This window comes from Lontra canadensis, unplaced genomic scaffold, assembly GCF_010015895.1.
Source record: "Lontra canadensis isolate GAN:19392208 unplaced genomic scaffold, GSC_riverotter_1.0 scaffold25, whole genome shotgun sequence".
Classification (NCBI taxonomy): Eukaryota; Metazoa; Chordata; class Mammalia; order Carnivora; family Mustelidae; genus Lontra; species Lontra canadensis.
The window spans coordinates 6,682,272-6,752,659 of NW_022631019.1; the positions used below are offsets into that span (position 1 = coordinate 6,682,272).

Genomic DNA, 70,388 nt, shown 5'->3' on the forward strand with positions numbered 1-70,388 from the left:
CTTCTCCCCTCCTGAGCCAACCTCACCAAGGTTGCAGTGCTGGGCTTTGAGCAGCTGAGGGCATTGATTTAAGGGATGCAAATGAGGGGGCTGTCTGTTGGAGGAAGCAATCTTCTGGTCTGCAGATAGGTCTGGGAGAATTCTCAATGAGCCTTGCTGGGGCTGGCTTGGCGGGAGCAGAGAGGAGGCCAGCCCAGCCTGGGAAAGACTGGGAGGCAAACTGCAGGAAAGCTCGAAGCATGTAGGGCCAGGTGTCACCCTCTGCCCGGGTCCACGGAGGCAGGGGCAGGAAGAGTCTGCGAATCCTACTGCCACCGGCCCCCTTGGCCACAGGCCCAGCAAGGTGCAGTGATTGGTGGATGAAGAAAGGGAACTTGACCTACAGGCTGCAGGCTGAGTCCGTGCTGCCTTTGCTTGGGAGTTGGAGGAAGAGGGGAGAGGCAGATGGGGAGACCGAGGGCAAGGAGCCCCAGCCTTGCAACGGGGGGTGGGGAGACTCTGCCTGGCACTGGCTGGGCAGGCAATGGGACACGTTGAGACTGAAGCTCGTGCCAGCTGCCTACAGCTGAAGGAGGCAAGCCTGGGCAGGGCAGGCCCCAGACAGCCGGTCCCTGGAGCCACAGAGACACGGGCCAGTCAGGCCTGCGTGCTGGGAGGCCAGAGAGGCCAAGAGCATTTATCGGTCCTACAGAGGGTGTCTGCCGCCTGCCTCTGAACTTGGCCTCCACCCCAGGAATGGAGGAAGAGAACTGTGGCACTTAAGCCTCAAACCTCCAGCCTCCAGAGGGACTCAAACATGCCCCGGGGCCCCAGAAAATGGCAGCATTGGTGAGTCACTCCACACGCCCCAATCACAAGAATCCCTGCCACCCCGGGGCCAGGCATCGGCCAAGGCCCAGACAGGTCGTCGTGACATCAGAACCTGAGGAAAGGTCTGGATTGCTTACTAAGTCCTCACTTGCGTCTAGTTCCAAAGGTCAGGCCCAGGTGCTTGGCTCTCACAGGATCTGACCAGGATGCCCCACCACCCGTTCCCCATCCCCGAGGTCCCCCCATAGCTCCCTTTTGAGCAGGGTGAGGGGAAGCGGATGTTAATTTGCTCATCTTCGCTAATTTGAAAAGGAGCATAAACAGCAGAGCTCGGTTGCACCGCTCTGCGGAGGGTGTGGTTTAGGTCCAATTATGTGCTATTAGTGCATTTGCTCTTTGTTCCCATGGCAGATTAATTGCAGATCTAGTATTGTGGCAATTAACACGATTATGGGCTCTCTCTTCCGGCAGGCCAGAATCCACATGCTTTCGGCCAAGGAACTGGGCTGGTGAGAGGGAGGGAGGTACCCGCTGGGGAAAATGCCCACTGTTACGGGTTGGATGGTGTCCCACCGAAAAAAACAGATGCTGAAGTCCTAACCTCCAGTACCTCAGAATGGGACCTTCTTTGGAGATAGGATCTTTACAGACATCGTCTGAGTTAAAATGAGGTCTCTGGGGTAGGCCTAATCCAATATGGCAGGAGTCCTCCTAAAACGGGGAAATATATCCACACAGAGGGAAGATAATATGAAGAAACAAGGGAGAAGCCAAGGAGAGAGGCCTAGAGCACGTTGTCCCGCATGGCCCTTGGAAGGAGGAGCCAACCCTGCTCACACCTCGATTTTGCATTTCTGGCCTCCAGAACGTGAGACGGTACCTGTCTGTTGCTTGAGCTCCTACAGGATTTCACTGAGGCAGCCCGAGCAAGCTCATAGACCCACTCTGTTCCAGGCAGAGTCTCCCAGGGTTGGGGGGACAAGGGGAGGGGACACCAGCATTGCCCTCTGCTCAGAAGTCTCAAGAAGTGATCACCAGGGATAGTCAGCACCTCCCTCCCACCAGACACCTTTCCTGGGGTGTGCCCCCCCATCAGTGTCCCCTCTGTTCTCCTGGCCCCTGGGCCTTCATTCTTCACGGTCCTGCTGCTGGAGCTCCTCCTCCCCATGGAGTCCGTCTCTAACCAGTCACCAGCTTGGCCAGTCTTGGATGAGTCACTGCCTTTCCCTTTGGCCTCCCCTTACCTTGTAAGGTAAACAGCGTAGGTTATTTCCCAGGTTAAGCCAGTTACAATGCTCACGGGGTTGCGCAGTATTTTGCAGGTGAGGAGATACTTATCAAAGGCCTGTTCTGGTTCCACGCTGACAACAACTCTGCCGGGGTTGGTATTACCGCTGATTTTACGGGGAAGCCAAGGCTTGGAGAGGTCAGACACAAGGAACAAGCAGGACTCGGAACTTGAGTTCTGATTTTATACCTTGTACTTGTCCTCCCCAAGAGTAGTTCTTATGGAATATTTTATGCAATACATAAGAAACTTCAGAGTTCTGCAGTCAAATAGATAAGGGAGAAGCTAAACGAAATGGATGTCTTTGTCGCAGGACTTCTCAGAACCTTCACTATATTGTGACTCTCCAGACGAATGTGTACAGCATGCATTTTCCAGCCTTCTTTGACCTTTGTGGGACACCTGCCACTTGGACACTGCAGCATCCCTCTAGGATGGCAAAGCCAGGGCCAAATGGAGAAGAAGAAAGCTCTGATCTCAAGTTCAGTGGGAGAGTCTCCTTCCTCCCCCAGCTTTTTCTCTCCCACATGACAGGCTGGCTGGGCACCCGGGTTGGCATCACCATGGGGTTTCCTGACACAGAGGGTTCAGCTGTCCTGATAGTGGACAGCCTGTCCCTGACCACCCAGCATTCTTCCCTTTAGGGACCACTGCTGCCCCCTGCACGTGGCTCTGGTGGCCTTCTCCCACAGCCTTACCTTCCCATGGAGCTAGAGAGAGAAACAAGGAGATGTTTCAGATAAAGAAAACAGAGCATGTCAGAGGGTAGAAAGCAAAATACAGCGGGTCAGTTAAGATCCTCCGGGGGAGGGCACCTAGGTGGCTCAGTTGGTTGAATGGCTGCCTTCAGCTCAGTTCATGATCCCAGAGTCCCAGGATCGAGTCCCACGTCGGGCTCCCAGCTCCATGGGGAGTCCGCTTCTCCCTCTGACCTTCTCTCCTCTCATGCTATCTCTCATTCTCTCTCTCAAATAAATAAAGAAAATCTTAAAAAAAAAAAAAAAGATCCTCTGGGGGGAGGGCGGGGTGCCTGGGGTGTTCAGTCAGTTAAGTTAAGCAGCCATGATCCCAGAATCCTGGGATGGAGCCCCACGTCGGGCTCCCTACTCAGCGCGGAGTCTGCTTCTCCCTCTCCCTCTGCTGCTTCCCCCTGCTCACGCATTCTCTCTCTCTCTCACGCATTCTCTTTCAAATAAATAAATAAAATCTTTTAAAAAAAAGTCCTCTGACGGGGTGTTATGGTGTGAACGTTCGTGTCCCCCCCCAATTTCATATGTTGAAATCCTCACCCCCTGTGTGGCGGTGTTAGGACGTGGGCCTTAGGTCATGGGGGTAGAGCCCCCTTGTGAATGAGAGCCCATGAGCTCACCTGGCCATCCCATCACGGGGGACACAGAGGGGAGACAGAACCCGGGAGGTAGATGTCACCAGAACCCGACCACGCGGGCGCCCTAATCTTGGACTTCCCGCCTCCAGAACTGCGAGAAACAAATTTCTGCCGTTTATAAGCCATCCAGTGTGTGGGATTTTGTTCCAACAGCCGGGGAAGTCTAAGGCAGGGGGTGACATTTAAGCTGACAACTAAAAATTGAGGATTCAGGGGTGTGGGAAGAGCAGTACAGGCAGAGGGAAAACAGGCACGAGCTCTGAGGCGGGGCGGGTGGCGTGTCTGAGGGACTGAGGGACAGGAGGCTGGGAGTGGGGAGGGGGGTGAGGAGGCCAGAGGTCGCCAGGGCCCTGAGGCCCGGGGCTGCCCTCGATAGATCTGTATCCTGAGTGCAAAGGGCAGCCCCTGCCCTTCTAGAACCCAGGGTGGGGATCTGGGCAAGAGGTATTCTTGGTGTTTTCTCGAGTTCCAGAACAGCGAGTGGGTCCCAGACCCACCTTTCTGGGAAGCCATGGGGCTGGGCGTGGAACAGAGTATTCTCAGGTACAGCCAGAGTCAGAAGCGACCCAGCTTCCGAGGCTCGAGATCTCTGAGGCAACGCGGTGACCCGGAGAGGCCAGCCGATGGTGCAGACACAGGCAGACCCAAGACCCCCAGGACACAGAACCACACACTTCCTTGCTCGCTTGTGGACGGGCTGGGGCTTTGCCAGGGCCCAGGTGGACAAGCAGCAGCCTCTGGAACATTCTCCAGCGGCTCCTCAAGCTTCTACCTGCGATGACCCATTGCTTCCACCCATACTCCATTGGCTAAAGCCGGTCAAGGTCACACTCACTGGAAAGGGCGACAGGGGGACCCAACGTTCCCCCATGCCTGGAAGGCGGGGAGCCGGGAGAATCCGAGGAACAACCCTATTTTACAGCTGGGAAACTGAGGCTCAGACACATGGGACAGAATCAGCCAAGGTCGGGGGACTGATGGTGGTCCCCGCTCCATCTGCAGGGCCCCACCCCCTCCTCGTCCCTCCAGCCTCCTCGGCTGGCAAATGACCTTGAGGAGCTTAATCTCCTAAGCCTCTCTGCCCTCCGCACCCAAGCAGGAGCTTGCTGTCCTCCTGGCGTCTCAGAGTGGGGACAGGATACTTTGGTCTTTCCTTCCCCCAGGGACAAATGCTTGGGGCCCTGAGGAGATCACAGAGCCTGGAGATGCAGGGGGTGCCACGAGCAGGCCCACCCAGCACCGGCAGGAATGCCCCAGGCCAGGCAGGTCATGGTGTGCCCCCGGTTTTTCTGCAACCCCCCAGGCTCCTGCCTGAACTCCGGGACGTGCCCTGACATGTCACTCCAAATGTTTTCTCCTTCTAAAGCAGCTTCCAGGGCCCCTCTGGCTGCCTTCTCTCAGCCTGGCCGCTGCGGAGGACCCAGGCCCCAGCCAGGGTGCACACAGGCCTCTGCCACTACTTTGCCCTGACCCCAGAGTGAGCCACACAGTGTGGCCGTGAGGAGGGTGGCCCACGGGCAGGTGCCGGAGTTCTGAGGGGCCCTCCTGACCGCCTCAGCTCCCTGCAGACAAGCCTGGGGGTTCCATCCCTAGTTGGCCTCCTCGGTGACCAGGGTTTTGCTTCCCCGTGGGACGCTGCTCTGTGGCAGTCTATCACCAGGTCAGTCTGCCCCAGTGGCCTTGGAGACCACAGGACAAGGCCGTCTCCTCTCATCCCTGTCCAGTTGGCTCGGCCACGGCAGGTCCTTGGTCGGGAGTTCCTGACTGGTGTAGGGGTGCAGCTGGGCCAGGTTAACTCTCGGGGAGTCTGTAGATGTCTGGGGGGTTATCCAGATGGCTCAGGGCTCACCCCCTCTGGAGCAAGCCGTGTGAGCTGGGAGGATCTGTGAGAGCTATGAAGAAGGAAGGTTCTGGATAGAAACCTTGAGGACCAGAGTCCGGGCTGCCCCTCCCAGGGAGCAGGGGAAAGCCGGCAGACCACCTTCTCCTGGGATGCTGGACCAGCGCGCCCAGACAGATTCCCGAGGGATGAGCCAGCCGGAGCCGTGGGCTGGCAAGGGTGGCTGCGCCAGGCTGTTGCTGAGGGAGCGTGGAGGCGGCGGTGTCAGGAGTGGCCCACGGAGGCCCGGGAGCCTCAAAGCGCTGTGAGGCTTAGAGCACTGCGGCAGGGGTGCGTGTGTGGGAACCGCCGAGGGGGAGGCTGGCCCCATAGGGGAACTGTCCCGCTGTCCCCTCAGCCAGGCCCCTTCTCCACTCACAGCTGAGCCCCCAGAATGCCTGGGGCCAGGGGTCCTGCCCTGGCTCCCCAGGGTGGTCGGTGTTTTCCTTTCACAGAAACACAAGGCCGCATGAGGATGTGTGGCCCACGGTAAACAAAGAGCTATTTTTACCGCCTCATTGTTTCCTCTCCCTGCGTCCAGCTCCCAGGCCAAGGGCCACCCCAGTCCTCCCTCCTCCCAGCACCCCCGCCCCCGGCTCCTGGGGCCCACCCGGTCACCCCAGACTCTGCCCTGCCAGGTGCCCACAGTTCAGCCACCACACTCCCCCTCAGGGAGGGTGGCCTCAGGGCCAGTCTGCGGAAGGGGGCCCTGTGGCCGGGAAGGGGCCCAGAAGGCACCAGAGCCAGGCCTGGGAGCCCCATGGGCGTGGTGGGCATCTCAGCCTGTCTTCCCCCCCGACATCTGGCTGTGTCAACCCACCCCGGCCTGTTCAGAAGAAAGCCCTGAAACAGCGCAGCCCCTGTCTCCGGAGAGATTGAAACTGGGGCCACCCTCCCCTCACCCCCACCAGCCCACAGGGTTTGAGCTCCTGGTTCCTGGAGACAGAAGGGAGGAGCCTGGCCTTTAGTCAATCTTGTGGTTGTGAAATTCTCCCCCAGCCAGGACACGCCCTATTGCCTGAAGGGGTGTGTGTGTGTGTGTGTGTGTGTGTGTGTGTGTGTGTGTGTTGGGGGGCTTGGGGGCGCAGCTACTGGGAGGTAATGCCATCACCGCTCACTCCCATGCTCCGGACTGGGAAGCAGGCTTGACAGGTGTCCCCTTCCAACAGCTGTAACTAGGGGCGCCTGGATGGCTCAGTCGGTAAGCATCCGACTCTCCATCTCTGCTCAGGTCTTGATCTCAGGGTCGTAAAATCGAGCCCAAGTAGGAGAGAAACCTTGAGGTTTGCGAGGGGGAAGAGCATTAACCACGGCTTCCCGAAGCTGCAGAGAGCTCAGGGCATCTCCCAGGTGGACCTTGTCGCAAACAAAATAAAGCTTGTGACTGTCAGAGCCTGAAGGGGAACCCAGGTGTGTGCAGCTGAACCCAGAGCCCAGGAGGGCCTCCCCCACCTGCAGCCACTGCCTGAGGTCTGTGGGGACTTCAGCCCTCTCCCTGGAGTTCCATGCAGGGAAGGGTAACTCCAGGCCCTGGGGCCGGAGACCTGTGACCTGGGAGGGGTGGGCAGCCCGGTCAGGGGGCTGGGGGCTCAGCGATTCCCCTGTCCTCCCTGCTTGCTCTGAAGCAGAGCTGGCTGCAGTGGGAAGGAGCCTCTGGCTGTGATGGTTTTTTTTTAACCACTTGATCATGATCAAGGATTTAATTTTATCCCCTTCTCTGGCTGGCTCGGATTGTTTGGAGTTTAAGCACGAGCTAGTGAGCAGGAGGGTCCCTGGAAGACAGAACTCCCACTCCCAGCCTCGGCAAGGCCCCTCCTCGCCTGTCTGCTAAGACAAGGTCCATCTGGGGGGACCCCCGGCAGCCCTGCAGGTTTGTGCGAAGGCTGCCGGAAGGCGGCAGCTCCCCTCCCCCCTCACAAAGCTGCTTAGCAGAGGGAGAGGTCGAGGCGGGAGGAACAGGAGGTCGCTCTTCCCTCAGCCTCTATCAAGGGATCATCTCAGCTCTTTCTTATTTAACAAAAGAGTGTTTAACACAGGTGCCTGGGTGACTCAGTCAGTTTCCCGTACTCTTGGTTTCAGCTCAGGTCATGATCTCAGGGTCATGGGATCGAGCCCCACATGGTGGGGCTCTGTGCTCGCGGGGAATCGGCTTGGAATCCTCTCTCTCCTCCATCTCCCTCTGTGCCTCCCCATGCTTGTCCTCGTGTGTGTGTGTGTGTGTGTGTGTGTGTGTGTGTCTAATAAATAAATCTAAAAAAAAAAAAAAACCACAAAGCAGCATTTAACAAGCACCTGATTGGACCTGGGCCAGGTTCCTCCCCTCCAGGTGGAACACGCATAGGCCTTGCTCTGAATGACTTCTAAGTAGAGAGGACAGGGTTTCGGGGAGACACCGTCACATGACTTAATCGCGCCCTTACATGCCGACCACCCACCGTGGGCAGGTCTCTGCTAAACTTGTCACTCGCATTGTATCATAACCATCAGCCACAGCCTTATGGGATAGATGTTCTCGTTGTTCCCATTTTTCCGTAAGTTAGGTAATTTGCCCCAAGTCGCGCAGCTGCCAAGTGGAAGGGCCAGTTCTCGATCCCACCAGCCAGCCTCCAGAGGTCTCACTGTCTTCCTAGCCCCCCGCTGCACGGACATAGAGACTTACACTGGGGTTAAACAGTATAAACCAGGTCAGGAGAGAATCGTGTTTCTCTAGGGCTTTACTGGATTCAAAGCTTTTTTTGTGTAGAATCTGTCAAAGATACAATGGGTTTTATTATTATTCCCATTCTACAGATGAGAAAATTAAGGCTGAGACCTGCCCCCGAGTACAGAGGTCACAGTAGGGAGGCAGGGCTCCTAGCCTAGCCTGCAGTCCCCTAATTCAGAGCTCTTTCAGTGACCTCATGTGGGGACAGGTGTCCTTTGAGGCTGGACTGCCGGATGCTGGCCAGGGGCTGTGACCAGGAAGAGGCGGGGAGAAGTGGAAGAGGAACCTATTCTAGAAAAACCAGCTTAGCCTGGAGAACTGTCAGGTCCCCACGTGAGGCATCAGAGTGGATGAAAAGTAAAGAACAGGAGTTTTTTGTTTTTTTTTTTTTAAGATTTTATTTATTTGTCAGAGAGAGAGGGAGAGAGAGCGAGCACAGGCAGACAGAATGGCAGGCAGAGGCAGAGGGAGAAGCAGGCTCCCTGCAGAGCAAGGAGCCCGATGCGGGACTTGATCCCATGTTGCTGGGATCATGACCTGAGCCGAAGGCAGCTGCTTAACCAACTGAGCCACCCAGGCGTCCCAAGAATAGGAGTTTTGATGGTCGGCTCCGGGCAGCAGCTGGGGCACCATGAGCTGGTGGGAAGCCAGCGTCACACCCAGGCTGGAAAGGCAGCGGCTTCACCCCAGAGCTGAGGGCTGGCCTGAGGACCCAGCACCTGCCAAATATTTCACAACCTGTGATAGCCGGACACAACGGGACTTGGAGAGCAAGGGCAAACCCCAGATTGGTCCTGGGGTCACCGAGAGGCCACCGGGCAACCCGGTGATGTGGGGTTTACTCTCCCTCCCCTCCTTCCCAGTCAAAGTAGTGGCTACAAGCATGGAGTCTGGGGTCAGACAACCCGGGTCCAAGTTCTGACTGAACCACGCTGACTGTTAGCAAACTATGTAACCCCCACTTCCTCATCTGTGAAATGGGGATAACACTGTACTTCCCTCACCATGACTGAAGGTGGTGTATGTATAGCGTATGTACCCGCACTCAGGTGGCAACCAACACGCGTTTCCTGTGTTACTAAAACGGGGACGAGGCAGTCACCTGCATAAAAGATGTTTGTGAAAACCCACCTCCCTCAAGGGCCAAGGCCAAGGAGGTGGAAACTCTCAGAGGTTCTGGGTCTGAAGTCACCTCCTGGGGCTGTGTATGTGGGTTGGGGCTCCTGCAGGTGTGCAAACAGGGAGGCCACCTGTTGCACACTCTGCTCCTTCCCTGGGGACTCAGGAAGAGGCCCCGGCAGGGCAGGGTGTGGCTCAGCTCTTGTCACCAGCTCCCTGAGCCCCCTTGCCTGACTGGACTGGCAGGTCCCTCTGGGAAGCCATTCGTGAGGCAGCATTTCCAATGTCAAGGAGGAAAGTGAAGGCAAACCCTGGCTGATATTCAACAAGCAGTTCACTGCCCCTACCCTTGGGGAGGCCTTTCTTTCAATTAGGACTAGCAGCCATGGTAAGCCCCAAACCTCCCCACCAAATCTCCTAAACACCCAGTTATTGCCCGCAGGAAAGTGAGTTCCTTCATTGGACAGAGAAGTGTTTCCTAACCATGGCCTCAGGTCGCTCTGGGACTATTTCAACTTCTGGGACCGGGGTGGGTGCCATGGGTAACAGGCAGATTGAGGGGGCGGGGGGGGGGGCGGATGGGTAGTGATGGGGTCCCCTGGGGACAGCCCCACCTCCGAGCTCCCAGCCCTGGAAGCTGGCTCCTGCCCCCACCACCGAGCCAGGTGCCACGGAGGGATCAGTTTCCTGCTACAAAGGGTCCCGTTCAAAGGCTAGTGCAGTCCGGATTCTCCCAGCTGCCAGGCACCTGCAGGGACAGGCAAAAACCACCCTTCATTCCCAACCACCCTTCCCCCAGGGCTGGGAAACATCAACAAAAGGCAGGGTGCCCTGTCCCCCCACTTCTCAGCCCATCCCTGGCCTCCCACAGACTCAGCCTGGCCCCCAGCTGGTCTCAGTCCCCAGCAGTCCCAGTGCCACCTGTTGTCACTTCTGGCTGCATACATCTGTACCTAGGAAGGTGAAGCCAGGTTACCGGCTGTCTGGGCTGAGGGACCCTCAAAGACTCAGTGTTGCCCCCAGTGTCTTCCCTTGGTCTGCTGAGGTGTCCCGACTCCTCTTTCTCGGTAGCCTAATTCCCATAAGATAACCCTGCAGGGATGCCTCCCTCCCTCCCGGTTCCAGTTCCAGGTTTGCTGCCTGGGGCTGGGTGGTGGCACCAGAGCCAGCCAGCCCCTCCCTCTGCTCGGTGGCTCAGCTTAGAAGAGCAGAATGGCTCCGAGGTTAACTCCCCAACCATGCAGCTCAGAACACAAATAATTTACCTAATGTGAACCCTTGATGTGTCTTGGTGATGTTTGGCTAATACAACTATCTTTTTTTGGTCTGTTTCTCAAGACCCATAAAGTCCTTCCTGGAAAGGGAAGTTACAGGGAAAAGCAGGCCAACCCAATGAAGAGATGAATGTAAGTTACCTGAAGGTGGAATGGGCTGTCTTGTGAGGTAGTGAGTCCTCCATCCTAGGGGGCATTCAAGCAAAGGTCAGATAAGCCTTTTTTAGAGCTGTTTCAGAGGTGACACTGCATGGGCTGCCAGGCAACCTTCAACACCTCTCCCAGCACGGAGAGTGAATGATGTGGATTGTGCCATCCGTCCTCATATTCTGTGAACCCCACGGTGTTTAGCACCCAGTGAAACGCTTTGAAAAGGAAGTAGAAGCAGTGAGTCCATGTAAACAGCAAAAAGAAAAAAAAAAAAAGCCCTAAAATGGGATGATGAAGGGTGGAAATGATTCTAGAAAATGCTTCCAAAGCAAAAATTCCTAAAGGAGAAATGATTTCAGCTTCTAAACTTGAAAATACAGCTGAATACCAGCAAATCTCCCATTTCTGGTTTGACGGAAGGACCGGATATCTTGTTTGGACTTGTGTTGCAAGCAGCCCGAGACCACTGCCATCACACAGGATGCCGGGTGTCTAGGGTAGAAGGGAGCACTTTCTAGGATGCTCGGCGTCTGCTCTGGAACAGAGAGAGGGCGAGGTCACCTCTGAAGACTACTGACCTGTCCAATCTAGGAGGATATTTAGAATCTCCAGGTCCAAAAGGGGTCTCAGCCTTCTGTGGCCCTGCCAGCTGGGCTGGGGAGACCTTGGAATTCTCCCAAAGCCCGAGTTCTGCTCCAGGTCGCAATTAAACCAGCAAACATGGTGTTTTCAACCCTCCTTGCGGTGCCTCCTTGAGGAGAGAGGGCCCAGCTTCAGAGCCCATGTGACGTGGGGAAATCAGTGAGTGCACCCAGTTCTGAGGGACATAACTCAGCTCACACACCAAGCTATTAAAAATCTTTATTGTTAATTTTTTTTTTCTCCAACAGATATATTTTTCGTCGAAATATGGAGCCACAGCAACACCTTCACTTCTCCCGTTCAGACAGATCACGGCCATCGCTGTTACAAGAGGCAGGCCCGTGACCTTGACGAGGGCAGGCTGGGACAGAGAACACACCACTGGCCAGGACGTGGACCCTTTATGGGAGCTACAGGTACAAAGAGAGGGCAAATGGCAACACGCCATTGATGCCTGCTGGCAGATGTCACAGCCTGGCGGGAGGGCACTGGGAAAAAGCTCCCCTTTCCCCAGGGGCTCAGTTGGGGCTGCAGGCCACAGAGCTGGGAGTGTGTTTGCGGATGCACACACGCGTCACAGCTCCTGCAAGAAGATGCCGTCAGGCCCCTGCTGGAGTCCCCACGGTCCTTGTTCCTTGGGGACCAACAGTCTTTGCAGGGTAACCTAACCAGGTCAGCTGACCAGGGCCAGGGGCCCGCGTGTGGAGGAGGTCAGGGCCATGGATACTGTGACACGCAAGTCCTTCTGGGGCAAGGCCCAGACGACGCTCAGAGCACAGCACGACCGCCCATATGGGCCCTGGGCAGCTCCTGTGATCCATGACAGCCCCAGCCCTGAGAAGGGGGAGATTTCGCTCCAAGGGTCTTCTCCTGGCTCTGGATACCTGGGGCAAAAAGAGGGCCTCAGCCATTTACTATCTCAGGAGAAGGGTGGAGGCCCCCGTCCCTGAGGCCTGCATTGTTCTCCGCCTCCCCTCCCGGGTTGCACTCTGGTGAGAGATACAGGGAGAAGGGCAGGCTGTGCCCAAGCACACGGGGAGGACAGCGGGGGAAGACCCGGGGCTTCTTCCAGCCTTTCACATACGGCTGCTCGGCAACGTGTTTCTGGGGACCTGGCTTGAGGGCCAGCCTGGTGGGACCCGCTCAGCGAAGGCCCAGCCAGCTGTCTCAGATGGCACTTCATAAATAAACGGTGACTCTGTCTATTCCAGGCTGACATGGAGAGAGACCCTTCTGGAGGCGGTGCAGTGAGGGGCACCGGCCTGGGATCCGAGAACTCCGAGGGCTGGCCAGGCCCTACTGCCCAGTGGCCCACACCTTGGGAGCCTGGCTAGCGGAGGTCAGGGCTGGGGGTTTAGAGCCAAAGGTCTCCCCAGCCTTGTGAGCCAAGCTTTGTGAGGTTCTGGGCTCCCAGGCAGAAACCGCTGCTGCACTGTGGGGTCTCAAGGCAGGGAGCAGCTCCTGCCCTTTACAGGAGGAGCCCCAGATGAGGCCTCAGGAAGTCGATCTGGAGGGAAGGGCTGAAAAGACAGCCGCCCAGAGCGGTGCCCCTCTGCTGAGCACTGGCAGCCCCAAGAGGCCCAGATGGGGATGAACAACACCCCACCCCCACCGTGGGGAGCTGGCTGCTTGCCAACCCATGGAAGCGAGGCCCGTAAATCCTGCTTGGTGGTCACCTCTAAGCTCTGGTATGCGCCTTCAGGACGGCACAAACCTCCTTGGGGGCTCTGCTTTCCAGCTGTAGACCCTGCATGAGGTCTTGGGGGTCCCCTCGCCAGGGCAGCCAGGGCAGCCAGGTGCGGTCATTAAAGCAAACACACTCTCCAGGTGGATCCCCCGCGGGGTGCCGGCAGCCCGTGGCAACGGGAGTCATGGATGAGCCAATGAGAAACCAAACACACATCTCAAAAGCCAATCAAAGGCAAACAAACAAAACTTGGGGAAGCAGCAGCAAGCTTTGTGTAATAAATATTGCAGAGCGCACTTGGTTTCTTTCTTTCTTTTCTTTCTTTCTTTTTTTTTTCTTTTCAAGTCAAATATAACAACCAATGTCCCGAACCCTGTTTTCAGCATTCAAAAGAGAGAAGCTGTCGCTATCAGCAGAACACCTGCAGCCAATCAAAGAAAAAAACCATTTCCCATGAGCCGGCCAATCAAAATCCTTTTCCAGTTTAAGCAGCCAATCAGGCCTCTTCACATTCCTAAAAAGTGACCTAAATAAAGCACCAGATCTCGGAGAGCTTCCTGGGAAGCCATACACCGAGGCGCAAATTAAAAAAAAAAAAAAAAAGAAATAAAAATAAAAGGTGTCTGTTGGTCAAGATTTAAAAATAAAAAGGTTTCTTTCTGCAGCCAATCAGGAGTCTGTCCCTTTAAGCCAATTGTAACTGCACCACCGGCGACTCCCTCGATGCCAGCCCTCTGAGTGACTGTGGGGTGGGGCGGGGTGGGGGTGTAAGGGCAGGGGGAACCGGGAAGGTCATCTGCCGCCACTCAGCTGGCCGAGGTCCTCACAGATCTCCTGGCAGCTTCCAGGGTGTTCCAAGGGGTTCACCGCTATTGCCTCCGGTCCTCCGTCTCCGACCTGGAAAACGCCATCACCACATCCTCTGCACCTGCAGACCGGGGTAAAGAACCGTCAGACCGGACACTGCAAGGCGGCTGGGGCCGTTACAGCCTTGGTCGGCCCTAGTCCCCAGTGCTTCCACGGCAGCCCACGTCCTCTCTGGGCCTTCTTGACAGCCTGGACATGCAGGCAACCTGCCGTAGGTGGCAGGGGGCCGCCGGGGCGAGGCTCCGAGTCTGGCTCAGGGCCATCCACTGACAGGCTGCATGACAAGAACCCAGGGCTGCTGGTCCTCGAGCAGGGCTCTGCTCACACCCCTTGCTCCAAGGTCACCAAAGTCAGGGGCACCGGGAACCTCCATCTTTCTTCTCAAGGCTCATGTCTTGATCCCTTTGGATCATTACGATTTCTAATAGCCAGCCCTCTTTGCCCAAACCCAGCACCTGCTCAAAGGAGCACAGCCGGGCCCATTTCCAGCCTGCAGGCGGCCTGGCTCCCACCGAGATAGATAATAGCTAGAGTCTTTATTATTGTTATTTTTAATCATGGATTTGAGATTCTGGTACAGACGCTCATGAAATCACTTCCTTTGTCTTGTTTTCCGTAAGATAGGCTCTGACATGCAGGCAGAAAAGGCAAGAGGGAGGAGGGAAAGAGCTCAAAATACTGACCAGCTCAGCCTCCCAAAGCCCCAGGTGCAGAAGAGGCTGCAGGCCCCGCCCCGCTTGTGGGCCCTGGCCCTCCCTGGGCCTGCTGCTGTCTCCCCTTTCTCTCTCTCTCTGTCTCTCTTTCTTTATACAGTATTTGGTGTTTTTTTTTTAAAAAAGATTTTATTTATTTATTTGACAGACAGAGATCATAAGTAGGCAGAGAGACAGGCAGAGAGAGAGGAAGGGAAGCAGGCTCCCCGCTGAGCAGAGAGCCTGATGCGGGGCTTGATCCCAGAACTCTGGGATCATGACCTGAGCTGAAGGCAGAGGCTTTAACCCACTGAGCCACCCAGGCACCCCTACAGTATTTGTTTTTAAGAAAAAATTTTTTTTTAATTTCTAAGTCATCTCTGCCCCCAAGGCGGGGCTCAAACTCACAACCCCAAGAACGAATCCCACACTCTACCCACTGGGCCAGCCTGGCAACCCTCCCCTTTTTCTAACAGAGAGTTCTTGGTCACGCCCTGAATAAGAATCAGCGGCCTGCGGCCTTTCTGCCATACTTCCCTTCTGCACCGCGGGAGGCATTCTCCCCAGTAGGGGAGGATGGGAAGAGCAGACCCAGGAAAGGCCACAGAAGAGGGGGCCAGTGTGCTTGGCCCACGGCATGTGACACAGAGTCTGGGAAGGGCCGCCTCCTGCCCCGGCCCCAGGTGAGGTGTGGGCTGGTTTCCTCCACACCACAAGGGGGGCCTCCGCCTCCTCCTAACTGCCCTACCACACCAAGGGCTGGCGGAGGCACCCAGTAGTGGGTGCTGCAGAAGGAGGGCTCGCCCACAAGGACAGAACATCAGAGATGGCCTTCACTCTGGCCACCGGTGCACCGGGATGCTGCCAAGGGGACCGCCCAACCCCCACCAGCAGCCCCCAGCACAGCTGCCATTCCTGAAAATTCCTCCAATTATCTGACTTCTTGGGATGGGGGGGGTCCTTTGCTTGGGAAGCCCTACAAATCCTTCCCCTGTCTTCTTGGGAACATTCTGTTCTCACCTCGGTCCTAGGACCACGAAATATCACTGCAGGCAGAATTTTCCTAGCAACCACAGAATCCAAGATGACATCATACCCTGCACGGCAGCTGAGCCGGTCACCTACCAGATGCCGGCTCTTCCTGGGCGGGCGCCGCCTGCCCACCTCGCTAATCAGAGGGGTCTGGCTCGGGCTGGGGAAGGGGGGTGGTTGGCCACGAGCAGGGGCAGCCCACCTGCTTCTTTCCTTGCCTGCTCCGTGGGCTCTCCCGCGGGGACCTGAGGCCTCTATACTGAGCTGCAGGCACAAAAATAGCACTGGCTGCTCTGAGAGGGAATGGTGAGCCTGCAGAGCCAACAGACCCGGGGCTGGGCCTCCCCACACCGCAGCCTGCCTGGCCTGTGTGCCGGGGCTACGCTCTAAGTCAGGGACGGAAGCGACCTCCTCAAGGTCACACAGAGACTCCCAGGACTCCACTCAGGGAGACACCTGAAGCGGAAGATCTTCCAGAGCCCCCCGGTGCCACAGTGCCAGCTGGTCTCCCGTTCCCGGCAGGGGTGGGGAAACCGGGAGCTTTCATTTTTAGAGCCTCCCACTCTGCTGCTGGAGCCGGCGCGGAAAGGGCCCACAGAGCGGCTGCCCATCCTCGGCCCTGCTCCGTTCCCAAGGGACTTGCCTTTTCCAGCCCTCGCCGAGAGGGGACAGGCCCTTCCAGGGCATGGTCGGACCTGTCCTTATCATCAGCTGGCCCGCACTTGTCATTCCACCAGGGCCTGACTGGGAACCGTGCAGGCCTCTGGGCAAGGATGTTGCTTTTCTCTCTCCTCTTCTCCGTGCAGTTTGGGCCGGCAGCCTAACGGGGAGGGGGCGCTGCTCAGTGAGCTGTTGTAACTGAGCTCTAACAGTTTTCGAGCTGGGGGCCTCAGGCTGGTCCCCACGGTCCCTCCTTCTCCTTTAAAGTCCAGTATGTGGCAGCTCCCTTGGGTGCTGTCCCTGGTGGCCATCACAAGGCTCAGAACAGGAAGGCCCAGCCCACTGCCTCTAGGCTGTCAGCTAGTTTCCTGGCCCATTTTACAGATGAAGCTGCGTCCATCCCATTGTTAGCTCTGCTGGCACCGTCTGGACTCGGGCTCCGAGCTGCCATCCATCCCTTCCCACCTGAGGCAGGTGCGCGCGGGAGGAGAAGCTGAGCAGCCTCTCTTGTTCGACACTGTCTGACCCGCCGAAACATACAGATAGGCATCGTGAGAAAAGATATCACACACACACACACGCACACACGCGCGTCTCTTACGAATACAGATATTCATAACACCTGTGATATGCAAAAATACTCAACAAAGTACTAGCAAACAATACAGCAACAAACAGGATTCCATACTCTGAACGAGTGAGATTTATCCCAGAAATGCAAGGGTGTTTTAACACCTGAAAATCAACTAATGTAACACAGACTAACGATAGGAAAAAAGGGAGAAAAACCATGCAACTGTCTTAACAGGCAGAGAAAACACATCTGACAAAATTTAACACCCCTTCATGGAAACACGCTCAACACGCCAGTAACAGACTCGAGCTTCCTCGGTCTGATGACGGGCATTTACTAAAAACCCACAGCTGTTATCATACTTAACGGTGAAAGACTGGAAGCTCTCCCCGTTGGAGATTAGGAAGAAAAGGATGTCCTCTCCTGCCATTTCTGTTCAACGTTGTGTTGAAAGTTCAATTCAGGGCAATAAGGCAGGAAAAAGAAGTAAAAGGCATCCAAATTAGAAAGGGGAAGAAGTAAACTCAATTTGCAGACAATACAGATGTTGTATATAGAAAATCCTAAGGAATCCACTAAACAACTATTAGAACAAATAAAGTTGCAGGATACCAGATCAATATACAAATACCATTTGTATATTTCTATACATTAGTGATGAATAATCTGCAAATGAAATTAAGAAAACGATTTCATTTACGATAGCATCAAAAATAATAAAACACCTAGGAACGAATTTAACAAATGGAGTATGGAATTTGTACTTGGAAAAGTGCAAAACATCACTGTTCAAAAGAAATTCGACACTGAAAGAAATTCTGCGCTCTTCACAGAAATTGACAAGCTGCTCCTAAAATTTGTAGGGAAGTGCAAAGGATCCAGAACAGGCAAAATCCTCTTGAGAAAGACCCACACTTTTGGATTTTGCTATAGTAAACAAGACATGGTGGGACTGGCCATAAGGAGAGACGTGTAGGCGGTAGAACAAAGAGTTCAGAAAGAACCCTCCCACTTAGATCAGTTACGTTTTGACAAAGGTATCAAGACAATAGGGTGGGAAAGAAGTGAACAGAAGGTTCTGGGACAACCGGATAGTCACACGTCAAGGATGAAGCTGGCCCCTTACCTTGCACCGTATAAAGAAATTCACTCAAAAGGCACCAAAGACCCACATGTAAGTGCTAAGATTATAAAACTCTTACCAGAAAACACGGGAGTAAACCTTCATGACTAGGAAATGATTTCTCAGACATGACATCCTAAGCATAAGCAATAAAGGAAAAAATAAACTGGGCTTTCTCGAATTTAGAAACATTTATGCTTCAAAGGTTACTACCAAAAAAGTGAAAAGATGGGGGGCACCTGGCTGGCTCGGTCAGAGGGGCCTGTGACTCTTGATCTCAGGGTGCTGAGTTTGAGCCCCACATTGGGTTTAGAGATTACATAAATAAATAAACCTAAAAAAAAAAAGGCCTTAAAAATTAAAATTAAAACAAATTACAATGAGAAGACTTACTATTAAAAAAAGTGGAAAGGCGGGGCGCCTGGGTGGCTCAGTGGGTTAAAGCCTCTGCCTTCAGCTTGGGTCATGATCTCAGGGTCCTGCGATCGAGTCCCACATTGGGCTCTCTGCTCGGCGGGGGGCCTGCTTACCCCCTCCCTCTGCCTGCCTCTCTGCCAACTTGTGATCTCTCTCTCTGTCAAATAAATAAAATCTTAAAAAAAAAAAAAAGTTTCTAGAAAAAAAAAATGGAAAGGCAACCAATAGACTGGGAGAAAATATTTGCAAGTCATACGTCTGTTCAGGGACCAGTACCTAGAATATATAAATAACACAGCTCCATAATAATAAAAAGTCAACTCAATTTTTAAAACGGGCAAAGAACTTGAATAGAGATTTCTCCAAAGATGTAAGAATGGTCAGCAAGCCGGAGAAAAGATGCTCTAGACCATTAGTCACTATGGAAATGCGAATCGAAGCTACAATGAGACAACACTTCACACCCACTAGCATGGCTGGAATCAAAAAGTGACAATGACAGGAGTTAGGGCGGAGGAGGAAAGGCTGGAACCCTCATACATCGGCTCCCAAGCCCACTCTACCCTCAGCCTTCCCCACCTCGGTGACAGGACTGCCATCCTCTAGCTGCTCAAAAACCCCAGGTGGGGAGTAACTGCCTGATTCCCCACCCCCACCCTCGTGTGCATGCACATACATACACTCTGTGTACAGCACATCAGCAAATCTTACTGGCTCTACTTCTTTTATTTTTTTTTAAAGATTTTATTTATTTGAGAGAGACAGAGAGAAAACAGGGTGGGGAAGAGGGGGAGGGAGAGAGAATTCCAAGCAGGCTCCACACCCAGCACGGAGCCTACACAGGGCTCCATCTCATAACCCTCAGACCACAACCCCAGCCAAAATCAAGAGCCAGACACCCAACAGACTGAGCTACCCAGATGCCCCTCTTATTTTTTTTTAAGTGTTTTTGTTTTCATTTTGTTTAGTTATTGCTACACCAACGTGGGGCTCATACAACCCTGAGATTAAGAGTCATGTATGTGCTCTTCCAACTGGGGCAGCCAGGTGTCTGACATTGGCTCTACTTTTTATTAATTAATTGATTGATTAATCTATAAGAGAAAGAGAGAGCATGAGTGAGAGCACAAGCAGGGGTGGGGGAGGCGGGAGGAGTAAAGGGAGAGGGAGAGAAAATCTTAAGCCGATTCTGTGCTCAGCAGAGCCCAACACGGGGCTCAATCTCATGACCCCAAGGTCACAACCTGAGCTGAAATCAAGAGTCGGACGCTCAACCACTGCAGACTGAACCAGCCCGGTGCCCCGGCTCTACTCTTCAACTAGATCCTGACACCACTATTCCCCACCGCCACCCAGTCCAGGCTACCACCATCCCTCCCTAGCTTCCTGTACCCCTTTTCTGGATCTCCTCACTCTGGCCCTTCATTGTCCATTGGCCACACAGCAGTCAGAAAGAAGTTCTTAAAAACATAAGTCAGACCCTGCCACTTCTTTGCTCAAAACTCTCCAAAGGTTTCTTAATGTAAGATTTCTCATCGCACTCAAAGCAAACTGAACTCCATGCCTGACCTGCAAGACCCAACATGCTCTGGCCTCTGGTGGCCTCTTCATCTCCTTTTATATACACTCCCTCCTCATTCCACTCCAGGCCCATGGGCCTACAGGCACAAGTAACCTGGTACCTCAGGACCTTTGCACTTGCTGTTTCCTTTGCCTCAGTGCTCTTCCCAAGTTCGTGTCACAGCTCTTGCACTTCATGCCAGTGTCTGGGGAAAATCAGTTCCTCAGGCCCTCCCTGACCACAGCTTCTAAAACAGTGCCCTGTGCCAGTCCCTCGGGGGGCTGTAACCTGCTTCAGCGTGACCTATGGAGTTATATATTGTTGTGATCTGACTCCCCATTAGAAAACACATTCCACGAACTGGGGACTTTATCCTGTTCACTCACAAATTCACAGCACCTGGAGAGTTCCTGGGACCCAAGATGAATCCTCACTTAATACATGAGGAGCCTGATGCTCAGATTGGCGAAGCAACTTGGTGAGTCAGTGGCCCAGGGAGGAAGTCCGTGCCTCCGTGCCTTCCCCTCTCCCACACACCACCATTCCTCCTCAGGGGAAGCCAATAACTGACCTGCTCCGGTCTCCCAGAGCACTGTGGTGGCCCAGGCTTCCCAACAGAGACTGGAGCCATCCCTCTGCCCCTATCAGAATGGAACCAAGACCCAGGATTTAAAAACCACCACCAAAACAGCTCTGGGAGAGTTGGAGAGAATTCAGCATGGAACCCACAGCACCATCCTGGGAGGACAGTGGAGCTCAGGCCCCTGCCTCCTACCCCCAGCTTGCTGCCTGGCCTAGAGCTCCGCCAGACGTCTCCCTAGTCCCCTGGTTCACCTGCTGTGGAAACGGGGCCCAGGTGCGGGTGAGAGCACAGCTCACCAGGCAGGGCACCGTCCCACGCCCCACGCCAGCTCTGTCCCTTTAACAGAGTGCGGTCAAGTGACAGGGCAGAGAGAAATGACAACTATGCAGCTTAGAAAAGAGAAGCTGGCCTCCCTGCCGTGGGTGGGAGACAGACAATGGGCTCACTGGTCTGTTTGCAAGCTCAGGATGAACTCGGAGCAGCAGAATCGAAAGAGCCAGAACAGGCTCCACACACCAGCACCCGCAACACCGCAGCCGTGTCCCGGCTTACAGAGGGCACCTGCACTGGCCCTCAAGAAGCAAGCCTCCCTACGGGGGCAGGGGGCCGGGGGCACGGGGCCGCATGGTATGGAGAACACCCGAGGGGCACACACATAACCACCAGTGTCTGGACAATTCCTCTTGCTATTTGAGGCTCTAACATATAGTCTTCCAAAGGTCTTCTCATCAATATGTAAGCACCTCAATATGCTTCCTGAATTGCCAGAACACTGTCCTGGCAGCCGTCTGCTTCCAGCAGGCCTGGTGATCAAGATGACAAAGAACAGCAAAGAGGAGCATGGAGGTAGGCGCAGCCCCGAGGCTGATGTGGAGAGGGTGCACGTGGCCTATGGCACAGTCCCGGCTGGAGAGATCCTAGCAGAGCCCCTCACCCTTTTCCAGGCAAGGAAGAGCTTAAAATGCAGTGACCCTGGAGCACAAGCTTCTGGGCAGCTGAGCACTGCTCGGGACCCCACCCGCCCTCTCCAGGAGAGACCCTGCCAGAGAGAGGCAGGCACAGGGCAGGGGGGAGAGGGACAAGGCCTCCCAGGCAGCTCTAATGTGCTGATCTCGCAGTTTGTGCCCGCATTCCACCGGAGTGCCTGGCTGCAGGGGCACAGACGGAGCCCAAGAACTCTTCTGGCTCCGGATGCTGCAAAGGCCGCTCAGAAAAGGCACTCAAAGGTGGTCGGGGAGGGAGACAGCTCTCAGGGCAGGCCCTGCCTCGAAATCAACACATGGTACGGGAAGCCTGGTCCAGCTCCCAGAGGTGGCCGGCCCCGGGCCTCACGGTCCAGGCTGCAGCCCTGCACAGACGTCACTGGAATAAAGAGGGACTCCCAGGAATAGCATCCGTCTCTGCCGGGGGTGTCCCCATCACCCAACCTGGAGCCATGAGCTCCTGCAGGCCCCGCCTCCCACAAGCACGGGGTGGAGTCTCTGAAACCCCTGTGGCCCAGCGCCACAGCTTCCTGTGACTACCCAGAATCCAGGATTCCAGGATCAGGGAGCTCCTGACCTCCGAAGGGGCCTCACATCTTCCTTGTGAGAGTGAGCAGCTAGGGACTGGAAAACTCTAGAAATGGAACCCGAAACCTCAGAGGCTTCAAATTCCCATGGCTGCTGGACACCAGAGATGACAAAGGAAGCTGGCTTCCAAGAAGGGCTTCCAGACAGTCCTGGGCCTCTGACCTGTCAAGCCCCGGCCATCCTCCCCACGCACAGCTGGCGGACTAGAGAGGAAATGTGGCCACAAGCTCCAAAGTGCCCAGGGTAACTCCTGCCTCCCCGCTCTGCCCCTTCTCTGATTTTCGGTGGCAGTCCTTCCTCCTGAGCCCCAGGAGCTTGCTGCTGATAGGAACTAGGGTCTGCTACCCAGCTACCCAAGATGGCAGTGGTTCAGCTACCGGCTCCTGGGAGATGAGCTGGGCAGCAAGGCTTCTGGAAAAACAGGTCCCAGACCCTCCTCCAAGGCGGGAAGTTTCCATGGGGATGGGGCTCCAGCACCGCCTGGGCTAGGCCTCCTCCCAGACAAACCCGCTGGGTGGCAGACACTGTTTTTAGCAGCCCGGGGGGTTCTATACCTCTCTGAGCTGGTGCCCAAGATTCCCAGGGGATGGCTTTTACCTAGAAACAGCACGATGCTGGTTGCCATGGGGACAGTGGCCACAGTTCCAAGGTCCCTGCAGCCAAACCAGGCTCCAGGCTGACAACCACATCACCAGGCACTCAGGCCGCCTGAAGGTGAGCACATGGCACCAGACGTGGGGTGGGCTCCTAGCAGATGCGCTGGGCCTCCTGACCAGCCAGTGAGGGCCTCCCTGGGCTTAGGCTCCCTCAGTGGACCCTGGCACCCCAGCACCCGGGCCTGGGTCTGACCCTGCCTACCTGAGCAACGTGCGTGCACACCCACCTCCATTTTCTCATCTGTGAAATGCAACGGATCCCACCTAGCCCGCCCACCTGACCGGCGGGGAAGACATCGGCAGCGAAAAGCATCATAAACAGCTTCGGAGGGGGGGGTGGGGGTGTCACAACTTGGAGTTCTAGTACACCTGCTCTGTTCTAGTCCCAGGCAAGCTCCCTCAAACCCACCTCACGCCTTCCCACCCTCCCATGCCCCATACCCAACACAGACACTGCCTACCTCTGGGCTTGTTTTCCCAAATGAGGTACTTGTTTTCCTCAAATTCTTCGGTTCCCTCCCACCAAAAAAAATGTAAGCTCTCCTAGACCAGAGAGCTTGGCTGTATGCAGAAGAGACAGAATTCGGGAGGAGTGGGTGGGAGTGGTCAGGATGACCAGGTCTTCATCTAAAACCCTGGTATATTCTCAAATTCAAGAGGCCATCAGAATCACCCCTGGGAGAGGGGGGCTATTTCAAATGCAGATTCCCAGGCTCGCCTGACTGGCATTCTGATTCAGTAGAGCTGGGGTGGGGGGAGCAGGAGTCTGCATTTTTAACAAATTATCTGTGGCATTTCAGGGGTGGTGGTCTGTGGCCCATACGCTGAGAGCTCAATGCTACAGACTGGCCCTTGACCCCCACCCCCAGCCCTGAGCTGATGTCCCTTGTCCACCAGCATTCTGAAAGGGATCTCTGTCCTCCCACTTCATTTCCTCACTGATCCCAGGCCCCTGGCAATCTGGCTCCCAGCCGGGGCTCCGCAGATACTGTTTTAGGAAAGTCACCACTGACCCTTTCATGACAAGCCCAGGGGGACCCTGATAATGGCCCTGCTGCCCCTCCCCTCCTTCCAGAGCTGTACTATGTCCCCCGCTGCCTTCAGCGCTGTGCTCACTGGGCTCTGTCCTCCCCTCACTCTGCCTGCTCTCCCCTTGCGACCTTCCCAGGACTCCCCGCCTCCCCCGGCCCACGCTCCTGCACCTGAGCTCTGATTTGGCTCCCACCCTGCCAGACACCCCACGAGCTCCCCTTCCTGCCTCTCCACTGCTCAGACCAGGTGCCTCTTGCCCTGGGCCCCGAGTCTCCAGTCCTACCCCCACCTGGTCACCCTGCCTGCAGGTCCTGGTCCTGAATGTCCAGCCTCTGAAAAATAGCATCACTTCACATGTGGGTGTCCCTGCGACCTTCCAGGTCACCCCGTGACCTGCCTTACCTTTGTCCTGCGACCTCTCCCCAGCGCTCACCCTAAGTGGATGACAATCTGACCTAGCCATCCCTCCCCTTCTGATCTGTGGGGACCCCTTGCAGTCCTCAGGATGGACTCTGTCCAGAGCCCACGTGCCTTTCCCGCCAGCCACCACCCACCTGGCCACCACCACATCAATCTTTTAAGGGGACACAAAGACACCCAACACTCATGCTGGGCAGGCTCCAGAAGCTTCCTCCAATTCTCCCCTCTGCCACACGTTCCCACACACCCATCAGGGCTTCAGCAAACAGCACCTTTCCTCTGTGGCTTTCTGGGTGGGCTTCCCTTCCCTCAGGATGAGTCACACGGCGATCTGTGCATTTGTTCATGTCTGTCCACCCTGCCGGACTGGTGGCTCGAGGGTGGGAACTGTCACCTGGCACTGCACTCGGCACACGGATGGGTGGGCCAAAGAGAGCGACACTGTCCCATCCGCGCTGGACTGAGCGGACCCCTGACACCCCGCTCCAAGACAGAGATCTGCCTTTGATGGCGTGTTGGGAAGTCAATGCAGTGTTGCCCGAGGGGCCATGAGACCTCTGAGGCCCTGTTCTGGTTCTGTGCACTAGAACCCATGAGGCTGGGTAAGGAAGGGTCAAAGCAGTCCTTCCCAGGCCAGGACCAGAGGCTGCACGGGGCAATGGGCCCTGCTTTTCAGCACGCCCCTGACCCGGACTTGGGATACCTTTTTCTTTTTTTTTTTCTTTCTTTTTTTATTTATTTGAGAGAGAGAGAGAGAGCATGAAAGGGGCGAGGGGCAGAGGGAGAAGCTGGCTCCCTGATGAGCAGAGGGCCTGATGTGGGACTTGATCCTGGCCTCCAGGATCATGACCTGAGCCGAAGGCAGTTGCTTAACCAACTGAGCCACGTGGGTGCCCTGGGATTTCTTACTGTGACGTGGGTTTTCACAAACCCAATCCTTCCGATTGACTTTTCAGTCTAATTCCTGATCTTTTGGGTTCAATTTTATTATTACTAGGTTACAGGTAATTCTCATCTAAGTGTTGATTAAAGTTTAAAAAAAAAAAAAAATCTTCTTGTCCCATAGACTAGAATTCTCCCGAGTCCTGACTGCCGTTTCAGCCCAGAGCCTGTCATCGCCGGGAGACTCTGGGAGAAGCCTGGGAGCTCCACCTGGGAGAAGAGAGGACGCAGAACCCCCAGCAGACGGTCCCCGCTCATACAGGACTTGACTCCTGGAGGCCCAGTGTGCACAAGGATTCAGGAAAACTCCAGCTCTGTGCCCGAAGCTGGACTAGGGGCTGCACGTGTCACTGGAACGCAGCACAGATCTGGGTCCCAAAGGGGTCCTGATAATGTGACAGCAGCTACACTGCAGAAGAGGCTGCAGGGAGCTCCGCAGCAAGAGGAGGGGCCCCGGCTGAGCCCGGAAGGAGCCAGAGAGGGCTGCGTGGAGGAAACGCGAGAGCAGGAGCTGGAGGGCGTGGGACCGGGCTCCGGGAAGAAGGCTGGCTGTGGAACAGGTCCCACGGTGCCAGCACCTCGCCGGGCTCGAGAGGGCCACGAAGAGGGGAATGAGGAGAGGAGGGCAGCCCCTTGGTCAGCCGTGAAGCCTGTGTGGTGGTGCGCCCTCCCCTGGTGTCACAGGCTTCCCCAGCTGTGCCTGGGACCACAAGTATTTTAACAAGGTTTCCAGGGTAACCCTGAGACCAGATGACCTATTTTAGGCTCCCTGGCAGCATACCCTGGGCAGCAGCTTTGGCTTCCAGGGTGGAAAGCCAGAAGAGCCCTGGGTCGGCCCAGCTGGCTCCAGGCTGGGGACGTTCCCTGGAAAGTCTCTTGGAGAAAGAGTGTGATCCGACCCAGGCTGGAACAGACCCGAGCCGCCAGCGTGCCAGCACTGTGGCTCCTGGGGCCAAGAAGGGGAGCGGTGGCAGGCCAGGGGAGGTCCTGGGAGGCCCCGGGGCAGGGCAGGGACAGAAGCCTCCTTCACAAAAGGGGCCAAGTCTAGAACAGTGCCCGGGACACCTAAACAAGAGCCTATCCACGGCGCCGCACGAGGACGAGAGTTCTGCAAGCACCCTGTCCTGGGGAGGCTCAGCCGAGTGCCAGTGGGGGCTGGGGACCGGCCCTCGCTGGGCACGCCATCCCCTAGCTAGAGTGTGCAGAGAACGAGCACATTCAAAGGCACCTCGGGGGAAGGGCCCAGGATTAAAAGGCAGCAAAAAACGCCAAATGATTTCTGCATCTTAACTGATATATTAATTGCCTAAATCACCCCTGTTCCTCAGATAAAACTCAGTACTGCTTAAAAACGCACATGAACTTAAAGCCACTCCTAGAATTCATCTTAAAATAAATGAAGAGGAAGGGTTACGAGTGAGGATGGATGCTGGGTGCTGGCCACACCCGGGTTCCCGCCCCCATGGCTGGGCTGCCCAGCACTAGACCAACCCTCTCCAGGCCTGTCCCCTCCTCTCTGAGGCGGGGCAGTGACAGCACCTGCCTCAGGACTGTCACGGGGACTCACTGGGGTCACACTTGTGTGCTACCTACAAGGAAGCCGGCACACAGGAGGAGCTCAGTAAGTGTGTGCTGTTATTGTAATTAATAGCAAAAATGAGAAGGAAACGTACAAAGGAAAAAGGACTGATTAACAAATTATGGCACAGCCAGGGGGCTGCACGTTAAGCAATCACTAAAATGTTTTCTTCAAAACTGTTTTAAAATACTATAAAATTGGGGACACGTGGGTGGCTCAGGGGGTTAAGCACCTGCCTTCGACTCGGTCATGATCCCGGGGTCCTTGGCTGGAGCCGCGCATTGGGCTCCCTGCTCAGCAGAGAGCCTGCTTCTCCCTCTGCCTGCTACTCTGACTACTTGTGCTCTCTCTTTCTCTTTAACAAATAAATAAAATTTGTAAAAAAATTTTAAAAAATACTATAATATCATCGGGGCGCCTGGATGGCTTCGTCAGTTGAAGCATCTGCTTTTGGCTCAGGTCATGATCCCGGGGTCCCGGGTTCAAGCCCTGCCTCAGTCTCCCTGCTCAGTGGGGGGGCCTGCTTCCTCCTCTGCCTCTGCTGCTCCCCCTGCTTGTTCTCTTTATCTCAAATAAACAAAATCTTTTAAAAAATACTATAAAATTAATCATAAGTAAAACATGCATGTTAAAATGGATATTAAATGTTTATACTGTATGGTCCCAAATTTATGATATAAATACGAGCCTATTTTTTTAAAAAGATTTTATTTATTTATTTATTTGTTTGTCAGAGAGAGAGAGAGAGAGAGAGAGCGCGAGCCAGCACGAGCAAGTGCACAAGCAGGGAATCCGCGGGCTCTCCGCTGAGCAAAGAGCCCGGCACAAAGCCCGATCCCAGGACCCCAGGATCATGACCTGAGCTGAAGGCAGACACTTAATGGACTGAGCCACCCAGGCGCCCCAGAATGTATTTTAAAGCTACAAGCGAGATGCCTGGCTGCCCTAAATACCTCCCCGAACGGGGAAGGAAGTGAACATGGAGATGGGGAGCTGACGGAGCAAAACCAGGAAGGGCAGAGCCGCTGCCATCACTGGCCACTAGTCACCGCTGAGGCCTAGTGACCTGGGTCTTCACCCCAGCTTCGGTGACCTTGTAGTTTTGGGTGCACCCGGCTGCCCGATACAAGCCTGTGTTAAAAGGCTGATGGGTACTTGACCAGGAGGTAACAGTGCTCGTAGCCAAGTGGTCGGGTTCAATCCGTCCAGCTTTTCTGCTGCTTCTCCCTTTCCCCGCTTTCTACAATGACTGTGTGTTATCTTATGACCAGAAAAGAAGATCAACATGTGTTATGCACAAAGTAGCACCAGCGATAAGGAACGAACTCAGCATTCCATCAAACTTGCTTTTTGGAAGCTGCAGCTCTGACCCCTGACACCTCCAGCTGGCTTTCTCAGCGAGGCGACTGTCCCAGAGAGGTACTGATCTTCTCTGGCTCAGAGGCAGTCCTGCCTGGCTGTCAGGTCTGCTGGGCCACCCTGGGGGAGCAGGAGACAGTGCTCAGAGAATTGAGCACTTGCCTTTCTGGGGGGACAGTGGGCCCTCGGACCCACAGCCTGGTCCATTCATTTGTCCAAGCGTGCCCTGGGCCTTATGGGGGCCGAGCCCCAGAAATACAAAGGGGGAAGCCACAAGCCCAGGCTGAAGAGGCTCAGAGTTGCTCAAGAGAAGACCAGGAGACAGTGTGGGGAGAAGCACGGCTGGGGCGCATGTGTGATGGTAACCACAGGAAGGCCTGGCCCAGCCTGTGAGATGCAGGGGACGGCTGCGGGTCAGGGCTGAGCTCCCGGCAGCTCAGAGGCAAATGCAGAGACACAAGGACCAGCCCCAGACAGGAGCTGAAAGCCATTTGCTATGGCTGTTTACAGGGCATGAGGTCACCATGTCCGGGGATCTTGCTGATCACGTTAGGGGGCCGGATTTCAACCACAGGGCAGTAAGGAGCCACTGAACGATTTTAAGTCAGGGAAAGACCTGCTGAGGTAGGGGTAGGAAGTACACTGGAGGGGCAAGGTAAGAAGTCAAGATGCCAGGAACTGTCTGCGGGGATCAAGACAAACATGAATACGGGCTCTAAACACACTGAGGGTTCAAACCAGGCCGGAGAAGACAGAGCGGATCTGAAGAGCGAAAGGCAGAAGAATCATAAGCACTTGGTAACTTACTAGACACTTGGGTCTCCAAAGAGGAGTCCCCGGCACACTGGGTGTGTGGTGATATGTCTGGCATTGAGAACACAGGCGCAGGAACAGATCCGTGGGGAGAGCACGAACCCCGGATCTGAGTGTGGCTTGTCTGGGGTGAGATGGTCAGGAGGAGTCGCGTGTAAAGTTCTGGGAGTCAGGAGAGGGTCTGGGCCGAGGGTGTATATTTGGAGGACATGGACCAGAGCCCGTGAGACCCGCGGGGGGTGGTGTGACAGATGGGAGGGCCGAAGGTGGAAGGTATCAGTGTGGTGTGTGGGAAAAGGAGCACTCGCGGACAGTGAGCGGAGGAGGCAGAAGATGAGGCCAGGGGAGACGGAGAGACACAAAGAGGTGTACTGCTGGGGACGAGGGAGGGAAAGGTGGGCTTCCAGAAGGAGGCTGTCAGGGGGGGTTTTAGACCGGCAGAGGCCAGGCAGGCCCACGGCTCAGCGCTGGCTAGGGAGCCCCTACAGTGCAGGCCCACGCACGCAGCATGGCCCCGGCACCAGCCCGGACCCAGCAGATACCGCACCCACGTTCATAGTTCACGGAAGGAAGACTAGGAGGCCTGGGCGTGCGGTGAGGGACGCCGAGCCCATTCTCCTCCCTGGGGCGGTTAGGCAGGGCCAGCAGGGCTCCCAGTACCAGACCTCTCCAGCCCCAGAAAGGAACATGTGTGAGTCTAAAGTGGAAGACCAGGGCGCCTGGGTGGCTCAGTCAGTTAAGCGGCTACCTTTGGCTCGGGTCATGCTCCTGGGGTCCAGGGATCAAGTCCCACATTGGGTTCCCTGCTCAGTGGAGAGCCTGCTTCTCCCTCTCCCTCTGCCTGCTGCTCTGCCTACTTGCGCGCTGTCAAATAAATAAATAAAATCTTTTTAAAAAGTTAAAAAAAAAAATGGCAGACCCATGCCAAGCTCTGTCCCGTTGGTGGGTGGCCTCAGGCCCACAGAGAGGAGCTCACGGAGTTGGGGTTCTTGCAGGGCAGTGCTGGGCATCTGCTGAGACACAGCGCCACCTTGTGGCAGGAGGTGCTCACAGCAGATTTCTGCCAGACTGTCAAGCCCATCACGCTGATACTCCTAGGTCTTTATGGGACCCCGTGCACTGGAAGCAATGATCTGAGACTTTTACCACTTGGGCAGACCCTGGGCTCCTGCCAACAGCATCCCTGTGGCATCAGCTAAGCTCGGCCCTGAAGACAGATAAGGTAGGCAGGCTAGCATGTTAGCCAAGACCGATTTGGCCCCACAGTGTGAGCAGAGATGCAAGGCCTTGCTCTTGGGGTCGTGCCCCCCGTGACAGGAGAGACTGCACTGACTGCGGTTTTGTCGTGCATTTGTCTCCAGTGTCCTTAGGCACACAAAGTTAATGCCGGGCTCATGAAGCTCTCCCAGGCACGGCTGCCCATTCGCCTCCTACCCAGTCCACAGGAATCCTCAGGGACCATCTGCAGCAGGGTGTCGTGTCTTCCTATGCGGCTCAGCCCAGGGGTGACTGTGGGGACCCAGGGCAGCAGGCAGGTGGCCCCAACAGCAGAGAACCACCCCCAGCCACCAAGCCGGGTCCTGGTGCAGCTCTGGAAAGCCTGCTCCCCGGGGAGATGGAGCTGAGGCCTGCCCACAACTCGGAAGGTCCCAATTCTGGGGGCATGCCCACATGCCGTGGCTCACTCCTGACTGCTCAGCAGTTTCAGACCAGGTGACATTGTCATGACCTTAACTCTGCACAGTTAACAGTTCATTTTTATTCTCGACTGCTGGTTCAGCTAGGCAAGACGGAGAGTTCCCTTCATGCTCTAAAACTTCCCCTTACTGCAGAAGCAGTGCATGTACAAGGTTAAAAAATGTCCTCCAAAAACATGTGACTTGGAAAGTTAATGTCTCTTATGTAGTTCTACTCTCTATTAAAATTTCCTATTAACAGGGGCTCCTGGGTGGCTCAGTGGGTTAAGCCGCTGCCTTCGGCTCAGGTCATGATCTCAGGGTCCTGGGATCGAGTCCCGCATCGGGCTCTCTGCTCAGCAGGGAGCCTGCTTCCCTCTCTCTCTCTCTGCCTGCCTCACTGCCTACTTGTGATCTCTCTCTGTCAAATAAATAAATAAAATCTTTAAAAAATAATAAAAAATAAAATAAAATTTCCTATTAACAGCCTGGTCTACGTTCTTTCAGCTTGCTTTCCTATACACATACATGTGTGAGTGCGTGTGTGTGGTGGAGGGGTGTTTTCTACAATGACATGCTGCTCTACAACTTAAGATTTTTTCCTTTAACAGCATCTTTCTGGACGCATCCTTATCACCAGCCCCAATTCTGGTTAATTCAGTGACTTAAAACCAGGGTGGGAGAAAAGGCAATGTCCTAGGGACCCAGGAGCTTGACGATCCCAGGGAAATATGGTTCAGGATTCAGTGGGGCGGGGCGGGGGGGGCGCGTGCTGCAAACCCGGATCGGCCAGGGATGAGAAAGGATCTCTCCCAGAAACAGAACCCCAGGAGGGGCTGACTCCACCCCGGCGGCTGGTACAGAACAGGCTGCGGCGTGAGTGTGACCCGGGCAGGCTGTTCTGGGAGCTGCCGGAGCCACGGGGACGCCCTGTACGTTTCTGCTGAGTTGGGTGCACAGGCCAGGTGACAGCCGGCGTCAGAGCTGGGGAGCCGGGCCCTGTGCCAGGGCTGAGGCCTGTGATCTCCAGGAGAGCAAGGACAGTTTCAAGACGAGCAGCCTCGTATGCTACACCTGCTCTCCTCCTGGGCCCCACGGATCAGCCACAGGCCCTCGGCGCTCCACTGCTGGGAGCCGGCTCACACAGACACCCCTTGGGCTGCCCATATCATGGTCAGTAACATCAACAAGGCAAAAAAAAAAAAAAAAGGAAAGGACTAGATGGAAGTGCCAGTGAGGATGCTGTGGGATCCAGGGTCAGAAGAAGCCTTCCAGAATGGGAGAGCCTGTAAGTGCCCAGCCTCCTGCTGCTCCGGGATAGACGGTGACAAGCCCTGACCTGGAGCAGGGCAGCAGGTTGTCCTGAGTTCTCTGGGGACGGGCAGTAAGACCAGGACAATCCCTCACTCATCCGAGTCATTTCCTTGCCAGTGATGTAATATCACCAGTACCTTTCCACGCCTGAATGAATGATGTGCGGCCGGCACTCAGCAGGCACCTGCCAGACGATAAATACCGGAGCATCTCCTGCTATCATTATTATGATCGGGGGAGAGCACCAGAACGGAAACGACTCCCCTGGGCAGATGGAGACCTCGGAGTAGAGCCCTTGGGGCCTCTTGCCTGGGTACAGCTGGCAACACACAAGCCCAGGACAGGTCCGAGCCCAGGAGGCGGTTTCACGCTCTCCCTGCACCAGGCGCTGGGTGGGCGGGGATCAAGCCAAAGACGGAAGAAATGCAAAAACCCAGAGCCTCTGCAGTCCCAGGGGCTCCTAGATGCCTCCATTTCTTGGCTCCTCCGAGGCTAGAAAGAGGGGATCCCAGCATTACCCGATGGGGTCCTCGGCTCCCACCTGGGGAAAGAAATGGGCCCAGGGCCTGGAACCCGGGCTCAGCTCCGTGGAAGGGAGGCTGCTCCAGACCTTCCACGTGGGACCCCGGAGCTAAGCGTTCCCCAGGAACCACAGCTTGGCGCCTCCGGGGAAGGCGTGGCGGGCGCGCAGGGACTCACCCTGGTCGATGGCGTGCTGGGGGAGCTGGGGGAGCTGGCTGTTCACCACCCCCGCGTAGGTGCGCAGGAACTCCTCCTCGCTGGCCGTCAGCTGCAAGGGTGAGAAGGCCACGGTGAAGGGCGGCCCACCTCCTCTCATCCCTGGGCCCCTGTTCCTGAGTCCCGACCCTCGGGTTCCAGAGCAAGTGCCCCCTCCCTGTTGCCGGAAGCCGGGCCCCTGGTCCCCCAGGATCAGATCTGAGACTGCGTTTCCATGCAGCACGGGGCCTGCCCAGGGAGCCCATCCCTTTCTTCCTGAACAATGAGGCCCTCTCAGGGCCCTTCCTGCCCAGCGCCCCGTGGGCAGCTCCTGGGGAGACGGGAAAAGTGTCAGGTCAGGGCCCGTAGGGGCTCACAGCACCCCCGGGGCCCCAGCTCGGCATAGGGATGGGAAGACCGCCCCAGCAGCACCCCCGGAACTGGACGGGATTGGAGCCCGACCCCAAGGCCAGCAGCCCCACTCCCAGAGCAGCGCGGTCACAGCAGGTGGCTGCCGCCCACATCAGGCACCCTCCCGAGGAGAGCTGCTCGGCACCCCGAAGGCACTCACATTTGATCCCATCTTCCTCAGCATGAGCAGCACCCGAACCTTCTGCTGAATGTACGTCTCCTCCGGGCTCTTCCCGGGCGCCCCCTCGCGGTTCATCCCCTGGCCAGCCCTGGGGGCTCCTGCAGAGCGGGGAGAGGCGCTGAAGCGGGGGTCGGAACGGGCTGCACCAGATCCAGACTGGGTGCTTGGCAGGAGCCACCGGGCAGCCCACGGGGCTTCGGGGTCTCGCTTCTGAGAGCCCAGAGCAGGTGGCGAGCTGCACGTTCCTCCCTCACCCCTGCTGGCCCCAGGCAGCCGGACCAAGTAGCTCGATCCCGGTGCAGGCGCTGGTGGCCAGCACCCTCTGCGAGGAGCTGTTGAGCCCAGGGACGCTGAGCTGAACCAGAACTTCTGGCCAGCTCGACCTTCCAGCCACCCCCTCACCAAGAAGCCTGCGATGAGCCCCAAGAGATGTGTTGAAGGAAGCCCAGTGTCCCAGGTTTTCAAGCATGCAACTTCCACAAAGAGCAAAAGCGACAGGGCCAGAGGCAGCCGGCCGGCACTTCTGGCTGGAGAAACCGTGAGATCGGGACTGAGCCCCGAACACGAAAGCAGCCCCCTCTGCGGAAGCTCCTGATGAATTCAAGAGGCTGGCGCGTGGGCTGGGCTCCAAGGAGTCCCTTGATGGGGACAGGCTGGCCAGGGCCATGGGGCACAGATACCCACCTGAGCTCATGGCCGTCACCCTCACACGCCCACCCCCGTCAGAGGGTAGCGCCTGTGGGCTGCGGCTGTGTCCAGAGACTGCAGGGCCCCAAGCTGCAGAAAGGTCCCAGGAGAGAAGTCCCAGGGTTTCCCCCCCAGGAGGAGCCGGCAGAGAGGAAGCCAGGCATGGAGGGGTTTGGGTTACACACTTGTAACCCCTGGATGAGTCAGAAATAACGCAGCAGCTGGTGGGGGCGGAGCCTCGGCAGCCCTGGTGCCAAGGGGCTGTGCTTGGAGGACCGAGGGAACCTGGCTTGCGAGCCAAGGACACTCCTCACACCGTCCATCCCTCGGGGGCCAGCAAGCCCCGGACCGGCGGGCTCTCCCAGGCTGGCCTGCTCTCTGTGCAGGGGGCAGACTCTGAGATGTGCCAGAGCCCCGGAGGTCCCCATCAGCTGCTCAGTCCCCGTAAGCTCACAGGGGCTCTGGTCCCAAAAGTCCCCACAGTGGGCTAAAAAGCTGTCAAGCTGGGGCTTCCGTAGAGCTGTAGACTTGATGTAGCTTGTCTCCTCCCAGGGCCTGCCTTTCCCCCACATCCCTTCCCTGCCACACTCCCTACGGTCTCCTCACCCGCCACCTCCTCTGGGCTCAGAAAAAAGCCTAATGAACACTGACAACCGGGAAAGAGGGGTAAGCCACCTCCAGAAGGGCGCTGGGGGGAGGCAGCCCCGCCATCCCCATCGTAGCAGACAACCCTAACTCCCTAGCACAGCTGAGTGGGAAAGCCCAGTCGTGGGACTTCACGTCTCACACGGATCCCTCCTCTCTTCTTTCCACTCTACTCCCCACACGAGGGCCCACGAGGCCTACATGGGCTGCCCAGCCTCCTGCTCCACACGCCTCCCCACGTGCCCTGCCCTACTGACCCCAGTCTATTTCTAGAACATACCAGGAAGTTCTTTCCCCAGCAGCCTTTCACTGGGTATCCCCTGAGCCCGGGCTGGCTTCTTCTCATCCTTCAACGTGCTTAAAAACTCCTTCCTGGGGAACTTTTCTGACAGCATAACTGAAGCAGGTTCTGTGTCCCCCCACCCCACCCCCACAACCCCTACACCTTCCAGGTCACAAAGCCCAGGCTCATCCCAATTTTCTGAGCGGGTCTTGCTATAGAATATTTGCTTATCATCTCTCCCCTGCCCAACTAGAGGGCCAGGCCCACCTAGCTCAGCCCATCCCCTGCAGCCCAGCACGGGGGCTGGGAGGCACTTAACAGAGACCGTCTGGCTGGCTGAGTGGAAAATGAGGATGGCCTGTGGTGTCCAAGCGTCTTCCTCACTATGATACCCACACTGACTTAGGGCCAAATGTCGCAGAATTGAAGCCTTGCCAAGTGGAGGGCCTTGGGCTACCCTACGCGTCCTATTCCCCAGAGGACTTCTGAAACACCCCACAAAGCCCTCAAACTGGGAGTCAGGGCTTCCGGGAGTAAAAATCTTCCACTCCCATCCTGTGTCCAAGGGCCAATGGTCAGCTTGCTCTCTCCTTGTGAAAGGCAGAATCGAAGACTGGTGACCTGCCACTAGGTGTCACCACACACAAAAGAACCAGAATTCCAGCAAGATTCCCCACCTACCCCCACCCCAACTTCCCAACAGGCCCATCTGGTTCAAGCCCTTATTCTGATCCTAAGTCACAAACCACACCCCAGTCCCAGGTCCCAGAGCAAGATCTATTCATCCTTCAGGGGCTGGGCCCTACTCAGATAAGGATATGTATTTGGTTTGGGGGCGCATCCCAGGACCTAGGGGTCCTGGCTTCCCTGTGGGTGGGGACCCCTTCCTCACTGTCCTTTCCTGACCAGCCGAGCTTCCTCCGACAGAGATGTTGGCTCAGAACCAGAAGTGTGTGAGCCTGACCAGACCCCGAGTGTGCGAATCACTCTACATTGTCTAGTTTTACAGAATTTTGCTCTGTGCAATAATCCTGGCACCCTATACAGATGGCAGTCATTCTATTGTCTTCCACTGGAGCCTCACTGTCCTGAGGCCCTCCCACACTCAAACTGTGATTACGAGGGTGGGGGGAGTTTACACCACCCAGCCACGGGCCTAGGGTGTCATGGGGCCTGAATGGTCTTTGGGGCCAGGTTACTCCCACTTCAGCTTCCAAGGCAGACTCGTCATTTCTAAGAATTCTGGTTTTCTAGCATTCTTTGAGCTTTACTTTGAGCTGCTTCTGCCCTGCTGCCTGACAAGTGGAAATACCCGGGGCTGAATCTGGGGCAGAATGTAGGAGCCACGAGCACACATGCCTGTCCCCACACTTCAATCCCAATAGAGGACGGCATCATGACTGGTTCACACGGTTCCATCCTAGACAGAATCTGCATCAGGAGTGTCACTGTGAAGAAAATTAATACTGAAGAGAGGAACCCATAATCAACCCAAACAACACATACGCTGCAATTGCTGATACGCTACAAGTCTGTTAAAGCGTGTTTGGGTTTGGTGCCTATCCCAGCAAACATGCTATTACATTGTCATCACCATTCTGACCGGTATCAGATCAACTTCATTTGAAAGTCCGTATTCCCCCCATAAGGGATGAAGAACTGGGTGCCTGTGACGTGTGTCTGAATTACGGAAGCCCAAACTGCGAGTAATTTGGACAGAGTAGTTGTGGAGCCCTGAGCCGTGAGCAGGCAAAGGTCACGGTGACTCTCGGTTATGGTCTCCCAGATGCTCCTGAAACATGCCAACATCTAAAAAGGTGGCGCTTCCATTCTGAGTTCTGAGAAAATGTCTCGGTGTTAACTGTCCAAGTCAGAGGCAGACCTGCTCCCTCTCCTAGCTACCACTGTGGGAGCTAACCAGGGAAAAATGGAGAGGAGCCAAAAAATGGAACACAGAAACAGGAAACATCAGCTACTCAAATGAATGGTAAGGGCAGAGGCCCATGGCTAGATGCCGCTGTAGACAGCCACGCATTATACCAAAAGCGGAGATAAGTCCAGAAACTTACACCTGACGGGGACAAATGTAATTAAGGGAAACCAAGGTACATATGTTCAGTACAGACGCACAGATACATCCCCCACCACACCCCCTACGTTCCTGTTGGTTCTGAGCCCACATCTCTGTGGGAGGAAGGCTGACTGGGATGGGGATCCCAGCCACTGGAAGGGAGCCATACAAAGTGACAAAGTGGCCCATGGCCTAGGCGGCCACACTGCGTTCCATGGGGGACACGGAGGCCACACGTGATAGCATGTTCCTGCCCTGCCCTCCAGGGACCTGGCCTCTCCCAGCACACGTGCTCTGGCCTGGAAGCAGTGGCTGTCACTTTAGAAGAGCTGTGGCACAGGAGGAACCCCAGAGCAGAACCGCCCAGCATCCCGCGCCGCCGTCAGGCCCATTCTGATAAGCAGCTTCGAACGCTGGCCTCCTCTGGACGGGCACAAGTGGCTCTGAATACAAACACAGTCACCTGTGCACGTTCTCATGCATAAACTTGAAGCTCACGCTGTTCGAATGCCCGCATTTATAAAACTGGAGCATACACTTAGACCCGGGGTGGTATTACACCTGCTCGGAAAACAGCGAGTCACCTCAGGCTGGGGCCAGACAGCACGAGCGTCCTTGACACACACAATCCCCCTCTGCCCCGTGGGTCCCAGCACTTGTCTTCTGTTCTACCCATTTTTTTTTAAAGTTGCAATATATTTTAAATGCTCACATTAACAAAGGTACGTTTACACACAGGCAAGGTAAAACAACATATAACTGTGCGATTCACAGAACTTACACAGAATATTAATTCAGAGACTGCACACATCTTAGCCTAAAAGGAATGAGCCGTGCCACGGCGCTGACGGGAAGAGCGTGCACGGCAGGGGAAACGAGCAGTAGAGCAGTATCGGTGGGAGAGGGAAGCAGCAGGAGCTCCCGGAGCCCCGCAGCCCAGACCCAACACGCACTCCCCAGCACCGCCCTGGGGCCTGCTACCAGAAGTCCTTCCCCTGGGCTCCTTACCTGCCTCCGGAAATTAACTTCAGGCAAACAGCTCCTCAACTGTGATGGGCGGGCTGTGGCCGGGGAGAAATAGGAAGGTGGGGCCCTGTGGAAACACAGAACATGGGTCATGGGAGGAGCAGGGAGGACCCTCGGGGCTGCCAGAGTCCGAGCTGGAAACCCGCCCCACGCCGATGGACCGACGACACCGGTGGGAAGCTCCTGGCAGTGGGCTCTGCCGCGGTCCAGAAATACCTGTGTGTCTGGCCGGCCCGGGGAACCTGCACCAACACCTCTGGGATCAGGTGCTGACTACAGCGCGGCCCGCCTGTCATTTCCGGCTGAAGCAGGCCACCACACCCCCTCCTGCCTCGGGTTAGTCACCGTGTCCAAAGGAGAGTGAGTCACTCAGGCAGCTGACGGGCGAGCCCCGCACCTGCACGGGAAGGCATCCTGCCCACCACGCACAGCCTGAGCCGGGCACAGGGGCCGCCGTGCTCCACCTGCTCTGTGCTCAGACGCGCGCTGCTGTTTGTCCTGTGCCTGGGAACATCCGTGGCTGGACGTGTAAACATAAGCCAACCGCCCCCATCCACATAAAACACGGCTGCGGGTCAGTGACAACCTGCCGGCCTGCCCACGTGTCTCTGGGCCCCTAACACGCCTCTCACAGGGATCAAAGAACACTGTCGCACAACTTCATTGTTGAGGTCCTGTATGGGAGCCCAGCGGAAGCGGGTAGGGGGGCACCCAGCCCCCTCCTCTGCTGTGTGCACTGACCTCGGGGCCCCTGGTTACAGGCAGACTCCCAACTCAACCATGCTGTGATGACGAGGTCTGAGGATGACACTTTGAGAAACCTGTTCTGGGGCACCTGGGTGGCTCAGTCGTTAAGCTTCTGCCTTTGGCTCAGGTCATGATCCCAGGGTCCTGGGATCGAGCCCCACATCAGGCTCCCTGCTCCGCGGAAAGCCTGTTTCTCCCTCTCCCACTCCCTCTGCTTGTGCTCCCTCTCTCGCTGTGTCTCCTTGCCAAATAAATAAATAAAATCTTAGGGGGAAAAAAAAAGAAAAAAGAAAAAGAATAAAAACCTGTTCTGCAGGAGGTGGGGGACCGAGGACAGCTAGGAAACCCCTCTTTCACTGTCTTTCGGGAAAGAAAGATGGCCACTCACAGGGTGGGGGACGTGGTTCCCAGAGAAAGTGAGATTTCAAAAGCCTGCCCTACAGGTAGATGCTGCTGGAACCCTCTGGGTCTCTGGTCTGTGTATCTCTTCAAGCAGCAATGGCTCTTGGAGGAAGGAACTGTCACTCACTCCTGCCATTCCCTCCACCCTCAGACTGCTGGAACAGCCACCCCTAGGGCAACAGGCATCTTTAGCGATCAGTTGCTCTTTTATTCCTCTAGATATCAAAGCACCGAAATACCAAGGCTCCCTGGGGAACCTTCCACCCAAGTCCCCACATTCCTTCAAAAAGAGATGAGAAGGGGCAGCCTTCTCCACTTCTGAGGGCTTTAATTTCTTCAACTACCACAACAGCCAATTAGCCTCCTACTGTCTACAGGACTCAGGTCCTTCCAAGAAGCAGAGAGGACCTTTGTATAAGTGACTCGAAGGGGAAGGCAGAGTCCGCAAATCCCTGGACAGTCCCCTGATGGGACTGTCCAGGGATTTGCGACCAGCTGTTCTATTTGCCATTTTATGATCAGGTCAATGTGCTCATTTTACAGAGGAGAAAACTGAGGCTCAAAGTCCTGGTGGCCCCCAAGCCAGTGGAAGACGGTTCTGCTTTGCTGCCCATCAGCTGTGCATCCGGGGTTGGTCACTTCATTTTGCCCTCTGTAAAAATGGAATCGTGACCCCTACCATGTCTTCCCTCACTGGATACAATGAGATCAGGGCAGGCCTCATGAGTGGAGGCCCAGAAGGCCCCATCCTTGGGTTAGAGCTCTACTATCACAGTCTTGAACCACTTAATCATTTCTGAACAAAGGGCCCTGCAAATTATAAAGCTGGTCCAGAATGAGAAAAAGAATGCCAAGGGGCCTCTCAAACTGCCACGGGCCCTGGAACCTGAAGTAGATGCGATACAGATTCAAGAAGGATTTCCTAAAACCTTTCTCGGGATACACAACCCCGTGTCAGGCTCAGGGAACAGGAGATGCCAACGTGGGGCTGGGACACGGAGCCTGCCTTCCGGGAAGTGCCCAAGTGGCTGAGGAGACCACAGTACACAAAGCAAACGCAAAACAGCACAAATAGTACCTAAGGACGAGCCAAAGAGATAGGTCGGGCTAAGACAAGAACGCCGCCAGGGTCAGATGCACGCACTGCACCGTGCCCAGCCCCTTCCCCAGAGCAGCTCAGCAGCAGCGGGACAGACCGGGGCTTGGGCCCAGCGCAGTAAGTGACAGAAGATGGAATGGGCAAGGCTCTGCGAGCACACAGAGGAAGAGCTTGGGAGAGAGGAAGCCGGAGGGAGGTCTTGAAGGATGAGCAGGAGTTTGCTGGCAGAAGGGAAGGAGAGGCACAGGGACGTTCTCTGAACAATTACTGAGCATCTACTACATGCCAGGCCCTGTGGTAGACATCGAGGACACGCAGCTGGGCAGAGCAGCCGTGGTCTGCCTGAGATGAGGGCTCCCGGAGTCACGGCCAGGTACGCGCACCCACAGACATGGGGACAGATGACACGAAGGGTAAGTGCAAGGTGCCCTGAGGACCCGCAGCGGGGTGCCTGACCCGGCTCTGAGGCGATGTGTCCAGAGAAGATTTAGACTTTGGAGATCCTGGAGGAGGAAGGAGGGGTCGCGTGAGAGGTGTCGACGTGAGCTGGTCTGGACCCCAGGGGTCTCTGAGAGGGGTGAGCAGAGGCACCGAAGCAGGGGTGCGTACACAAGGTCTGAGCTTCTCAAGACCACCACGCTCTCCAAGGGGCAGAGCTGGGGGGGGAGGCCCCACCGGACCCGGAGGGAGGTGGGGCCGAGGACAGGCTGAAGAGCTAGGACTGGACTCCATGGGCCACGGAGAAGCCCCAGGGGCTGGCAAGTAGAGCAGGACTGCCCTTCACATAGAGTTGCTCCCACAGTGGACGTCGTCAAAGCGTTCTGGAGACGGTCAGAATGTGGTCAGCCGGGTCTGGGAGACCCTGCCCTGACAGGGCGGTGAGGACAGAGCAACTGCCGTGAAGGCGAAGCTCTGGCCTCCTGGTGGCCCCATTACCAGCCAGGTGGCCCTGGGGACGTCACCGACCAACAAGCACAGGCGTAGCCTGGCCTGACCTGGGTGTTGGCAGGAGCGCCCTGGCTCAGAGGTGGCAGAGGACTGAGAGCAGAAGCAGCGGGAGGCCGTGGTGGGAATTCAGGCAAAAGGAGCAGACGGGACATCAGGAGGGTCAGCTGGCACGGCACACAGGTGCATGGGACGGGGACGCCCGGGTGTGGGGGTTAAGCACCGGAAGGCAGCACTCCTGTCAACCACGATGGGAGAGACGCAGGAGGAACAGTTTTGGAAAAGGACCAAGGGTTGAATTTCAGAAAGCTTAGAGCCTTCCCATCAGTAAGCCTCAGTTTCCTTATCTGTAGAATGGGGCTGATAATGGCCCCTTCCTATCAGGGTTGAGAAAATGAGAGAACAGAGAGAGAGAGCAGTGGGCACAGTTAGTAACTGGCATACAGCAAAGGCTCAATAAGCACGAGTTGCTCCAAGATAAGATCACACGGTGATAAGAGATGATGTGAGTAAGTGATATTTTGGTTATAGGATGGGGGTGGGGTGGGAATAAGACTAAACAGTAAACTCAAGGGCTTAAAACACCCAGCTTCCTTTTCTGCCTCTTCCCTCCCAGTTCACCCATCGGCCCCCAACTAGCTCAAAGGAACTGATAAGGGGTGAAGAGCTACGGGGTCGGGGGAAGGGCAGGACCGCACCTCCATGTTTCACCCGCCGCCCTGAATCCCTGGGGGTGCCTTAAAGCAGTTTCCCAACCTGGGCACCACGGGGATTTTGGAATATTGTAGGCTAATGAGCAGCGTCCCTGGGCTGTAGCCAGTAGGTGCCAGCAGCAGCTCCTCCTGGGCTGGGACAACCAAAAATGTCACCAGACATTGCCGTGTGTTCTCTGGGAGGCAAAATCAGCCTGGGTTGAGAACTCCTCTAAAGAAATAGTTGATATATACTCTAAACTGTTGGCCAAGCGCCGTGCTCACCCCCTCACGTACAGGAATCACTGAGGCTTCAGAACAAAGGTCCTTCTAAGATTTAACAAATGAGGACATGTTGATGCAGAGGTCGCCCAGTGACCCCTCAGCCAGTCCGTCCAACTCCGCACCCAGGTAGGATTCGAACCCAGATCGTCCAGTTCTGAACTACTGTGGGACACTGCTGTCCCAGGGAGCATGTAAATGGGTAGAAAGCGCTCAGGGCCAAGGAGAGGGAGGCGGGACCGAGCCCAGGCTGCAGCTCCAACCATCAGCGACATCAAAACTGGGGCACTGGGGAGAATTTCCACAAGCTCTGCTCTCAGTAATTAAGCTGCAACCTCCTGCACTCTGGGGCCCCATGAGCAACTGCCTTAATTAATAAATTCCACACTGCAGCCTCCTCCATTGAGAGCCAGGCTCCGCGTTCTCGAGGCGCGGTCCACCAGCATGAGCAAAACAGGTCTAATGGCAGCTCTGGCGAGTCAGGGAGCCTGCAGGACGCAGCAAGCATTCCCCCGGGATGAGCTTGGGGTAAGGAGTTCCTCCTGCGGTGGCCAACCCAAGTTCAACCCTGGTCCGAACCTCCTTCCTGCTCTGGGAAGCCAGGCAGAACAACAGTGATAATTACTGCTGTTGCTGGAGCCTTCTCCAAGGGCCAGGCACACGCCAGTCACATTCATTACAGGGCCTTGTTCAATTTTAGTCCTGCAACAAGCCTGCAAGGTAAGAATTATTCCCATTCGACAGACAACTGTGACTCAGGGATAGTAAGTGACCTGCCCAAGGCCACGGAGCTGAGAAGTGACACGGCCTGCATCCTATCAAGCCCCTCCTGGCTCAGGAGTTGGGAGAAGCCTCAGCCATTTTAACTGAAATTAAAATGAAAATCCACTTTACTTGGGGCGCCTGGGTGGCTCAGTGGGTTAAAGCCTCTGCCTTCGGCTCGGGTCATGATCCCAGGGTCCTGGGATCGGGCCCTGCATCGGGCTCTCTGCTCAGCGGGGAGCCTGCTTCCTTCTCTCTCTCTGCCTGCCTCTCTGCCTACTTGTGATCTCGGTCTGTCAAATAAATAAATAAAATCTTAAAAAAAAAAAATCCACTTTACAGGGGAAAAAAAAAAAAAAGGCCAGAGCCCCAAACTCCTGCCAGTCAGAAAAGAAGATAATGAGCCTAAGGCAGCTAAACACAGTGAATGGTCCTTGATGGGATTGGGGGGGCGGTGCGGAAGAGAGAGGGGGAGGGAGCCATAAAGGCCATTACTGGGCAATAAGAGAAGCTTTACTAGGGAGTACTGATTAGATAATGGTATTGTATCAATGCTGTGTGTCCTGCTGAATGGGATTTTATCCCGGGTGCTCTGGAAAATACCCTGGGCCTTAAGCGGGACAGGCTGGAGTACTAAGGGTAAAACATCCCAGTGCTTGCAGCTTACTCTCAAACGGTTCAGGGGGAAAAAAGGTGTGTGTGCCTAAGTCTGTGTGAGCGTGCACAGGGAGTGTGTGAGCAGCTATGGCAAAAGGTTAACGCTGCTGACACTAGGTAAAGGGCATAGTTCACTATTTCAACTTCTCTGCAGATCTGAAAATGAAAAGTCAGAAAAACACTGAAAAGCCAGGGGAAAGGGCCCGCCCTTGCTCCTCAGGGACCCCCCCCACAGGACCTGCGGGGAGCTGTGCACAGCCCGACCTAAAAGCCCCACTGTTGGGGAGCATCTCTGCGGCTTGAACACGGATGAGCCCCGCTCCTCTCTGGCTGCAGGGCTGTGGGCTCAGGAGTGAGTGCAAACTCCTGGGGTCCAAAGTCACCTCCCAAACACCTCCCACGTCAGAGCTGCAACCCTCCCATCACAGCAAGGGCAACGAAGCTGTCACATCAGCCCTTGGGTGAAGGTTCCCGCCGCATGAAAATCAAATCCCCAGGACCAGATTCCAAACAAGCCAACAGCAAGTAGAGCACGGCAGCCCTGCCCTGCTGTCCTGTCCTGCCCTGCTGTCCCGATGACAACCGTGGGGAAGGCAGCCACACAGAAGGGCGAGGTTACGCTGGGAAGGGGGCGCCTGGAAGCATCAGGAGGGCCTCCAGGATAAGACTCCCCTTCAGAGCAAAGCCCTCAGGCACAAGGCATCTAAAGGAACATCTGAGGGCGCCTTGCATGTCACATAAACCAAAGGACTCTAGGGGGCGCCTGGGTGGCTTAGCCTGTTAAGCCTCTGTCTCCTGATTTCCCACTCAGGTCAGGATCTCAGGGTCCAGGGATGGAGCCCCGCGTTGGGCTCTGCACTCAGCGGGGAGTCTGCCGGAGAGTCTCTCTCCCTCTCCCTCTGCTGCTCCCCTACTCTCTCCCCCAAATAAATTTTCAGCAACAAAAAAGGGTTGCAAGACAGGCACAGACCTGCCCAGAGAGGGCTCCCTAGGACCTGCATGCTGGAAAGGAGGCGAGAAGGGGCTCCCCCACACCCTGGCCTGGGCAGAGCCAGGTGGCCGGATCCCTGCTGTCCACCACATCCCTGAGTGGTGGGGGTGCTCAGTCGGGGGCATGTTTTGATGTCGGAAGTTTCTGGTCGTTGTAACAGGGAGGATGCTAGTAGGAAGGGGCCAGGGATGTTGCTGAACCCCCTAGGATGCCTGTGGCAACCCGGGCCTCCACCACCCTTCAGGGGCCGCCTGAGAGGTACCAGCTGCACGGGGCTCCTTCAACGCCTCTGGGCCTTAGCAGCTGCGGGTCTCTTGGCCTAGAATGCCCTTTCCTACTTACTGTTCTCTGCTCTGTACCACCTTCCTTGGGCTGCCCTGAGCCCTGGGTTCCCACCTGTGCAAATTTCCCGTCTCAAGGTGCCGGCTGACAGCGGCACACCCCACCCCAACCCCCCGGGCCAGGGGTGTCTGCACATCTCCTCCCACCTCCAAGCTGGAAGCTGTCTGCGGCCAGGCCCCAGGCAGCCTTATTCTCAGAGACATTAAAATGAACCCACACTGGGGCACCTGGATGGCTCAGTGGGTTAAAGTCTCTGCCTTCAGCTCAGGTCATGATCCCAGGGTCCTGGGATGGAGCCCCGCATCATCGATGGCATCATCGCATCATCAGGCTTTCTGCTCGGCAGGGAGCCTGCTTCCCCACCTCTCTCTGCCTGCCTCTCTGCCTGTCAAATAAATAAATAAATAAATCTTAAAAAAAAAAAAAAAAAGAACCACACATCTCATTAAATGTAATTCCTCCCTAACTCATAGAGGAAACTAATACACTGGATGGTGGGGGGGGCGGCGGACAGGGCCGCCAGTCACATCTGGGGCTCTGGTATGTGAATGAACAGATTCGGGGAGCCTGTTAGAGTCACTTGGGAACCACAAAGGAGCCCCTGCCTCAGTGGTGTCACACAGAGAATCTGAGACATCAAGGAGTGGAAGGGGCCTGTCTCCACAGACTATGGAATGTCGCTGAGGCTGCGTTGATATGAGGCATCTGTTTAGAACTTCCGGCTTAAAAAATTGTTTTCCTATGATTTTGGCAAAAAAAAAAAAAAAGGTGCTCAGATATTGCTCTCTTCATGTCCTGATTTAGGTGAGACCTCCCCTCCCCTCCCCCCCACCCCTCCCCACCCCCGGCCCTTTTCACAGCTAAGAGGCAGTACCTGGCAGGCCTGCCCTGCAGCCTCTAGCCGCCACCGCTGCCGTCCAGCTGAGAACAATGCAAACAGGAAGGGGACAGGGAGCAGGAGGAAGTCTCCTCAGCTGCACAGGGACACTCACGATCCCGGCTCGGTTGCGAGGCTGACGGAGGGACACGCAGGTGGTGGTGGTGTTCTCCCCACACAATAGGGGAATGAGGACAGAAGGAAAAAGGCTTCTTTTGACCTAATTTTAAAAGATTCTTTTTTCTTCCCAGAGAACAGCTGGAGCCCTGAGACCTGGCCCAGCCAGAGCCCGAGACCCGAAGTCAGGAACCAGCGCTCCTACAAAACCCGGTTCCAGATCTTCCTGGGACTCAGTCTGATTCGTGACCCTCGGCCGCTGGCAGGTTCCAGCGAGTGGGTAATGCAGACTTCAGAGCGCTTGTCTATTTATAAGTGAACGGAGGAGCTAGAAGCTTCGGCTCTCGAATGGGGGAGCAAGCGCACTCTGTCCCCAGTCCATCCCAGGCTGCATGACCCTGACCACGGGCTGAGCACCTGGCGGTGTCCAGAGCCACCGCGTGCAAGCTGGTGACAGAAGGACCCCTTTTCTCCTCCTGTGACCTAGATACGACACCTGGGATGCCCCCCCACTTGCTGGTGCCCCTGCTCCCCTCCACCAAGGGAAAACTCACTTCGCATTGCTGGGCAGTCTTCTGAGGGAGAGAGCGGAGGCCCACTGCGGGCCTAGTGGGAAGGAGCCTGGCCAGGAGGTTTCACAGACCTTGTGTCACCTCCAGAGAAGGAGGCCAGAGTGGAAATCTCAGCCCATGAAGTCCTGTCAACCCCACTGGCCGCAGCTACGTCCATTTCTGCAGGGTCACCATTTAACATTTTTTAATTAAACTGGGAAATTTAAAAGATTTTTTTTTTTAAAGAGGAAGGGGAAAGACGCCCAGTGCTATTTCTTTATCAGCAGCTGCATGAGGTCCCTTCCCTCAGAAACCTATGGACGTGTTCACGCCACCCTCGTGACGGCAGGGACAAGCCTCATTCTCACAGGCAGGCCCAAGCATGGCCCTGGCCCTCCCCTCCCCTCCCCCGCACTGGCCTCTCCAGCTCTTCTCCCTGTGCCTCAGCTCTCCCTCCATCCCTTCCCTCCATTAAAGTCTCTTATAATTGGTTCAAATAAAGAAGCGTCCTGAATGGGTTCACTGCATCCCCTCAGAATCCCAGGGCCAGGAAGGCCTCCAACTTCCTGTTGCGAGAATTAGGTCATTAAATCAATGGGGTCGCCTGCCGGGCGAGGGCTCGGTCCCCTGGTTGTGTCCCCAGAGGCAGCAGGCTGGCCGCCTCCTGGCCTCCAGAGCCAGCAGGCCCTCACTGACCCAGCTCTGGGGAGGACGATCTTTAGGATCCGGCTGGGAGGCTCAGTCAGAAGTAGGGTCTCCCGGGCGAATATTCTTCCCATAGACTCTTAAGAAAATAAGTTGTAAGGGGGCGCCTGGGTGGCTCAGTGGGTGAAGCATCTGCCTTCAGCTTAGGTCATGATCTCAGAGTCCTGGGATCGAGCCCCACATGGGGCTCCCTGCTCAGGGGGGAGCCTGCTTCTCCCTCTCCCCTCCGTGTGCTTGCTCTCTCTCTCTGTCTTTCCCCTCTCTCGAAAATAAATAAACTTTAAAATCTTAAAAAAAACAAACAAACAAGAAGCTCTAGGATCACTGCCTTCTCTTTCCTGTAAGCTTTCAACATACAGGTACGTGTTAATTTGCATAAGACATAGGTATGTTTGTTCACCTCAAAACCATACTCACGCCATTCCCCATTCGCTACAATCTGCAAGGATCCATTCTACCCACTTGCTCCATAAACCACACTGTTTGTTTGGATAACTGCTTCTGCTCTAGGACACAGGCAGTGACCTCCCCCCTCCTTTCCCTCCAGCTACCTCTGAACAAAAAAATAATCCAAGGAAGGAGGAAACCTCCCCCTAAGAGGCTGCAAAGACCCAGTTTCCTCCCTCTCTAAATGTTTAACAAGCTGATAATCAAAACCAAAAATGTTTTAAACAAAGACAACTCCAGAATCCACGTGTTTATTCTATTAGCTGGGGGGGGGGGGGTTGGTAATATGAAGATGAATACACCCCGGGGGGCCGCAAAACTCACGCCTGCGGGCAAACGGGGGGGGGGGGGGAGGGGGGGGGGGGGGCGGGGAAACCCCGGGGCTGGCGGGGGGGGGGGGCACGGGGGGAAGCTGCACCTAACACAGCAGAAATCTGGCCATGGTCACCTAGCTCCGGGACACCACAGAGACACTCAGAACAGTGGACCGAAATGGACTGGAGGCTGCCAGGGGCCCATGTGAAGCCTGAGAAAGAAACCGTCCCATTCTCAATGGGTGTAGGCACCAACACCCAGACCAGGCACACCCAGATAATCCAGTTCAGCAGCCAAATCCCCATCATCCATTTGTAATGACATCCTTCATTCCCAAAGCCACGAAACCATTAGTCACCAAGCCTCGGGAGGGGAGCAGAAGCTCCAGCAAAACTGGCTTGTTACCACTCCCCTGGCAAAAAAAAAAGCTCCTGGTTTTACAAGCCAGTTACCCACCCAAGACAGTCCCATTTCATAAAATGAGACGCAGGAGTCTTTTACCAGCCCGTGTCCACGTAATGCAAGTGGAGCCTGACCTCCTGCAAAAACTCTCAGAAAAAGCTTCGATCAAGGTTCGCGGAGAGAGAGGCTAATGGCACTATACACTAGTGTGATGGTGTTCTCGACACCGCGGCTGTCAGTCTCAGAGAACTAAACTTCCTTGGAAATTTACTTGGAGCACATAATACAGTGTGGGAACAAAACAAGGATACCAGCACCAATGTGCACCAGTCCTTAAATGCTTCTAGAAAAGCCATGTACGTCTGTCGGAAAGAGACTAGGTCATAAAAATGTCCAACTCCAAAAAAGAATAACTCACCCAAAGAAGAGGTTCTAAGAGAAAGGGAAAGAGACCACTGAGCGTGCTGGAAGGGAAGGAGAAAGCCAGAAACCCAGGATGGTAACCCAGGATGCCAAGGGAAAGCCAGGCAAAGCCAGTGGAACCAGACCAAAATAGACTTCAGATGGAACAAAGTTGTTTTTTTTTTCTCCTCACCTTTTTATTGTGACAAATGTCAAAGCCATGGAAAAGCTGAAAGATTGGTACAGGGAACACCCCAATACCTGCCCCGACAGTCACCGCTTGCTAACATTTTGCCACGTTTGTCTCCTGTCTCTCCATGTTGTGGGCATATGGGGGTGTGCAGCCTGCTCTTCTTCCAGAGCTATTTGAAAGTAAGCTGTGGACATCACAATCCTTCGCTAAATGTCTCATCACTGTCTCCTAAGGCCATCCTCCCACATACAACTGGGACATTACTTGTACCCCCAAGTAGTTTGATATTGACCCAGAAGTATTCTGTGATGTATACCCATGTCCCAGTTTCCCAGTTCCCCCTCTGCGGCCATCACTGGTTTTTGTTGTTGTTATTGTTGTTTTTAAGATTTTATTTTTAAGTCATCCCGACACCCAACGTGCAGCTTGAACTCATGACCGTGAGACCCTGGCCGTCACTGGTTTCCAACCCAGGATCCAATGGAGGATATCAAGTGCATTCGGTCCCCATACTCTTTCCCGTCCCTTAGCCTGGAATGGTTCACCAGCTTTTTGTTGTCTATCGACATGAGCAATTTTGAGTCCAGGAACACTGTCTCTAGGACATCCCACAATCGGGATTTGCTTAACTGCTCCCTAGAATTAGAATAAGGCTAACTGTGGGGCACCTGGGTGGCTCCGTCGGTTAAGCGTCTGCCTTCAGCTCACCTCATGATCCCGGGGTCTTGGGACTGAGCCCCACATCTGCCTCCCTGCTCAGCGAGGAGCCTGCTTCTCCCTCTCCTGCCTCCCTGCTTGTGCTCTTTGTCATATAAAATTTTTAAATCTTCAAAAAAATAAAATAAAGTACCCCCAATCAAAAGAATCCCATGGAACCATTAAAATGAGTAAAATAGTTCTAAGTGACCTGAGATAGAACTTAACCTCTCCATGCCTCAGTTTACTTGTCTGCAAACTGTGGACAATAACAGTACTTAGTTCCCAGGATTTCTGGGAGGAGTACACAAGTAATTAAGTAAACCACTTTTTTTTTTTTTTTAAAGATTTTATTTATTTATTTGTCAGAGAAAGAGAGAGAGAGAGATCACAAGTAGGCCGAGAGGCAGGCAGAGGCAGAGGGAGAAGCAGGTTCCCTGCCGAGCAAGGAGCCCCATGTGGGACTCGATCCCAGGAAGCTGGGATCATGACCCGAGCCGAAGGCAGCCGCTTAACCAACTGAGCCACCCAGGCGTCCCAGTAAACCACTTTTTTAACAATAGCCAGCACACAGGGGGCATCTAGCATGTGACTCCTGATCTCAGGGTTATGAGTTCAAGCCCCACACAGGGTGTGGAGCCTATTTAAAAAAATAAAAATAAAAAAAAGCAACACTACCCAGCACACAGGAAGTGCTCGAGAGGTATTAGCTGAATAATGACAACGACGACGGTGTTGGTAGAGAATGAATTCTGGTATTTACGGTGAGATGAAAAAAAACAGATGCAGAACCCCACTTACGATGCGTGGAAACAAACAGTGTGTGTCAGGCATGAGTGTGCGATCACACGTGTTCGTGATGCGTGTGCACACGTGTAGAACGTCTCTGGTTCAGATGCACAGGACACGGGCTGACAGCGGTCTCTCCTGGGGCTGGGAAGCCAGGAAGGAAGGCAGTATAGCCTCTTGAATTCTATACTGTGCTTCGATGACCCAGGCCCAAAGAAATGAATGCTACTTTCTAAAGGAAGGGGAATGGGGTCAGAAGACAAGAGAGAGAGAGAGCTCTTCCCCTGGGTGGTCCTGCTGGTCCAGGAAGTGCTCGGTGGGGAGCATTCAGGCTCCTCCGTCAGGGCTCTCGGGCCTAACAACCCTCTTCTCTCCCCTAGAGACAGAAGGTGCACAGCCGACACGGGCAGCAAATGCGAGGTGACGGCACATGCAGCCTCTCAGGTGGAGAGGCAGCTTCCCCCTCGGGGCTGCAGAAGATCTACTCATCCAGCCGACCCCGCTCCTGCTGGACGTGTAGGCCCCACCACGTCCTCTACTCGTCGTGCCGACTCCGCTCCAGAAGGCTGCGCCGTGCAGCAAAGCAGAGCCAGGGCCCTGGAGAGACACCCCACAGCCGACCTGCTGGCTTGTAGGCCACCACGTCCTCCTAAAAATCACTGGCACCCCATCTTCCTGCAAAGCCAGCGATCGGCTGGAGGAATGCCACGTGCCTTGAGAGGCCACCAGGCAGTGGCAACAGCGGGATAGACAGAGGGTCGGGGGGGTAAGGGGGATGACACACTGCCTCAGTTGGGAAGCGCAACACATGGTCAGCAATGGCCCTCACGCAGGTCTGAGATCATGGCTTACCCGAGCTAACCCTACCACCTTTGTAAATATGACTGGATCATTCGGGGGCTCAGAACCACTTTACCCACCAAAACCCCCCAAATCATCTTTGCAGTATTCACATCGTCATGGCTATAAATCAGCCTTCTTCCAACCCCCCACCCCCAGGGAAGAAACAAAATCACAAAGAGCAAAAATCATTCAAATGTTCTCTACCTGAACAGAATAGAAGGAAACTGGAAGGTCCAAAACATTTCAGTTCATATTCCTGCAGCAGAAGAACATTCTGTGAGAGATGAGGGTCAGGAGGGGACTGTGGGGAGCCAGGGCTGACTGGAGCAGGGGGTTGTGAGCCATGGTCTCGGGGCAGGGGGGCTGCTGTCAAGGCTAACCCATGGCCTTGGAAACGGGGTCTCCGGTTTGCCTGGTGATCTAGCAGGAAGAACAAGGGTAGGGCCTACGTCAGGAAAGGTGTTTGAACCCACAGGGATCCTGACCCCCACAGAAAGCTTCACTTGCAGAATCCAGGCCTGCGAGATGACGAGGCAGTAACTTCATCTGTCTTGGAGCTGTTATTCAGCTCAGGGGCACGGACCGCAGGATTCCAGCAGCAGGAAACATGTGGGTGGGATACTCAGGAGATACTCGGGCCTGAGAAAACCTTAATTGGAGCTGGTCTCCGAAAGCCTCCCACCCGGCTCCCCACGTGGCAGAGGACATGGAAGTGGGTCACATTCTCCTAACTGAACCAGCGCCACTGTGGGCTCCAACCACACTTAAAGTAAGTCGGGGACACTGAGTGACCTGGCCTTCTTGCCGGGCCGGCCGTTTCCTCCTGATCGGGCGGAGAATGGTGATCGGCCCTGGACTGAAAGGGTGGCTAATGAGCACCAGGAAGGCAGTGACATGTCAGGGGCTGGGTGAAAGTGACATCACCCAGGAGCATGCTGTCCCGGGTCTTCCTCCCACTTTGAATATGGGCAGTTGCCTCTGCCAGCCCTTTGCCCTCTCCACCCAGCCCTGCTGGAGGGACAGAGGAAGAACACTGTGTGCTTTCCCATGACCTGCGGGGCCTCCCTGACCTTGCTCTTTGAAGGGATCCTGAGGCCTGATGCAGGGAAGACTTGGGGAAGAAATAACCCTCCCACCCCACTGTGTACAAATCGACCCCACATAGGTGTCTACGGGCACCAGTTCGGGAGCCCCGTGGGCCTGCCAGAGAGCACCAAGCAGCTCACCCCAGAGCCCACCTGCTGCCATATGCCTGCTTTCCAGAAGGAGACCGGACAGGCAGGAGAGACCAGGTCTAGTGGTCATTTCTAAAGAAAGGCACCAGATTGGTGGCATAAATTAAAAAAAAAAAAAAAAATGGGAGGAGCCCATGATCATTCCTTCCTGACTTGAACTCAAGTAACAAAGAGTTGAGGCTTTAAGTGGAAATGAGCTCTTACTGCCCACACCAAGTACAGCTTTTGTTATGTATGACATAGAAGGGCTCTAATCTATTAACTCCTCCCCTGCCCTTCTGGGAAGCCAAACACACTCTTCTATACCTTAATGCCCACCTAGAGTAGGTACCCAGGGGAGCCAATGTGTACACCCGGAAATTATATTCTGACTCCTGAGAGTTCAAAACACTTACCAACACATTCTTTCTTTAGTCCCATGACTCCATCTAGATAATAGGCCTCTTGACCTTAGACTGTAAGATTTGCATGGGGAAGAACTATTTTAACCCTGCTCATCACAATATTTCCAGTGCCTACCATGGAGTCCAGGCTGTAATAAAGTTCTGTAAATATTTATTAATTGAATCAGTGAATCATTAAAAGGAAGGAGGGTGGGAAGGAAGGACGAATGAAAGATGGCCATCACTTCTTGGTATCTCTGTATTCTTGGCTTATCTTATAAAGACATCATAGCCAGTATTAGAAACCAAGCCCTTTATCCCCCTTCTCTGTCTTGCCATCACCGTCCTCGATCATGTTATGAGGCATACAGACCTGCTTACAGAAGCTTATACACTACAACACAACCAGGAAAAATGGAGAAACAGTCTTGACCCTCAATCCTTAAGAAACATCAGAAGGAGGAAAACAATGTTTTGGTGCAGCCGTGTCCACCACGCAAGGACACCTCTCCCTCTTGGGACTGTTGTCTTTCCCTTTTAACAAGGCTTCGTGGAGGATCAGGGCATAATGGGTCTTTAATAACCGAGTGTAACAGCAATTGGTGCCCAGCGCCCTTTCATAAAAGAAGTTCAAAAGCACTTTGGCTCAAACATCACAATGCCCCTGGGAGCTATGAAGGTACAAGTATCATTATCCCCATTTACAGTTGGGGAAAGTAAGGTAAAGGGAGGTTAATTAGCATGCCCAAGGCCAGCTGAGACAGGGAAAGGGTGCAGGATTTGCAGCTAAGTCTGGCCGCCCTAACAGTGTCACCCACGCCAGGCTCAAGAGAGATTTTTCTCTTCTCTACTGTTCCTGCTGAGAAGCAGTATCTAACATGGGGCTCCGAGCTCATGACCAGGAGACACACTGCCCGGGTTTGAATCCTGACTCTGTTCCTGACTAGCTTGATCTCTAACCAATTACTTAGTCTTTGCAGGCTTCAGCGTCTGAATGTGCAAATTAGCACTAATGGTGCGGATCTCTGAAATCGGGGTGAGGGTTGAATGAGACAATGTATATAAAATGCCATGTTCATTCATTTTCTCAATGAGCACTATGACTCTCATTGAAAAAAAATGATTACTTGACAAAAGGGTTGCACCCACTCTGGGCTTAGTTTTTACAAGGCTACAGATGACATACGACTAACAGGCATTTTGGATTCTGCCAATGAAATGTCCCAGGAGCCCGAGAGTGACTTGCAACACCAAGTTTAGACTCCCACTGACTTGTGTTGGCCTCTCAAGGTTAGCAGAGCAAGTGGCATTGTGAATACCAACCGAAAAGGGGGATGCCCAAATGGGAAGCTGGCCAACAGCACCCCGTCTAACAAGGCCAGCTCTGGATTCCTGACCAGCGGAACCCCTAGGTTCTAAATGCCATTTCTCTGAGTGCTCTCCTGAGCTTCCAAACTGCTCCCAGCCCAGACAGAACACAGTCAGCGCCTTCTAGGTACCACCATGCTCCTGATCAAACAGGAGGTGTTCATGGATGACAGTGTGGCCAGATGGCACCGACCCAGGGGCCTGGAGGAGAAGTGGTGGTGGGGTGGGGGACAGCTACCCAGTCAATCTCAGGATACCCCCAACAAAGACGCTGAGTCATACATGTGTGGCCATCCCTGACGCACACATGAAGACTAGCAGCAAAACTCCGTTATTTCAGTGTCACTGCCAAGATAAGAAGCTTTAACTCGGGGCACCTGGGTGGCTCAGTCAGTTAGGCATTTAGATGCCTTTGGCTCAGGTCATGATCTCAGGGTCCTGGAATCTGCGGGGAGCCTGCTTCTCCCTCTGCCTGCTGCTCCCCCTGCTTGTGCTCTCTAAAAAAAATTAATAAAATCTTAAAAACTAAAGTGGGACAGGTATTAATTAAAAAAAAAAAAAAAAGAAGAAGCTTTAACTCATACAGAGAGAAGCAAAGAACATACGACGTCCCGTGGTATAAGGCAAGATGCTAAGAGCTGGCAATTCACATTCATTCAACTTAAGAAACTGATTATCCTCATTCTCGGGGTGGGGGGCAGTAAAGAAGGTCAGAAGAATCTGCAGGACACACACACTCACACCTGGGCCTTTGTTAGCCAGCTGATGGCTCCCGTATCTCCTGGGCACCTAGGCCAGCGAAACGGGGAACCTGATGGGAATGAAGTCAACACTGCTAGCCTGTTGGCCTCCAAAAGCCTTCCCAGGACAAGGAGGGCCCACTCACTGCTGCTCCTAGCAACCTGCTCTTTCTCCTAGCATGGCCCCTCAAGGAGGAGTTCTCATGTAGTGACTTTCCACTGTTCAGAATTGATGAGTAAGATCCAAATTCTTCACTGGGGCCACAGATCCAGCTCCTGTCAACTCCTTGGTCACCATGCGCCAGCCCCACTGGGCTCATAGTTCCTGCTGTCCTCTGTGCGCACCAGCTGGGTCCTCGTTCAAAGTCACCTCCTGAGAGCGAGCTAGAGTTCTATCCTGACCCCGATCCCAGTCATCTCCATCTTAGTGCCCCATTTCATTCTCCCCATATCTCTTTTCACCATCCTGCATTGTTTTGTTTTATCTATCTACTGTTTGTCTCTCTCACCAGAAGATAATCTTCATTAGACCACGGATCTTGGTGAGATCTTGTCCTTGGCTATATCCCCAGCACCTACCACAGGGCCTGGCATAAAGAAGGTGTTCAATACGTCATTCCATTTCACAAATATTTACTGAGTGCCTACAAAGTTTAGACACTGGACTACAACAGCAGACAAAAAAAAAAAAAAAATCTCTGCCCTCAAAGAGCTTCAGTGGCAAATAAGAAACAGATAAGTTAACAGTGAAATGATAACTACTACTTCCACCAACCACATACTAAGTGTTTGGTGCTGTTCTTAAGCATCTGACAGGTATTACCTAATTTAATCCTCCCAACAACTTCCTGAAGGATTAGTATTGTCCAGATGGGGAAACCGAGGCATGGGGAGGTTAAGTTACTTGCTGAAGGTCACGCAGCTGTAAGGGCAGAAACTAAGATAGTCTTGGTACAAAGTGCATGCTCTGATCTTTGCTGAGTGTTGAATAAGGACTTAGTCAGCACCCCCGCAGCTGTTCTCTGTAGGCAGGGCTGGAAAGAGCGAGAATCTATGGAGGGAGGGCTGCCCTGCCCTTTGAACCCAGTGAGGTGGGGATGGCTGGCTTTACCACGGTATTGCACCCTGGATGAGGAGGGATCTGCAGGAAGTGTGTTTTGATGATAAGATAGGGACAGGGCCAGGATTCCGGGCTTCTAGTTTTAGGTGCTGAGACACCCAGGCAAGTCAACTAATATCTGATGAGTTTATTTTTTGTGCAGGACACTGCTCTTGACGTTGGGAGCTATGCAAACGTGAGTCCACCAGAGATCCTAGCCTCAGAAAGCTGAGAGTCAGAAAGCAGGTACACTTGGAGCTGAAACAGAAGTAGAAATTGGCAGGTGCCATTAAAAAATGTATAGACTCTATGAGATCAGGAGTTACATAGTCTCTAGAGGCCACAGATCCCCAGCCAGAAAAGAGGGGGCTGGCCTACACAACCCCCAAGGTCCTCTGCCTCTGACATGTTCTGACAGCACACTTTTGGAGCAGCACAGAGATCAAGTTTTATTCTGGTTAATAGTTCAAGTGCATGGCCACTGACTGGTCATCTCATCTACCATGAGAACAGTCCCAATTTCTTTGGGCAACTTCTTACAGCATCAGCAGGGCAATAAAAATTCTCTCATTTAAATAATGCAGCCAAATATGGGGTCGAAGCCCACTGTGTTCTGTGCTCCTCCACCCCTAACTGGTTTTTTTTTTTTTTTAAAGATTTTGTTTATTTATTTATTTGACAGACAGAGATCACAAGTAGGCAGAGAGGCAGGCAGAGAGAGAGAGGAGGAAGCAGGCTCCCTGCTGAGCAGAGAGCCCGATATGGGACTCGATCCCAGGACCCTGGGATCATGACCTGAGCCGAAGACAGAGGCTTTAACCCACCGAGCCACCCAGGCGCCCCCCTAACTGGTTTTTAAGCCCAGAAACCCTCTTCCATCAAGGAGGAGGTGACCCTTCCGTGAAAGCACTGTTGTAACGTGGAGCCCACTCCCATTCACCTTGTTCTCATCTGTATCCCCTAGAGTCCAGCACAGCGCCTGCCTGGCTCACAACAGGGGCTGAGCAAGGTGAGCTGAGCTAAACCTGCCTATGATCTAGAAATTATCTGCTATACATTTAAATCTGAGTCGGTGTTTCCTGATTTTGCTTTCCAGCTCTCAGCCTCTCCTGGGGGGAGAAGAGATGCTAGCTCTTCACTTTTACCCTTTTACCACCACCAGCTTGGTCCCCGGAGCCACCTCCGCCTCTCGCCTGGAAGCTGCAGTTGTCTACCTCCCCACTGCTATCCCTGCTTCTACCTTTGCGCCTTACAATCCAGTCTCTATACGGCAGCCAGAACCATCTTCGAAAACTTAGATCTTATCACCTCTCTGCTTAAAATCCTCTAACAGCTTCTAACTGCCCTTGGAATAAGATCCAAACTGGTTCTTCATAGCGCTTAATGCCACTGGAATTATGTTGTCTGCTTATTTGTTTACTCCCTCCTCTTTAGAGTGTCCGCTTCGTTTTCACCACCTGGAGCCTGGGTGCTGGACGTGGTGCCTGTCCTATGGAGAGTGCTCACCACTGAATGGATGAGTCTCCATCTCACAGAGGTAACTTGCGTTTTACAAGGTTCCTCACTAACTCCACCAGAAAACCACAAATGACACCCTGAAGTTCAACAGCCAGCACCTTTTTTATGATTCAAAGTCCTGCTTTAAATCAGAGGAAACTGGCATCTCTGGACACTTTAATGGCCCAAAAGATGAGTATCACTTAGGGTCTAAAGCCCGGAACAAGAGCCCAGTAGTTCCAGCACGGAGCTAAGATCCAAAGCACTTGGAAACAAAACCGCAGGACAAACTCTGACTTGCCTCCAGGTCCCATGCAGACATAATCCGTGCCTCAATTTACCCAAAACCAGGAACAAGAGCTCAGTTGCAGCAGGGAGCTAAGATCCAAGAAACTTGGGAACAAAACTTTAGGACAAACTCTGACTTGCCTCCAGGTCCCACACCGACACACCCTGTGCCTCAATTTACCCAGCAGCCGGCCAGGCACACTTCTCTGAGTTCTTTGAGTGACAGGAGACAAAATAATTAACAGCTACAGCATACTTAGATTCTCAGATAGGAGGTGCTGCAAGCCACACATCTCATTATTCATAAAACTCTTGATTTGCTGCCAACGCAAGCCTCCTCCTCGGCCTTCCCAGGGGCTAACCTGACAGCGGGTACTGCTCAGACAAGTTCAGTGCACGAGAGAGGAAGGCATGCGGGGCCTAACAGAGGGTGGGTGTCCAGACCTACCTAGGTACCTGGGTTACCACGTTCAAGGATAAGGAAAGTGGTTGGGTGGGGGTGATGAGAAGGAGGTGACAAGTGCAGTCTGGGGCTCCCAGTGGTTCATTTGGATCCACACCCGCCATACAGGTGGCCCATGTGCCTGCAGCGTGCGCCTCCCAGGAGCAGTCACCGGGAGCGGTGGAATGGGGAAGCGACAGTTCAATCACACGAGAGGGAGGAAGGGCGGCCCCGGGGCCAGATCTTGGCAGCATTGACTTTGGGGACATCCGGAGGGGCTCTGTACGGAAAGAAGGTCGGGATGCTGAGCGTGGGGAGCAGGTGAGGGAGAGTCGGGAGGGCACGGGACCTGGAGTGCTGACAGACGGTGACAACCGCGCCGACGCGGCGGCGAACAACGGGGTGGGTGGCTCGGACACCTGTGGAGGCGACCCCTGGGCGAAGGTGAAGAAGGCTAGAGGGTGGTCTGTGGCGGCGTCCGCGGCGGCGAGCGGCGGGAGGCGGGAGGCGGCGGCCACCAGGCGGGGCGAGGAGGCCGGGCCCAGACCAGGGCGCCGCGCCGGGGGCCAGCCAGTGGGTCCGAGAGGGTTCGGGGGCGCCCTCCTCGGCCCCTCCCCGGGAGACAAAGGGCCGGCGGCTCCCCAGAGCCCCCGCGCGGCGCTGTGGGCGCGGGGACGGCCTCGGCGCTTACCTGGGCCGCCCGACCCGGCCGGGCCGGCGGGGGCTGCGGGTCCGTGCACCGTGCGCGGCGGCCTGTTCCGGGGCGCGCTCAGCCCGAGCAGCCGCGTCGGCGGCGGCAGCAGCAGCAGAAGCGGCGGCGACGGCGGCGGCGGCGGCAGCAGCAGCAACAGCAGCAGCGGGAGCGGCCGCCTGAGCCTCCGCCTCCCGCTCGGTGAGTCACCGCGGCGGGGTGGGAGGGAGGCGCCAGGCCGCCGGGGGAGGGACCGGCGGAGGGGGCGGCATCTGGCTCCGCGCGGGCGGCGGAGGCGCGGCCACCGCAACGCCGGGGGTGGGGTGGGAGGGCGGGGTGTGGCGGGGGTGGGAGGCGGGGAGGGCTGGGCGCCAGGGGAGGGACTTGAGGGTGGGGCGGGGCTGCGGGGCCGTGGGGCACCCATTGGCTAACTCGGCCTATGGGGCGGGGCCTCCTGCATACGGGGAGGGTGCCGAGCGGAGCGCTGGGACGTTCATTGGGCTCCTCGGGAGAAGGTGGGGCCAGGGATCCCGGGGCGGGGCCACGAGATGGGCGGGTGGAACAGGATCGTGGATAGTGGCCGAGCCTTGCTCGGAGCAAAGGGGTGGAGCGGAGCGGGGGCGGGGCGGGTGGGCAGGGGAAGAGGGGCGGGGGCTCGGAGGAGGAGGCGGCCTGAGGGCGGAGCCCGGATTAAGGATGGTGCTGGCTCTGCGGTGAAGCGAGTCTGCCTGTCCCTTAGCGGCTCCAGGATCCCAGAGATCCGGTTAAAATAATGGCCTCTCCCACACACGAGTCTGTGTTTAGAAATGGGAGCGGTCAGACAGGGCGGAATCCTCGGCGAGGCCGGTTTCTCGGGGACCCCTGAAAAATCTGAAACGGACGAGGTTGCAAAACATTGAGAGGCGTGGTCTCCCTGCGCGGTGGAAGTGGAACACCGCTACCTTAGGGGCAAGCTGGGCCGGATCTTGAATTGGAGGCCTGTCTGACCTGGGATCCACGGAGCCCAGAAAGCTCAGGGACGGGCCTGCGTGGGTCCGTTAAACTTAAACTCTCATGAACCGTGGTGGGGAGTACATTTTTCTGGGGAAAAGGGTCCACGATTAAAATGTTTCTGTATTTGCTAGATGGCTCTGTCTGGAGAGAGTACATGGAGAAACAACCCTTTTGGGGCAGAATATGAATCGCTTTGAACACCCACTTTCCCTTTTAAGGGACACGTGTCTTTAAGAGTGGCCTCATCTTCAACATTTTAACAGTTACGTGGTGTTACACTAACCACACTTTAGAAGCCCTCTTGCCTTCCCAGCTTTCCCAGCCTTGCCTTTAGCCTCTTTTCCGTCCCATCCTCTTCCACTCTCCTCACATTTCTTTCCCATCCTTGTGCGAGAAGAATCTGATATTTTTTTTACTTTACTGTGTTTACATTTTGTAATGTCCATATTAGTCTTTTTGAGTTAATAACTCTTTTAGTTACAGTTGAGGAACATTTTAATTTTATCAACATTAGGTAGACTTTAATTAAAATTAGGGTAATGAGATTATGAACTCAAAGGACAGAAATAGGTCTTAGTCATGTCCCTTTCCCCATTAGTATCCAGTCTACTATGCCCACGGCCAGGGCTCAACCCATATTTGCCCATACAGTGTACCAGCTGATCCTTCTAGTTTCCCAGAGCACACCAACACAAAAAATGTACACATTCAAATTATTTTTATGTAAATATTGATGTTTAAATAAATCCATTAAAACTGAACAAGTTGCTTGGTATTCAAGACATAATGTATAAATGAATTTTTTAAAAAGATTTTATTTATTTATTTGACAGAGAAAGACACCACAAGAGAGGGAACACAAGCAGGGGCAAGTGGGAGAGGGAGAAGCAGGCTTCCCGAGACGCAGGGAGCCCAATGCAACCCTCGATCCCAGGACCTTGGAATCATGACCTGAGCCAAAGGCAGACGGTTAATGACTGAGTCACCCAGGCACCCCTAAATGCATTTTTAAAAAAAATATCTTATTGGGGTGCCCAGGTGGCTCAGTGAGTTAAAGCCTCTGCCTTCGGCTCAGGTTGTGATCCCAGGGTCCTGGGATCAAGCCCCGCATTAGGCTCTCCGCTCGGCAGGGAGCCTGCTTCCTCCAATCTCTCTCTGCCTGTCTCTCTGCCTACTTGTGATCTGTCAAATAAATAAATAAAATCTTAAAAAATATATTTTATTTGTTGTGGTGCCTAGATGGTTAAGCGTCTGTCTTCAGCTCAGGTCATGATCTCAGGGTCCTGGGATAGGGCCTTGAGTCAGGCTCCCTGCCCAGCTGGGAGTTTCTCCCTCTCCTTCTGTCCCATCCCCTACCCCCTCACTTGTGCTCTCTCAAATAAATAAATAAAACCTATAAAAAATAAAAGCCACCTGGGTGGCTCAGTTGGTTGGGTGTCTGCCTTGGGCTAAGGTCGTGGTCCCGAGGTCCTGGGATTGAGTCCCACATCAGGCTCCCAGCTCAGTGGGGAGCTTGCTTCTACCTCTCCCCCGTGCTCTTGCTCTCCCTCTCTCTCTGTCTCTCTCAAACAAATGAACTTAAAAAAAAAAAAAAAAAGATATATGCTTAACAACAAAGGTGGGAAAGGAAGGCATAAAATGAAAATGTGTCCATGTGAAATAATGGATGTTTTTCCTTTTTTCAAATTTTTCATAAATCTATTGTTTTAATAGTTCAAAGTTACAATAAGTCCATCACAGTCGGTCTCTCGGCTACCCTATCACCTCAGGGCTGGATAATTCTTCCTTTCTAGACAGCATTGTTACTTCAGGATTAATTTAGGCTCCACCCATCTGTAGAGTCTTAGAATGAAACACTGAAGGTTTAGGATCTAGGGAACATCTGCTAGTTCTGACAGCCTAGCACTGTCTCTTTTCCTTGGGAAACTGCTCCTCCCTCCCCTCGAGCCCCCGGAGGTCCTGATGATGTTATCAATTACAGTATTCTTTCCTCTCCTCTCCACAAAAACAAACAGGGGAGACACGGGACCCAAGCTGGACCCGTCAAGTACTACATTCTATTTAATACTGGCTAAGAGACAGAATATGTCCCAAGTTGACCTAATTGGAGGGCTTCCCTAAAACTTTCTTTTTTTTTTTCTTTTTTTAAAAGATTTTATTTGTTTATTTGAGAGAGAGAGCACTCGCATAAACCGGGGGAGGGTCAGAGGGAGAGAGAGAAGCAGACTCCCTGCTGAGCAGAGACCTTAATCTATCCCAGGACTCTGGGATCATAATCCGAGCCAAAGGCAGCAACTTAACTAAGCCAGCCAGGCACCCATTCCCTAAAACTTTCTGAATTGGAAATGAAGGGAAGCTTCCCTTTCTTATTAGATCAAGAGCTAGAAGGATATAACCTCGAAAATGTTAGTATCATCTTCCACACACAACATGGAAAATTCTGAAAGAATAAGGCAATGTTACAAGACAGAAAGGGACCAATATTTGGAAGGAGGGAAGGGGAATGGGTAGACAAGAAGAGAAACCTCTAACATCCACAGTTTCAGTAGACCTTACACCAGCTCTGTTCACACCATCTTACACTTAATAGGTCCCTAAATCAAGTCTCTCCCCCAGGACGCCCCACCATGGGTAATTGCGACCACGCACCACACAGTTGCTTGCACCAGAAGCTTATGGTCTCCTTGACACGCTGTCTCCTCTACCCTCATATCCAGTCCATGTCGTTTCTGCCCCCAAACCCCTTCTTGAATCTCCCCACTTTCTACCCCCTCCACTTCTCTTAACCCATCATCAGCTCTTATCACGACTCCAACAATAACTTCCAAGTGCTCTCTCATTTATTTATTTATTTATTTATTTATTTATTTATTCATTTGATAGAGAGGGAGCACACAAGCAGGGGGAGGGGCAGAAGGAGAGGGAGAAGCAGGCTCCCCAATGAACAGGGAGCCTGACATGGGGCTTCATCCCAGGACCCTGGGATCGTAACCCCAGCCGAAGGCAGATGCTTAACCAAATGAGCCACCCCGGCACCCCCACCGGCCTTAAGATGTTCTGATCTTGTCAGTCCTCTGCTATTCAATGACTTCTCTTCATTTCCTTGATGAAGTTCAAAGTTTTGAGCATGGCTCCAAGGCCCTGTTTCATCTGGCTCCAGCCTGATCTTGAACCACTTTGGCTGAACAGGCTCCAGCCCCATGTAGACCTTCTCCCTAATCCTTGATCACAGGGTACTTTGTGCTTCATGAACTCCAGGGGTGTGGTTCCCTTTGCCTCGGTGGTTCTTCTCCACTTCTCCTTTATTCACCTGACTGAATATTTGATCTTTAAGGAGACATTTCTTAACTTCTGCTCACCCCAGTCCAGCATGGCCATACATTCCAGGAGGGCAAGGACGTCGTCGCTGCAAACCACTCGCACCTAGCACAGTATCTGGCATATGCAGAGGCCCACCAAACACTGTTGCATTAATAAATAAAACCCATGTAGATACCTGGCCCAAGACTGTCCCTTCCATTGGGCAGCCATTCCTCTTGCCTAGCTCCAACCCCGACCCCAATGCCATCAACCCTCCCCTCGCTCTTCATGCTTTATTTTCTTCATTCTTCATGATTTATTCTTCATAAATCACATTTATGATTCTGTATTTTATCCTTTCAGCTTTGGGGAGAGCCTCTCTGTGCTCCCAGACATGTATGTATCTTTAAATACTTGTTTTCTAGCCCCACCCCCACCCCAAAAAATCTCTTATCCTCTGTGCCAAAGGGATAAGTATAACAGTCAAAATTTTAGGCCACGTGGGAAACAACAGCAGAGCCACAGGCTTACAGGGAAGGAGAGCTATTCCCAAGTAGGTTTGCCAAGAGTGGATCTTGAGTTTTACCCCATAAGATGGTCTTCCTGCCTAGGAGTTTAGCAAGTACAAAACAAGGATGGGAGAGAAAGGAAGAGACTTTGCACCAAATCACGACAAGATTTGGTCGTAAAGAAAAATGAGAACCCATTCTTTTTGTGTTTTGAGAACCACATTTTTTTTTTAAGATTTTATTTGTTTATTTGACAGAGAGAATGAGATCACAAGTAGGCGGAGAAACAGGCAGAGAGAGAGGGAGAAGCAGGCTCCCCACCAAGGAGAGAGCCCGATGTGGGGCTCGATCCCAGGACCCTGGGATCATGACCTGAGCCGAAGGTAGAGGCTTAACCCACTGAGCCACCCAGGTGCCCCGAGAACCACATTTTAAATATTAATTCATAACTTCCAGGATGATAGAAAGTGAGATAATTTGTCTTTTGCTCTGGTCCCGATGTTTGCCTTCCTGTTTACATTTGCTGCAGCTCTACCTCTTGGGAGGACAGAGTGATAAGGGGGCCAAGGGCACAGCAGGCCGGGAGCGCCACAGACATGCGCCAGTCCCCTGTGTCTCCCTTCGGCAGATGACTTGTCATCTAATTTTACTTTGGAGATAATAAGGAATTATTAAGCACAACGATGAAAGCATTTTGTAGATCAGTGAATATATATATTTTGTGTCACTAGTGGGCTATGCGCAGCTGTGAACATCGGGCTGTCTGCCAGCCTGTCCCCAGAGCGCTGGTTTCCCTCCATCACAGAATCCTGTTCTTATTGCATTTGGGAACAAAGTGATTATTCATTGCTTCGGCTGAGCGTTCTGATGGACCAACCTGTCCTGTAAGTGTATTTTGTCTGTGCAGAAACATTTCAATCACCGAGTAAAGACAAACCAGCATACGACTCCAATTTGGATCCAAATACTTAGCTTATTTGCCTTTAAGGATACTTGTCACCTTTTTCCCCTGCTGGTTATCATCCAATTAAATATTAAAAAATTACTATCCTGGGGCGGCTCAGTCAGGTAAGTATCTGCCTTTGGCTCAGGTCATGATCTCAGGGTTCTGGGATTGGTCCCCAAATTGGGCTCCCTGCTTTATGGTGAGTCTTCTTCTTGCTCTCCCTCTGCTCCTCTCCCTGGCTTGTGCCAACCACCTCTCTCTCTCTCTCAAAATGAATTTAAAAAAAATTACCATTCTTAAAAGCAAAGAGCCTTTATTCTCTGGGAATAAACAATAAAACAGCTCTTTCCCCCCGGCGCATACCAGGGCCCTATCAGCAGATGTTGCAATGCTACCCGTATGTTTAGGATGAGACTGAAGAACATTCCTGAGGGTTGGGGCACCTGGGTGGCTCAGTGGCTTAAAGCCTCTGCCTTCGGCTCAGGTCATGATCTCAGGGTCCTGGGATCGAACCCCACATCAGGCTCTCTGCTCAACAGGGAACCTGTCTTCCCCCATCTCTCTGCCTGCCTCTCTGCCTACTTGTGATCTCTGTCCGTCAAATAAATAAATAAATAAAATAAAAAGAAAAAAAGAACATTCCTGAGGGCCAATCCTTCGCCCTGTGGAGGTAGCAGACCGCCCAGCCCTTCATGATTGTGAACAAGTAGAGGGACCTGTTACAGTTAAATACGTGTAGCTTTGCTCCTAGTCTGCACTGTTGTAAGAGTAGAAATTGTCAAACCTATCTGAGACTATAAACCCTCTGGTTTCACATTTGCATGTTTGCCAGGGAGTTCCTGAAATCCTTTGTTCTTTGGTGACCCTGAAGCCTGGTTCTGGGGTAATGTGACAGACACTTAGAGTTTGCATTTTGGTCCACCTCGATCTAAATGAACTTTGTGGTTTTCTCTTCTCCACGTCTCCCTCCCCTCACTTTCTTCATTACTGTTCTTCCGGGGAATTACTTCCCATCAGCAGTATTTGCCTCCAGCTGGCGCATCAGATGGGGCTCTTTTTTATAGTTAATAAACACTGAAGGCAGAGGACGGCCCGTGTACACCCTGGTGCCAACTAATGAAGGCCTCAGATGAAAGCTGATGCAAAGGGGACAGGCCTGGTGCAAATGCCCTGGGATCCGAGATTACTCACTCTTCTCCCACATGCTGCATAACAGATAGTAATGATTATTAATTATTTAAGCAAAGAACATGAGAGCCAACACAGGCAGGAAAAAAAAAAAAAAAAGGAAGCTGCACTCTAGGATCTTCTGTTGAAACCATTTTAATTACCAAAAGCTATGGAGCCAAGGGAAATAGACCAAGATACTTAATAGCTAAATAATTTTTTTAAATTCTTCACCACTTTTTTTTCCTTTAAAAGACTCCTTAGCTTACGTTTGTGTATGTTGCTGGTGAACTGAAGGCGACAATGAAATGGCTTCCACAGGCTCTGTTCAGTGACGGAAGTTGGGGGGTGTCAGGTAGGGGTGACTAGAGGAGGCTAAGTCAGGCCTTTGCAGGTGCTAGGGAAGCCTGAGGCTGCAAGTCCCAAGGCTCCCCCGGAGACGTTCATAAGTGGTAAAGACATTGAAACCCAAAAGTTGCAGCTCCCTCCACCCAGATTTGCTTTCCTTTGTGCTTTCTTTGGACTGAAAGGTTTATTGAAACTTTATGAGATTTTCACTTCAACTTTCAAAGCTCGTGTCATTCCTGGTATGTTTTACTTTTTCTCTGTCAATATCATGATACCGAGAACAGTTTTTCTCTCACAGGTGATCTGTGACACGATTTAAAAAGCTAAGAACCCGGGGCACCTGGGTTGCTCAGTGGGTTAAGCCTCTGCCTTCAGCTCAGGTCATGATCTCAGGGTCCTGGGATCGAGCCCCGCATCGGACTCTCTACTCAGCGGGGAGCCTACTTCCCCCTCTCTCTCTGCCTGCCTCTCTGCCTACTTGTGATCTCTGTCTGTCAAATAAATAAATAAAATCTTAAAAAAAAATAAAATAAAAAGCTAAGAACCCAAAAGCTGTGAATACTAAAGGGCATAGGTTTGATTTTATTTTCACATTCTTGGACTATCTTCACTTGCTTGAAACTCACTGCTCGTCCTTGCACTGTCCAAACGTCCCATGTCATCAGTTCCTTGGCTAAGGACATTTCCTCTTATAATCAGAGTTTTCATTTTTAGTTCAGTCCCATTTAGAAATCCAACTCTTATTATTATTATTACCAAACCGGCTCTGTGACTCACAAGAGACTGCTTCCTTTGCAGGTGTTTTTTTGTTTTGTTTTGTCTATTTTTTTTAAAAAAGACTTTTACTTATTTATTTGTCAGGGAGAGAGAAAGAGAATGAGCACAAGCAGGGAGAACTGCAGGCAGAGGGGGAAGCAGGCTCCCCACGGAGCAAGGAGCCCAATGTGGGACTCGATCCCACGACCCTGAGATCATAACGGAGCTGAAGGCAGACGCCCAACTTTCTGAGCCACCCCTTGATTGTTTATTTTGTTTTGTTTTACCTTGTTCCAATATTCCCAGTCTCTTACACTAAGTCCTCACAGGATATTTCAGTGGAACTGACTCAGATCTTCATCAACATCTGACCTATTCTGTGTCCCCTGACTTTTGTTCAAGCACAGTCTCTGTACTCAGTCACTCATTCAAGAACTATTAGCTGCTTCCCAGGTGCATGTCATCGCGCTCAGCAGGGGATAAAGCAGCATATCAGACAAATACTGTCCTTGCTCTCGTGATGGGTAAGATGAGTGACACAATTGAATAATTTACCGCAACTTTAGTTAAGTGCTAAAAGCTGAAATACAACAGGCTGTGAGACCTATTGAGAATCTAACCTTGCATTAGGGTCAGGGAGAACTTCCTTGGGAATGGAACATTTAGGTTCCACTTAACTAGGCATTAACTAAGCAGAGGGTGGGGAGGAGAGGTTAGCACACCCTGGGACCCGTCCATGAGAAGGTCATAGGGAGAAAAGAAAGCATAGTGAGATCAAACAACTGAGAGAAGGCTGGGGGGCTGGAGAGCAGAGTGCTGGGAAAGAGGCCAGGGACTGATGGTACAGCATTTTATAGTCATGCTAAACATCTGGTCTTTATTCCAAAACATCTGATCTTTATTCCAAAATAAGAACTACTGAGAGGTTTAAACAAGGATGTGATATGGTGGGTTTGTATTTAAATAGAGAACTATGGGGCGCCTGGGTCGTGCAGTAGGTTAAGGATCCGACTCTTGATTTCGGCTCAGGTCGTGATCTCAGGGTCGTGATCTCAGGATCGTGTGACTGAGCCCTGCATTTGGCTCTCTGCTGAGAGTAGAGCCTGCCGGAGAGTCTCTCCCTCTGCCTTCCCCACCACTGACTTGCCTGTGCTCTATCAAATAAATAAAGAAAGAAAGAAAGAAAGAAAGAAACAACTATGGCTTTCACGTGGAAAATGGACTAAAAATAGAACAACAATGATGTATTAGGGGTGCCTGGGTGGCTCAGTCAGTTAAGCCTCTGCCTTCAGCTCAGGTCATGATCCCAGGGTTCTGGGTTCGAGCCCCACATCTGGTTCCCTGCTCAGTGGGAAGCCTGCTTCTCCCACTCCCCTGGCTTCTGTTCCCTCTCTTGCTGTGTCTCTCTCTGTCAAATAAATAAATAAAATCTTTTTAAAAAATGATGTATCAGTCACCTATTGCTAACTAAAAAACCACCTCAAAACTCAATGGCAAAAACAAACACATAATTTTTGCTCAGGGGTCTGCGAATTGCCTGGTGTGGGTCTACTTCAGACTGTGGGTTGACTGACTGTTGGTTTGGGTTGGGATCCACAGGGATTAGCTTCAGGATGGGATTAAGTCTTTTCCACTTGTCACCTCATTCTCCTCAGACTGGAGGCTACACGGGAGGTACTCCTCTTACAATGAATGACAAAAGAGCAAGAGGGCCAAGCTAGACCATGGATGCACACTGAAGACCTCTCCAGTAGTCATATCCATAGACACTCCATTGGGTATGTGCAATGTCACAGCCAAGCCCAAGGGGGATGGTGAGTCATATTCCAACCTATCAAAGTGGGGATGATCAAGGCATTTTCCATTCTGATGGAAACCAAATAAATGGTAGAGGCTATTGCTTTTCTCATCCTTCGCCACCTTGCTTTAACCCCCAAACAACTGCTTTAATTTCCCTGAAGCCTTCAACAGGTGGGGTAGCACATAAAACTGGTGTATCATTGGCCTAGAACTACCTTGATCACTCGCAAAATGGTTTAGCGTCCTCAACCCTGATTTTTTTCACTGGATCTATGGAAGCAATGATGATTTTACCAGTTTTCAGAAACAAATTGACCCCTTTCTGTGCTTACTTCTATGTAAATAGAGAGGAGCTTCTTCCTGTCAGGGCTGGCTCCACCTTGCCCAGGAACGCTCCCCCTTCTGCCAGTTGCTCCAAAGCTACCAGTTCCGTAATGGGCTCCACATGCACAGGAGAGAGTGTCATAGTAGGTACCTAATTTATGATGGGTGGGTCTGGCACAGTGCTATGTACTCTCATCACTGTTTATTTTTTAAAGATTTTATTCATTTGAGAAAGAGAGAGAGACAGAGATAGCGAGAGAGAGCAAGAGAGGGGAGGAGAGGAAGAAGCAGGCTCCCCGCTAAGCAGGGAGCCAAAGCAGGGCTCGATCCCAGGACCCCGGGATCACGACCTGAGCCAAAGGCAGACACTTAACCGACAGAGCCACCCAGGCACCCTTCTCTGATCAAAGGTTAGGTATTTTTGTTTTTTACATTTATCTATTTTTAAAAATTTTTTTAAAAGATTTTATTTATTTAAGAGAGAGAGAAAGCATAAGCAGTGGGGGAGAGACAGGGGGAGAGGCAGAGGGAGAGGGTGAAGCAGACCCCCACTGCCGGACACAGGACTCGATCCCAGGACCCCGGAATCACGACCCGAGCCAAAGCTTTTTGCATTTAAAAAAATAATTTATTTTTTGCGCAGGAAAAAAAAAAAATTCTGGGTGGTTGTTTTTTTCTCCCCCCAAAGCCCTGATTTCTTATCTCATATTCCTGGCCTCAGCTTTAGCAGATGGGTGTGTATTCACAGCAAGTGTCCTGGGTCTTTAATCAGAAGCTAGGCTTGTTGTGGGCCTCAACATTTTGTGGGGTGCAAGGCTGAAGGGAAAGTTCTGGTTAAGTTGGAAGCAGCCCTGGAGAGTAAAAGTGAACTATTCTTAGCTGAATTCGAGTGGAGGCAATTCACCTAAAGAACCCAAAGGCTTTTGCAATATCTTCAGTTGACTTTAATGAGTAGTTAAGCCTGAAATAGCTCCAAGCTCCAGGGGTAGACCAAACCTATTGAGAACCTCTCCTGGGAGATAAAAAGGTGCTTGTGTAGCTTGCATCATGAAATCTTGTCAGCTTTCTCCGTGCCCCTAGCACAGGCTCAGCATGGGAGCATTTCTGCTCATCTTACTAATTGGTGGCTAAGTACAGATAGAGCAGAAAGGGACACTTATTTCACTAATAAGTAGAAAAGCTTTCTTAGGAAAGAGAAGACAGGCTCACGGGAGGCAGGGAGTCCTCAAGCAAGCATACAGGTGACACTTGCGACTTTTTAAAACAACTTTGAGTGGGCAATTTCCATTTAATTTCTTTTCAGAGTAAGAGACACATAGAAAGAGCATGTGAAAGGGGCTGCGGTGTCTGGAAAAGATAAAGAGGCTAGTTTTAATATGCCTTCCATTTCTGCAGCTAATGACACCCTGCTGAG

General features: G+C 53.6%; 1 protein-coding gene across 3 annotated transcripts; it reads right to left on the reverse strand.

The window, feature by feature from the left end:
• Positions 1-13,241: 13,241 nt before the first annotated feature.
• CTNNBIP1 (catenin beta interacting protein 1) lies at positions 13,242-58,951 on the reverse strand. Of its 3 annotated transcripts, none has more exons than XM_032863351.1 (5): positions 58,832-58,951; positions 37,815-37,899; positions 33,100-33,218; positions 32,511-32,601; positions 13,242-13,868 (listed from the first exon to the last, which is right to left on the reverse strand). In XM_032863351.1, the coding sequence occupies exons 3-5, from the start codon at positions 33,193-33,195 to the stop codon at positions 13,810-13,812; spliced, it is 246 nt and encodes an 81-aa protein (XP_032719242.1). In that variant the 5' UTR covers positions 33,196-33,218; positions 37,815-37,899; positions 58,832-58,951; the 3' UTR covers positions 13,242-13,809. The 3 variants fall into 3 exon arrangements, with proteins under 3 accessions (XP_032719242.1, XP_032719243.1, XP_032719241.1); XM_032863352.1 differs by lacking the exon at positions 58,832-58,951 and adding an exon at positions 51,293-51,311; XM_032863350.1 differs by lacking the exons at positions 37,815-37,899; positions 58,832-58,951 and adding an exon at positions 33,805-33,929.
• Between the last annotated feature and the right edge of the window lie 11,437 nt (positions 58,952-70,388).

What these genes read in the sequence shown, in the direction of transcription:
- CTNNBIP1 (XM_032863350.1), bottom strand. An exon ending in TGAGGAAGATGGGATCAAAT is followed by an intron (nt 32,602 to 33,099) that starts GTGAGTGCCTTC and finishes TCACCCTTGCAG; the next exon opens with CTGACGGCCAGCGAGGAGGA. An exon ending in CCAGCACGCCATCGACCAGG is followed by an intron (nt 13,869 to 32,510) that starts GTGAGTCCCTGC and finishes CCCGGTCTGCAG; the next exon opens with GTGCAGAGGATGTGGTGATG.